General features: G+C 42.9%; 1 long non-coding RNA gene across 1 annotated transcript; it reads left to right on the top strand.

Annotated features, from left to right (window-relative positions):
• Positions 1 to 17452: 17452 nt before the first annotated feature.
• LOC138304308 (uncharacterized) lies at positions 17453 to 63598 on the top strand. The gene is made up of 4 exons (XR_011205545.1): positions 17453 to 17534; positions 46205 to 46296; positions 52376 to 52474; positions 63317 to 63598. It is a non-coding gene; the product is annotated as an uncharacterized lncRNA (long non-coding RNA).
• The last annotated feature ends 8491 nt before the right edge of the window (positions 63599 to 72089 follow it).

Below are 72089 nucleotides of genomic sequence, written 5' to 3'. Positions count from 1 at the left end.
TAGTAGAAACCGGCTTAGACCAGAAACAACATAAGCTATCGTGCTGGATCTCAAGAATCTTGCTGCTCCATTGCAGTTCCTGATTCCAACATTCCTACAAATAGGTCGAATCCATTTCCTCCTTGGTTTATCATAGGCATTGCAGTTTAAAAGAACATGATCCGCCGTTTCAGGAGTCTCCATATTACACAGCTCACAAGTCGCCTCGTGACTTCTCCCATTCAAAAGGCCCCATTTAGAAGTAAAGGCCTTAACCTGGAGGGTCCCATATCGAAGCTTCATGAATAAAACTTTTGCTCGTCTAGGTTGGATAGTGTTGATCCATTCCTCAGCACTCTGTAATGGTTTGATATCCAGGAAACTTAGGGTTAGTCTACCTAGATCCTTGCTGTAGAAAGGGCTATTAAGGGTGAAGTCCCAGAATACTTGCTTTAGTCGGATCTTGGATTGTGTTGTAAGTGTATGCGGTTCATCCCAATAAAATTTCAGCCCTAAATTGTTAAAGGATTGCCTTATATAGTGGAGCCACAGGAGGGAGATGGCCTTGTCCAAGTCCATGATCTCAATTAGTGCTTGCCTGTATTGGATCAATTCAGGGGTTGTCCAAAGTCTACACCAGTAAAGCAAGGGCCTCAGGGCTGCCAATTTACCTATTTGTTTCATGTTAATATCAAAGGTTAAAGGAATCAGCGGGGTGGATGGAGGGAGACCCATTACCCCCCTCATAAAATTGTTTTCCTGTGTAACCAATGGGGTTAGTTTTGTGAATCCCCAGAGTTCGGCGCCATATAGAGCAGCAGCCTGTGCTTTGCACCTATAGATCTCAAATACTGGTGACACAATGCTAGACCTTGAGCATTTGTAATTTTTGCTAATTGCCATGGAGCTATGAGTTAGGGAGATAATAGCTTTATTGATGTGCAGTGCCCATGACAATTTGTCATCAAGCAGTATCCCTAGGTAGTTGAAGTTTTTAACTCGTTCCAGTGCCTGCCCTCTAATCCGAATGCTTCTCTTGAGTGCTTTATGGGGGTTAACAGTCAGGTATTTGGTCTTGTTTGTATTTATTTCTAATCCCTTCAAGCTGCAATACTCACTGAATTTGTCTAATAGAGTTTGCAGGCCCATGGGAGTTTGAGATAATAGGATAGTATCATCTGCAAAAAGGAGGACGGGGACTGGATCACCGTTCAATCTTGGTGAGTCATGGTTACTTTGTTTCAAATAATAAACCGGATCATTAATGTATAATGAGAAAAGTGTTGGGGCAAGCACACAGCCCTGTCTCACCCCCCTCTTGATAGGTATTGGGTCTGTCAACTCTCCCTTTGGCCCCCACCGAACCTTTGCAAATGTATTTTCATGTAACTTCTCTAGCTGGCCCAGGAGGTTCCCTGGCATGCCCTGTTTTCCTAGTGCTGCCCATAAGGAGTCTCTTGGCACCAGATCAAAGGCTGCACGCAGATCCACAAACGCGATATAGAGGTGACCTTTCCTTAGTCTAGTATATTTCCACATTATTGTCAATAGCCTAAAAGCCTGGTCAATTGTACTCGTCTGCTGTCTGAAGCCTGCTTGATATATAGTCAATATGCTGTTTTCTTCTATCCAGGTACTGATTCTATTCAGCAACTGTCTAGCGTAAATATTCTGCATGACATCTATGAGGCTGATTGGTCTATAGTTCCCTGGGTCTTCCCTGGATCCTTTTTTGTAGATTGGGATTATTTCTGCCCCTTTCCATGTCTCGGGCATTAGGCCTCCCCTTGCTATAGCGTTACTTAAAAGATTTAGATAAGGTGCCCAAATTTCTATGCTATGTTTAAACATATCCCCCGGGATCTTATCCAAACCGGGGGCTTTTCCTGGCTTGATTACTTCAATGGCATTCACCGTCTCCTCCAGACTAAATTGTAAATCGGGTAAGATGCCCCAAGTAGCTAGGGTTTTATGTCTTGAGGGATAGAAATCGAGGGTGGGGGGATCAGAGTAAAGCTGTGTAAAATAGTTAACCCATGTTTTGGGGTCTATATGATGATCTGTAGTAAATATCCCCTCTTTGCTACCATGGGTAACTATTTTCCAAAAGATCCTAGTATCATTGCTTTTTGCTGCTTCCAGCAGGTCTTGCCATTTTTGATCCTCCCAGTTACTTTGGGCAGCTGCCAGCGTTTTCTTGTAGCTGGCCCTTGCCTGTTGTACGGCTAATTGATTTTTTTGCTTTAAAGCCTCTATCAATTCTCTTTTCCTCTCCCTACATTTGATAGTGTACCATGGACTGCTTGGGGTGGTTTGCACCTTCTCCTTTTTGTGCTTGTTCTGTAGCTGTTTGGTCATGACGGGTCTTAGTGCAATACTCATTGATTGGTGGATGGCCGTAATAGGGATATCAATAGGTTTGTTTTCTGCATAAGGCTCCAGGAGATCAGAAAATATGTTGTAAATATTTGTCATAATATCCAGATTGCCTAGTATTACTGGCCATTTTACAACCCTTCTATTGTTACTGAGGGTGGGTTGTAACTCCACCTTATCGTGTTCTATATATTCCAAATCCAAATCTAGAAGGTGGGCCCTGAGTTCAATTATTAGCGGGAAGTGATCGCTATCCCTTCTTTTATCTATTTTAAAAGTCGCTAATCTTCCACATGTACTTATACTATGCAAAATTTAGTCTATTTTTGAGGTTGAATTGCCTCTCTGGAAGGTATCCAAATTAAGGCCTCCTTCACCCACTCTGCCATTGCACGCCCTCAGTCCGTGCTTTAATGTAAGGCCCATGAGTTGCAGTGCGGCCACTGTGCCCGGAACAGTTTTTTCTATTGTTAAATATGGAATTGCTCTCATTCGATCTTCTTCTTCTGCTAAAAGTTCAAATCCAGTTATAGGTTCATAATTACAATTAAGGTCACCCCTATCATAATTGTCTCTCCTACTGGGATCTTTTTGAGCAGGTCGTCTAGTAGAGTAATTTCAGGAGACTCCAAATTCGTCCTTCTAGGTCTTATATATACATTGAACAAGTGGGTTATTATCTTATTTTTTTTCCCCACTACCAACCATAAAATGTCCTCTGACTCAGTGGCTTGCATAAGTATCTCGACATTTAATGAGATTTTCACCCATACAACCAACCCCCCAGACGGTCTCCCTCTGGCAGCTGAAGTTGCACTAATAGAGTAGGTTTTATATCCTAATTTAAACGGTGGATCTTTAAGCCAGGTCTCTTGAAAGAGACAGACATGATATCGATCAATATAGTCCTGCCATTTGGGGTCTATAAGCTTATTTTTTAAGCCGGCTACATGCCAGGAGATCATGGTGATAGGACCCCTTCCGTTTAGGGTCATAACATTGGAAGTAGGACTCAGATAGGCTGTCGAATCCTTCCTACTATGCAAAGACTTCACTACACTCCCTGCCCCTGTAACATGAAGATCATTCCCTTCGTGGGGGCTCACCTACTGTTGGGTCCCCATTTGGTCCCACTTGTGCCTGGTCTATCTGGATTAGTCAATCTACTCTTTCAAGATTGGAATCACCATTTCTCTTTTGCAATCCCTCATTGTGATTATACTTATGCCTCTGGACTCGGGGTTTGGTAATTAATGGATCCGAACTAAACCTCATGGCATTGATTTTGGGGGCGGGGGTTCTCTGTTCCATGTCAATCAGGCCTCTGATTAATCTTCCATCCTTAAAAGTTAGTACAATAACGTCATGTTGTCCCTTCTCTCCTGGGATTCTTTCTGCCCCCCTGATATCTGAACGAATTATGGATAGACAGTGTCTTTTGGCCCTAATCCAGTGTGTAAGCTTATTTATTAAGGAATCCTCGTCTTCTCTGCTATTTAAGGGCAATTTTGGAACATTTAACAGATAAACAACATTGGTCCTAATAGGAAACCTATCCTCCTCAGAATATCGATTCCATATAGTGTAATGGTTATGATCATTAGATACTTGGGGATAGGGGTTCAGAGTAGGTTCCAGATTTCCTTTTTGGGGTCCTTTTACCAAACGGGGTTCTCTTCGTGGATTCCCTGTTTCTTGGCATAGATCACTAGCATTTCTTCTAGGGTAGTTGCGTGAACCAGTATTTTCCCCATTTACCCCTCTCATGCATCCCTGTGGTTGATGTAAAATCTTAGCTATAGCTGGGGTAGGGTTGGAGTTAGTATTCAAATTTTGAGAACATGTGGGTCTACCTTGTGGATGGAATCATATAGGGGGGGACTCCTTTTCGCACTGAGCTCTATGAGTACCCCTACCCCCCTCCTTTTCCACAATATCTGTTAAGGTTCTTACTTCGAGTTTCAAATCCCTAACTTCCTGGATTAATCCAGTGAGTAGGTCATAAAGGTCTACTATAGTTCTTATTTTGTGTTTTAGAGGTTTCACTGGTTCTAAATTGAGAGGAGAGGTCCTCTCTCTATCTAACTGTACAGTTGGGATAAATGGGTGTAACTCATCCACAGATCCCCCCTCTTGTGCATTCTGTACATTACTACTATCGAGTTCTGACAGGACTGCATATTTATTGGAGCACACAACTTCGCACTCCTACGTATGGCCCTTCTTCCTAGTATTATCAATGGTGCATGGATGTATGGATCGAATTGTAGCATCCTTAGGACTGCCAGTCCTAGTATCGGAAGATGCCTCCCCCTCTTGCTGGCAAATAATCTCTATCACTTTATCATCCTCTGGTTCGATTTTCTTCGTGTAGTAGGAGGTAATCTTTTTATCGGGACCCTCCCGAATGGTGACCCTGCTACATAGTAGTGTCTCTACCTCCTCGATAAGATCATCAATTTCAGCTATAGTGCAGTTCTCACCCGCATTCCTAAGTTTTTTTATAGATTTCTCCTTCCCCCTAGGGGGTTATGATGCCTTACGTTTTCCCATAACTTGAGCCGCCTATAAAGTGCTTCGGCTCTATGAACCAGTCCACAATATATATTTATGAAAGAGATTAGAAGAAGGACTGGTGGGGGTAGACCTAGTTAATACTATTATCTTCTCGTGTGATAACGTTAGCTATAAATTTTGCACTCTAGATGCAAGCAGACCTCTTGCAGAATGTAAAGAGGCAGAGACCCAGCCTAGCCCCGCTCCAAAATCTATCAGGTAATGATAAGAGCGGTACAACAATAAAGGGAGAGTACCAACCTAAGGCCCTCTATAAAAAGACCCTTTTTAGGAGTAAATGTCAACACAGTACCTTCAGGCAGCCATACATGTGAGTTGCCAAGTCCAAACGGCTTTGGATGAATGTCAGGGGGTGGCCCAGCCCTGCCTCTTCCTGGCAAGGACGGGCCCGCCCTTGGCCCGGGCTTCACCCGGGCGCGTCCCACGCGCGTCCCGTGCGGTGGGAGCGCTGTTATTGGTTTTAAAGGGCTCCTGCCCCTGACACACCTCCTGGGACCTCTGACGCTCTTCCCACTAAATATCAATATAGCACTGTCATCGGGTTTCCATCCTCAGACCAATGGACAGACCGAGCGTCTGAACCAAGGATTAGAGCAATACCTTCGCTGATTTTGTCATTCTACCCAAAGCAACTGGAACACTTATCTCCCTATTGCTGAATTTTCCTACAATAATACTGTCCATAGTGCCTCCAAGGTCACTCCTTTTTTCTGTTCTTATGGCTATCATCCTACCTCTTTTCCTACTTCTCCCCCGTCTACCTCTCCTCTGCCTGCGGTTACTTCCCTTTCCAGACGACTTCTACAAATCCATAGACTAATTCGATCCAATTTGTTAAACACCAAGAGATAAATGAAGAAAATAACAGACAAGAAACGTAGGAACACTCCAGACTATCACCCTCAAGATAAAGTCTGGCTTTCATCCAAATTCTTGCCCTCACACCTTTCTCAGAATAAGTTCACACCTCGCTACTACGGGCCTTTCCGTATCCTTCAGTTGATTAATCCTGTCACTGTCCGTCTTCACTTGCCTCGTACATGGAAAATTCATCCAGTCTTTCATGTTTCCCAGCTCAAACCTTACGTACCTGACCCTTACTCTCGTCAGTTTCCTTGTCCTCCTCCTGTGTTAGTGGATGATGTACCTGAATATGAGGTACAAGAAATTTGTGACTCTCGTCTTTTTCACAAACGTCTTCAGTATCTGATTCATTGGAAGGGTTATCCTCTCAGTGAATGCTCTTGGGAAGATGAATCTTCTGTTCACGCACCTCTTCTGATTCATCGTTTTCACCGTTTATTTCCACACAAACCTGGGCCTTCGGGGGGGACCTACTGTCGCGCCGAGCCCAACATTCGGCTCGGCCGCACAACGCGTCTGCAGGACGCGGCGCGCCCCAAGTCTACTGTGTACCTTGCGAGGCCCCAGATTTGGCATGGGGCCTCGCTCTGCTTCTGTGCACCGCGTTTCTTGTGCCTCCTGACCCCTCTTACCTGTTCTTTTATTTTCTTTTCTTTTCTTCTTTTCCTGGGTCATCTGGTTGTACCTTCCTTTATGTTTTTTCCCCCTTTCCATGTTACCTTTTTCTTCCCAGCATTCCTTGTTCCCTATTCTCTATGGTTCCTATTCTATTCTGTTCTATGTACTTTTCCCTATCTAATATGGTGTCCTTTTACTTCCTGTTGGTCGTTTCCTGTTTAATGGTATTTAAGGGATGTGTTTTCTTCCTTTCCTTGCGCTGAAACACTTTCTGTTTTGATAGTGTCTTCGCTCCTGATTCTTTGCCTTTCGGTTCTGGATCTCGTCAATTCTGTGTATACCTACATTTTGCCTCTGTTGATTCCTGTTCTTTTGTTCCTGTTTCAGGAATCTTTCTGTTTGGAGGTTTTTTCCCCTTTTTAGGTTTTTTTTCCCTCTGGCGCTATTTCTGAAGGGCACGGTCTGTTCTTGGCGTTTCCATTGCCTACAGCACCGTGGCTAACAGAAAGAGTCGCCCCTTTCTGGGCCAAAGCCGAACATTCAAGACCCACGCCACTCGATCTGCGGATTCCAGGCGTAAGCAGCATGTGAGTCGTGACACCCCCCTCCCTTGTGTGCTAGGTGGCTGCACTCACCATCGTCGTCTTCGCCATTGTTGGTGTTCGTGGTGGAGCAGCACATAGAAGAGCATGGGGAAGACATGCAGCTCAGGCTCCATGGCTGCGTGGTTGTTCCCTGTGTCTCCAATAGTGAGTCCTTTCCCTTCTGTGCAGTGTTTCCGCAAGGGTTTCGATGTCGTTGGTCCCGCCCTGGAAAAGGTGGCGGATTGGCATGTCTTAATACGGTAGGCGGAAAATTGAGTTCCGCCCGCCTGTAGGCAGCTACCACCTGTTGGTGCCTGTTGTTTCCGCCTTGGTGGTCGGTGTGGTAAAGTGGCTGCCTATCTGAGTTCTCACCGCCATGGTAATAATTTGGCAGTAATTACCGCCAGCCTGTTGGCAGTATTACTGCCACTTTTGCACCAACCACCAGGGTTGTAATGAGGGCCTATATGCCAACCTGATTGTCAGAATATTTGAAGCTCACCCCCCCAATCTTACTGACTAAGCTACACCCTGGATCCCAGCACATTGGGTCAGATAGGTAATGCATTTGGCAAGTATCAACACTTCTGTTTTCAGTGCAAATTCCACTGGACGTGCTATGACATCTAAAGCCTTTTGGTTCTGAGAAAGTTTGGACAGCATTCTCAAATCCTCTGATTGGTCTAATGTTTCTACCTTTAGAATGCTCTACTGTAAACAAACTCCTCACAGGCTAATTCTATAGTCGCTACGCTTTAAACCAGCATAATAGGAGCTTGTGATTTTAACAAATAAATGGATATTTTGTTTGCTTTGGTGAAAGAAAGTCTTGATTTTTTTAAAGGCACGGAGGCAAGTATTATCCCTCAACTCTCCTTCTTAACCCTCTCATCACTTTAAAAGTGCCTGACAAAAATTCAAAATTGACGTTGTGAGTAAGACTTCCAGGATTAGATTGTTTTTCAAGATGCATCTTGTTCTTATTTACAAGGATATCAAATCAAAAAGGGTGGTCTCACCTTGTCCAGCTTTACAGCTGCATAGGATCATCAAAGTGGTTTAATGAAGTATTTTGCCAGATACTTTTTCACCTTTCTGTTGGCTTTCTCTATTGTTATTGCTTCATTTCTTTTATTACAAGCTGCTTAATCTACTCATGCAAGAAAAGAAAAAAGGGCATGTTGCTTTCAGTTAAGATGTTTATAGTATCCTTAGTGCTTGATTGGTTGGTGCCATAGTGATCTCAACTGGTAATTGTTTTTGTAAGAACCACGGGTAATGCAGTTTGTTCTTGGCTGCTATTTCATAAAATCAAGAAATGAAGGTATGATACTCGCTTCTGTATAAAATCAAGACGTTCTTTCACTAAAGATAAGAAAATCTCAATTTTAGAGAAAGAATGTATGGGGACAGTGCCAGAGTGAAAGAGAAGAAGGGGTCTTTGTTTACAATGTATAAAAAATATTACCACTAAAATAGAAGAAGGACCACCACATCACATGTATCACGAATAGGCATTGTGCCACACCATTATCTTCACAGAATGGTTAGTACAGTGGTCAATCCTATGGGTTGTGAAACGTTTGACAAGGGTCTAAACCCCACCTGGAGATCTTAAGCCCTGATTTATAGGTCCCCTAGGCATAGCCATTGCACCCAGTGCCATGTACCGGGGCCCACTTCAGGGTCCCAATGGCACTTAAAAACAAAATGGGGTCCCCCATCCTCCGCTGTCCCTCTGGTGTGGGTGGGGGTGTCCCTGGGGAGGGCACCTGTGGGCGTATTCCATGGTGTTCCATCATTGAAATAGGCCAACAGGTCCCCTAACACGTCCTCTGACACCGGCGTTAAAAAATGGTGCAAAGCAAGCTTTTCACCATTTTCACCATTTTTACCATTTTTTGACTCCTCCTTCCCCCGTGCATGATTTTTGCATGGGAGGCTAAATAAGGTGCTATGGCCTTAGAGTCATTTATTGCACGGGAACGCCTACTTTGCATCTCATTGAAGCAAAGTAGGTTTCCACATCCAAAAAATGACTTTAACTCCATACATAAATTTGGCACTAGACAGGTCTAGCACCAAAGTATAAATATAGAGTTAGTTTTGCACCGAATTTGCGTAAACAAAATGACGCAAATTCAGTGCAAAACAAGTATAAATATGCCTCTGAATGTTTAAAATGAGAAAGCACAAACTTTCCAAAACTGGCATTCTCAGATTAACCATTTAAAATTTGACTTCACCATAAGTTGTGATTTAAAATTGTGAGGCCAAAGATACCAAACTCCAAATTTCTATCTTTTAACAATTAGAAGTTACACTCAAAGGTTGTTTCAAGGCAACCCAATATTAACCTTGGGAGAGCGAGGCCTTTTAGTAGTAAAAAGCATAATAATAGTTTTTCACTACCTGGACATGTTAAACCTAAAAGAACATGCCCACATTTTTAAGTATACTGCACCTTGCCCTTAGGGCTAATTAGGGCCTACCTTAAGGATGACTTATATGTAATAATAAATGAAGGTTTAGGCCTGGGAAGTGGGTGCACTTGCCAGGTCAAAATGGCAGTTTAAAACTGCACACAGGCTCTGCAGTGGCAGGTCTGAGACATGTTAGAAGGGCTTCTGTAGTGGATGGCACAATCAGTGCTGCAGGCCCACTAGTAGCATTATTTTACATACCCTGGGCACATATAGTACACTTTACTAGGGACTTATAAGTAAATTAAATATGCCAAATGTGGATAAGCCAACGTTACCATGTTTAGAGTACAGAGAACCTGCATTTTAGCACTGGTCAGCAGTACTAAAGTGCATAGAATACTAAAGCCTGCAAAAATGAAATCTGAAAAATAGGAGGTCAGAAGGCAAAAAGTCTGGAGAAACCATGCCAATTATGCCAGGTCTAACAAGCAGCATTAGTCCAAAAACAATGGAGGTGATCAAGAAGCATTTTCTGACAGAAAGATATTCAACTTTTCTACAATTCTGTGTTCCTTCTTTTGTCCTATTAAAAATGATACCATACTTGTGTGTGTGTGTGTGTGTGGGCAAATCACCCGCAAAAGGAAAGGTAACAAAACGCAACGTATAGACTCCAGGTTTTTGCCTTGAAAATATGCCCATGCTGGAGATGTAGGAAGCTGGGGTATTTGGGTGTGGATTTGGCTGACACCTAGGAAACCTGACAGAAAGATACATTTCTGAAAACTAAACATCCAGGGAACTCCAGAGTGGTATGACTTCAGTGTATCCCACTGTGTCTTCTTATGTAAAACAACCAGCAAAATTCAATTTATGACTAAAATCACATTGTTTCTCACATTTATGTGAGGGAATGTTCCAGAATTTATCTGGATCCACAAACTTCCTACCACCCAGTGTTTCTACACGTCTCCCAAACAAAAACAGTACCTCACTTATGTGGCTGGTCCTATCGCCTGCAACAGCAACCAGTCAAACCTTTACCTGTATGAAGTCAATGTGGAAGTCATATGGTTAAAGATTTGGTACTAGGTCCACCCACCCATGGGAGGCAGTGTTGCAATCAGGAGAAGTGTGGAAATGGAAGGTGGCATGAATTTTAGCCACTGGATGGAAGTGCCCAAGTTTCTGCATTATATATATATATATATATATACACATCGAAAACTTGCCTTTTTGACTCATGTTTGCATGGCATTCTAGGTAAGAAAACACAGTTCCATGCACATCACAATTCTCTGGATTTCCCTAGATCTAAAGGTTTTAGAACTGCCCAGAGGTGTTAGAGTTTTCCAGTTTCCAACTTTGCCACCACTGGAATAGTGCAGTCAGTCATATTGGCAAGTAAGAGGAAATTGCAATTTACCCAGTCTCCGTTTGCCCATAAATTAAATCTGCATCAAACAGAATCCAAATTTCCTCTACATCCCAGGGGAATGGCAGAAAATCCCCCATTCTTCTTCCTAAGAGGGTAAAGGAATGTTGGTCCACTTCAGATTGCCCCTAAACCCATTCTTTTTTTTAAAGGATCTAATTGGCTTTTTGCAAAAGGGGGGGGCAGATTGGATTTAAACCCATTAATCTGCCCATAGGGTGAGGCAGCTGCTGTTGTTAATGTTGTCCATGGTGTGGTTACAACTGTGGTGAATGCTGTTGTCCCTGTCTCATTGACAGCTGTAATTGCTACTATTGTCCTGATATGAAGGCACCTATGGTCTCTCCAGCTACCCCTGCTATGCTGGAAACTGTTGCTTGTCCTTGCAATGGTGTAGGTTGTGATATCTGCTGTGATCTCTCCTGTGATCACTGGTGTTGTAGCAGCCGTAGTTGTTGCTGTCATAGCAGGTGCTATTAGGTCTTAGCTCTGTTGGAAGCTGTAGTTGCAGCTGTATTCCTACTGTTGTTAGGGTTGTGGTTGCTGGTGTGTCCCCTAATGCTGTGGCTGTAGTTTTCCCTGCTCTGGTAGCAGCTGTGGCTACAGACGTTGTCTCTGTCATAGTGGTGTCGCATAGGCTCTCATTATTCTAATGAGACTACTGGATTTTGAGCAGCAAGATAATCCACGGTGTGGGAGACTGAGTCTGACCCACTGTGGGTGACACCTGTCGCTCTAAATACGGGTTTTGCTCCAGCTAACTAGCAGTGCCTCATCTCTATGAGAAGAAAGGGATGATTGGGCAGCCAAGCGCATGACATATTAAGCTTCTCAGGGAAGTCGTGGTCACTCAGGTCACATCCGGTTCTCTCATTCACAATTCAGTCTCATATATAAATGACAGACGGAAGCAGTATATGTTTCAATGATTGGTTTAATAAAACAACTGCATCTTAGATAGCAAAGCGTGAGCTGCAATAACCAGGACGACACAACATGACAGTATTAAAATGGTGACAAGAAGAGTGAAGCATAAGAATAACACTATCATATTGTCACTATAACCAATGGACTATTTCCTATCTAAGTCATAATCTGAGCACAGCGTGTTAAACTTTAATTCTGCCTTTCAGGTTCCCCTGGGAGGACATCAACCCTCATACCTAAGCAAAGGCCTGTGGTCTGCGCTAGCATCTGCAGCGAATCATTCAGCAATCAGCATATAGTCATGGTTCCTTGGCTGGAATCTCCCTCTTAACGTGTAATGGGACTAGGAAGTGTTTTTATAATAACACAGCTGATGTTCTATGAAAATGTCCCTACGTAAGGATGTGTATTTTCTATGAATGTTGGAGACTAAACTTCTACCACGTTCACCGGCAATGTACCAAAATGTAGCCTTGAATGAAGCACAGAGTGAGCAAGAATGTCTTGTTTGAGAACACAGTACTAAACTAAGCAAAAACAGTTATATAGATGAAAATAAAACAAGACCGTAAAACTGGTTATTGTAAAAATAACAATGCAAAGCCGAATAAAATATATCTAACTTAAAGTGCACAGCGGCCTAGTTCGTTAAACTAACGTGCATCAAGCTATTTCTAAAATGGCTACACAACAGTGGTAATTGTGGTTACAGCTATAGTTCTGGCTGCACTGGAGATTGGAGTGGCCGTTATTGAAGCTCCCCTCACTGCTGTTGCGACTCATGCTGTTGTTGAAGCTATTGTCATAACAGGTGCTATTAGGTCTTGGCTCTGTTGTAAGCATTGGTTGCAGCTGTATTCCTACTGTTGTTAGGGTCGTGGTTGCTGGTGTGTCCCCTAATGCTGGGCCTGTTGCTTTCCCTGCTCTGGTAGCAGCTGTGGCTACAGATATTGTCTCTGTCATACTGGTAACTGCGGTTACAGCTATGGTTGTGGCTGCACTGGAGGATGAAGTGGCCTTTATTGAAGCTTCCCTTGCTGCTGTTGCGACTTATGCAGTTGTTGAAGCTATTGTCACTGCTGTTGTTCCTGCTTTGATGGTATGATGCCCCTATTACAGTTATAACTGTGTTTATTGCTCTCTTCTCTGCTGGTATGCCAGCATTGGTCACTCCACTGGTCCTTTCCACCGTAATGGTTGTGAACAATCCAGGGACTCACGCTGTATTTTCAACTGTGATTGTTAATGAAGCAGCTGTTGTTTCTGCTGTGGAGGCAGCTGTTGTGGCAAATGTTGTGGCAATGGCAGTTGCTTCTGCTGTTGAGGACCCTGCTATGGTAGCCGCAGTTGCCACTGCTATGGTTCCTGGTGCTTTGGCATCGGTTACAGTGCTATAGCCTACTCTGTGGGTGTGACTTTGGGCACTGATTTTTCCTTTTCTTCCTGTGAACTGTTGTTGCTGCTGTTATAGCTGCTGTGGTTACAGCAGGTGTTGCTGTTGTTGTCACAACTGTGATGGCAGTTGCGTGTGCTGCTTTAGCCTCTGCCCTGGTGACAGCTCTGGTTGCTGTAGGAGTCACTCCTGTTGCAGCAGTTGTGGTTTCTACTGTCTTGACAACTGTTGATGCACCTCTGGTGCTACCTGGGTTGAATTATGCAGGTGCTGTTGTAGTCCCTGCTGTGGATGCACAGCAATAGCACGAGGAAAGCTGGAAACAGCACTTGTGACAAGGATACTCTAGTGAGATTGAGGAGGGAGACTACTTTTTGATCCCTCAACGATGTGAAAAATGCAAAATATGTAAATGCGCTAATCAGACGGAAAGCCCAACTCTATTCTCTCTGAATGCTCCTTTTTGCTGTTGTATGAGTATTGGCAACCATATTACCACATTTTCTAGACATACCTAAAAATGGCTCCCCCCTTACCTTCCCCACTTACCACTTGACTCTTCTCTCTCTTGTTTAGTCAGACATGTCAGTACCTTTAGCAGTCATTTTAAACTACCTCAAATGATAATGAAATAACTAGGCCTGGGCGGAGTTTGCAGAGTTCTGCATAGTGGAACTACGCAAAGTGACCAAAAAACTCTGTTGTGCCACATGGAGTTCCACAAGCGGCGGAGTGTGTTAGGTCATGCCGTTCATGCTGCTTTTTAGCGCCAGGTGTTTGTCCTGCTCTGAAAAATCAGCACGAACAGCACCACACACAGCACAAGAGGGTGTTGCTTCTTTTCCTCCGCTCGAGTAGATTGACTACTGGAGCAGCAACTTTCTCAACGCGAAAGGAAGATTTCTCAATGCGGGTGGTGGCGATCATTCGTGATCGCCAGTATTGAGAACAGTGGTGGCTTCGGCGTAGTAACGTCGCCTCACCGCCAGCACCAACTGCTGCACCAACCGCTGCAAATCCTTTAACAATGAAAGCATTATAAACTGAGTTTATTATCCTTTTGTTATTTATGGGGCGGGACATTGAGGATGACAGGGGCAAGAGGAGTGCACTGTGTACTCCCCTCAGTGCACATGTGTTTTTGGCTAGCCCGGCAACTGTGTGTTGCCGGGCTGGAGAGAGCAGACTCAGGCTCCCAGTCTGCCTGGGAGCACCCTGGCTGGGCGCTCGCAGCCAATCCTATTGCTGCTCTGAGCAGTTTCAGGATTGGCCGCAGGGCAGGCTGGGAGCCTGTGCCTGCTCAGGAGATGGAGGATCGAGGGTGAGGCGTGCAGGTACGTTTATTTTAATTGTTTGTTTAATATTTTATTTAAAATTCCATTCTCCTCCCCCTCCCGCCCCCGCGTGCGACCCCGCCCCTTGTACTTGACTCATTGAAAAATCTTGCTGGCAGGTGATGATTTTCCTCACTCTCACTTGCCAACTTAACGTTGGTGAGCACAAACTAGGAAAAAACTTCGCTCCACTTTGCGGAGTTTTTTGGAACTCTGCACTCTAAGCAGAGTGCAAATCTCAGCAAACTCTGTGAGCGGAGCAGAGTTCATCGCGGACTCCTAGCAATAACAGACCCATTTCCACATTCCACCTAAAGCTTACCTGCTGTCTTCACTGCTTATTTGCTGTTTTAATATTCAAAATTAACTTTTTGAAGATGAACCCAGGTTTCCGTGGAAGAGTTCTTAGAATCAAGGCTCTGCAGCAACATTTTCCCAGTTGATCCATCCCTTCCCTGCTGAAAGGTTGAGGTGCTTTGACATTACGGTGGAATAGATAAGGCTGATACATGTGAGACAGTGGAATGGATAAGGCTGATTTGTGTGAGGGGTCAGACATGTTGTCCTACATGACAGCTGCAGTTCAGTATACGATGCAATGTATACGTTAGTGAATCAGTGAGTGAGCGAGTGAGCTTGAAAGTGAGTATGGGAATTAGCAAGTGAACGAGGCAGGTAGTGGGTGAGTTAATGAGTAAATGACTGAGTTAGGGCCCGAGTGCGCCAGTGAGTTGCTGAAGCAGGTGTTTTAACTAGAAATTATTAATGAGTGTTTATGTATTTTGAATAATGAATCTTGTAGAAAATGAATAACGTAGGAAAATAAATGCATTTGGAAAATTTGACCTCGGAGAATGGCCATCAATGTTCACGAAATGTAGTAATTAATGATTAATACTTATGAAATATTGAAAATGTATTAGACTAATGTAGTAATATGTTCTATTTAAGGTTATGAAGTATGCTCTTACTAATTAATTGTAGGCCTTAACTTAGCGAGTGTCTTGGTCTAGTTTTGCCAGGCCTCATGCAGAAGCTGTATTTCTTAGCAGTTAATAAAATTGCTGACACAGTGAACTAAACTGTGAAATGTCCAATGTCTTGTTGAAAGTGCTTAACAGAAGCTTTCCATGAGAAGCAACTAACAGGAGGTGATGGTCCTAGTAATGTAACACTTTGTGTGTAATGTGTGTGAGATGTACTTTCCCAGGACGCGAACAATGAAGTCACTGACGGGAGATGAAGAAGCAACAAAATTGTTATCTGACGAGCCGGATGATGTGGACATAATAAAGTGGACCAATGAACTTTGTATGAAGAGCGAAATATTAGAATTCATAGATTTGGTATAGAAATATTATTGGGTAGTGTTTAAACGTACGATTAACTGACCAATAGGGAATTAGGGGATAGTTTAGGTGACCTTGATATCACAACGTGACGGAGGCAAATTTGACAGACGATGAGACCAGAGATCTAGAGTGACTTTGGAGAAGAAGATGCTTTAGAAGAGATCCGAGATTCTGTCATTGGGCTCATAGTCTCTGACTGAGAGCCTGATGTTTTGTTCATCGATTGATGACCTGAGGACAAAGACTGATTCTGTTTGCTGGCCCATACCGTGGATAGTTAGATATGACAATGTGACTGAAATGCAATTTTTTGCCTTTTCTTTCTAGGTACCATCTGCGCTGTCTTGATAGTTCCTTAGCTAGATGTTTTCCTAAATTTGTGTTCTAAATTGTTTTGCATGAAGTCCAACATGCTGATCTGGTTTAGTTGAGGCTATTCACATGATAACTGACTAATTACAGGGACAAATGTTTGACGAGCTATCTTGCTGAATTCTATGCATCAGATATCTTGCTGAATTCTATGCATCAGATATCACTATTAGAGCTGACTCTGCTATTGATCTGCACCGTTGCCTTAGAATGTGTTGTGATTCAAGCGTTGATTAGATTGCGTTTCTTCTGTCATTTCGGACAACCAGTATTGTTTTTATATGTGTTTCATTTGATTCTGAGAGTAATCTACATGACTTTAGCATTGTTAATCTAAGTGAAATAAACTTTACAAACTTTACTAAAGGTGTGGTTATTCATGGCTGAAAAGTCAAGGTGCGTGACAATTACTGACTCTGTTGATTATTGATTTTGGCTTATGATTATTGATTATTGTGTATTGATTATTGTTTGTGTACTGGAGCTATAGTGAGAACATCTTAAACGAGTCAAAAGATTAATCGACCTATTCGCTCTCCTTATAAGTTTACTTATTAATGTCCGACACGCTAACAGTGTTAAGGAGTGAGCCATAGAGGGAATGCCTAGTTGGTTTAGCACACTCTATTGGAAATGTTTGCATTATATACAAACAAAACCTACATATAGCTAAGTAGAGGCAATGCAAAACTTGTAAAATTACTAGGTTAAATCTATGTGTAGGGTTTCAATTTAGGGTTATGATAAGACATAGGTTTGGTTTAGGTTGTTGGGTTATCATTTGTAAGTTAGCTTAACAAACTTCACAAATAGTTACTTTGCATTTTGTATGCATTGAATGTGGGTCAATTAATATATATTCTTTTCTCTGATTAGCAATTAAGGAAAAACGAGTTTGGGTGGTCTTTTCTCATTTCTAGAGGACACACTCGTATGAACATATCGTGGTGAAGGCTGTTAAGACACAAGCCTATTTCACTGAGCCGGATATGCACCTCACAGAAGTGGTGGGAGAGCACATGCTCAAACACATGACAAGAAGGCACACAAAAAAAGACGCCTGATGATGCTTTCCAGCGTTTTTCTAGCGTCCCCACCTGACCAGCTGTGTAGTTTGAGATGACAGTGTGCTTAAGTTATTGAATCTGTGTGTTTTGTTTATTTGCCACTGGCCCTCAGGCTAGAGGTTGAATCTCAGGCATCATCAGTTATAGTCTTATATAAGCCAGCCGCCCTACCCAGTGAGTGCCACAGAGAGAGCCCAGGACAGTGGACGACAACCACAAGACACCCACAGGTGAGCGCTAACATGTGGGCTTTGGCAGCAAGACCGTCTGATTGGAGGTGGGTGAAATTCCTGTGTGGGAAGCAAAGCGTAGTAAATTGGCCTGTTTTTTTTCACCCGAGTAGAGTTGTGACTGATCCGGTGCTCCATGGGCAGGACCCCCTCGCCCCCCTTTAAAAAAAAAGCACAGTCGCATTTTGAAGTACTGTGAGGGGCCTGGCAATGTATCTAATTTAATAGTAACTGCACTTAGTTGCATATATTGCGGGGACTCCAGACAGGGAACTACAAAGCAAAGCAACTGTCACACCCAAGCTCCCCTGCTGAAATTGTTTTTTGAAGGTTCTTTGAAAAGCACTGTCCGGTGCATGCCAGTAATGTAACTACTATTAAGGTAATTGCAATGGCCGGCACCTGACAGTGTAGGGTGGCATACGAATTCCTAATTCCTTCAATCTTTCAATGCCAGAAATTAGGAGTTCATGTTTAGAAGGATATTTTGCCTCCATCCCCCCTTTTCCAGGTTTAGCAGATGAGGATTCAGGAGAACTGCCCACAGTTTTGCTTCTACTTCCTGCACACATGAAAAAGAGTTTCCCCATCCCTAATCATTACAAGACAGAGCCACCATGCAGAGCAAATAATTACTTGTATTCCATAGCTATGCCATGCAGGATTATCCCACTGGCCTACCAAGTCAGCAGAGGACTGTATGCCAAATTTAAAGATTCCTGCTAGCAGGACGTATGTGCAGCTCTACTAAAAGCGGTGAGTGGTGCCATGTTTGTTGCATCCGTTCGGGAAAAAAACCTCTTGACAACACGAAGGCCCAAAGCCCAAAAGGAACGGTATGCTTCCCCTGCACACCAAACCCTTTACCTTACAATGTCTACTCACGTCTTTCCTGCTAAATCCTTTACTGCCACATATAGTGTGGCAGTAGACCTCGCTGAAAGGCTTGGCGTGAGATCTTGGCACTAAAACAGTATACATTCCTTTAAAATACTGCCTTAAAACTGTGTTGTAAATATATCGTTGCCCTACAATACACTATCGTAGCCAGAATACTGACGAAAACAATACGCTTTGACTAAGTATATAGGGGTAATCTTTATAGTAACTTCTGAAAGCTGTTCTCCCAACTTCTGACTCTTGCCCCAGTATTTGTCACCCCTCACTTGTTTTTAGAATCACACTGACTCTCACCAACAACCTCATCAGCTAACTCTCAACTTTCGTTGCTTATATCAGGCAGAGCCACTGTACCAATCTTCGGGCCAGCGCACCTGAGCTGCTCTTCTGACTGCTTGAACCTTGTGTTGACATCAGCCTTCAACACTGCCTTTATTTGTCTGGCCACCAAAATCAGACAGATGTGTGAAAATGGGGTTGCCTCAGAGGACATCAGACTAATGCACTAAACTGATATTTGCTGTCTCTGCCACTTCATCCCTATCTCATGCCCTCAGTCTCCCATGCTCTTCCCTTACCAGCAACTTGCCTAGCACCTCTATCCACTTCCTGATCCCACAAACTCATCCTGAAAAAACATCCCCTGTTCCAGATTCAGCACTCCCAGGGCCAGCTTTTGGCACGGGCAAGCTGGACCAAGGCCCAGGGCGCCAATATTCTGCAGGGTGGAAAAAACACCTGTCTGCATAAAGGTCCTTCAAAGAACAGCGTCAATCTACCTTGGCCCCAGTGATTTCCTCTAAAGAAATTCTAACTGTTTTTAACGTGCCACAGCCCCTGCCTTTAGCCCCCTATCAGCCCCCTTCCCTACCCTCCCATTTACCTCTAACCCCTCCCCTGCCGAAACCCATCAACATCTCAACCCAACACACCACTTGGTTGGAGCCAGTCTGACAGCTACTTTGTGGGTGACTCAGGTGAGCTGGGGAAGTGCGGAGATATGTATTCAGAGGCAAGTCGCTGCTCTGATGAGACCAGCTAGGGACTGGCCAGTGAAAAGGGGGTGCTGCCTCATTTTATTTACCAGCACTAGCGAGGGTGGCACATTTGATTTTGCCCAAGGCGGTATTGAAACAAGGGGTGCTCTGAGCACTCCCATGTTTCCGTCCCTCGTTTGGCCTATTAGCCCTATTCTTCCCAAAGTTTCATGTTCTTATTTCAAACTAACCTTTCCCACCCTCATCTCTCCTGCTTTTCCTCACCTCTGTGACCTCACATTTCCAACCTTGGGCCTCGGTGATATCAGTATTGTTAACTGACACCACTTGCTAGACAGCATTGGGCACCACACCATGGGCTACATGTACGAAAGAATTGTTTTGCAACTCACAATTTTCGAGTCGCAAAACCTTATGTTGAACAGTGTCATTGACACTGCTTGCAATTTGCAATGGGTTCGCCAATGCCCTACCTCTTGAATATTCATGAGGTAGGTCGCAATTTGCGACCCCCCTTGGGAATGGACGTCCTCACAGGAATGGTGGCCTGCTGGAGACAGCAGACCACTATGTCTGTGACTGCTTTTAAATAAAGCAGTTTGTTTTTAAATGCAGCCCGTTCCTTAAAGGAAAACAAGATGCACTTAAAAAAATAAATAATTAAACGTTTTCGTGTCCCGTTTGCGAATGGGTTAGCACCAGTGTGACACTGGTGCTAATTGCGAATGTTATGCGACCACATTCACGGTCACAAAACAATCATACATGGGACTGCGACTCACAATTAGGAAGGGAACACCCCTTCCTAATTGCGATTCGGAGTCCCTTTTTGAGATTCGGTAAATAGTTTACCAAATCGCAAATAATGGGTTTCAACATACCAAAGTGCATTTTGCACATCGCAAACGGCCCGATTCGCTGTTTGCGATGTGCAAAATGCTACCTACATGTAGCACCAAGAGTCACAGGCACTATGCTCGATCTCCAGTATCCCATACATTTAAGTTCAGTTATCCTCTGTGGTGCCCTGGTAAATGTCTTCTCAACGTATATCCACACCTTAGAGGGAGCCTGTCGGGAATCAACCGCAGGTCACCCAAAGCGCATAGCTCCACACGCATTTGGCATCCATGGCCCCCAGACCTGCCAACTAAAAAAAATTTCACTGTATGAGGAGACGGTGAGTCCTTAGATGGGCATGGCCTTGTGTGAAGAAGCACCAAAGTGCTTCCCATCCCCCTCCTGTCAAAAAAAGCTTGCTGAGGCTGGTGCCTGGTCAAAGCCTCAAAAGACAAGCTGGAAATCTACTCTTTGCAGTGGTTTTCAGCTTGTCTTCTCTGCCACAATGTGATATCAGCTCCTCACCTTGTGACCATGCGAAGAAGGCTGATATTGTGTGATTCATGTTGACATGTGTGAGTTGGCAGGTCTGTATCAACCTCTGGCCACCTGTCATACTCACACATTCGTGCACTGGCCTCACGGTGACTAGCCAATGCCCCATCTCTAAACTTTCTCAGTTTCGCTGGTCCTGCTCCAGAATAGCTGCCACAATCCGATAGTAGGAAGGTCTCTGTTGCGTATCCCAGCCATATATCCATGCCTCTTGCATGACTCCCTATTTAAAAGCCTTACGTGCCTCGAAGCAGGCTCTATGAAGGCCAGGTTCCTAATGTACCACCTTCATATAATTTGCATAGTACCCACAGTGCTTCATTTGTAAATGAATGAGTGCTGGTGCCTAAAGCTTCGATCAGAATCTCGTGGCCGTTGCAACTAAATGTTAGTGCTCCAAATACCAAAGCAACTCAGGCCTCTTTAATCCATTGTCAGACACTCTCTCCCTCCCGCTTTACCTCACTCTTGCAGCTAACTTCTTTCTCCCTTTGTGACGTTTCTTTCGTCTTTCTCGTCCTCCATCTATCCGCTTTGAGAGTTTTTCCCTCTCTTGATATGGTCAATTTGTGATACAGAAAATTAAGTGCCGACCCTAAAAACAATTTGCGGGGACAGTCCTGGGTTTTCGCTAGCTGTTCAGGAAATTTAGCGCATTGTCCTGGTTTTCAGGGAGGGTCGCCTGAAAACTGAGGGAGGATTTTTTTTCCCAAAGCAGAGATAGTTAACAGGTGTTGTCAGAAAGCAACGTAATTACGTTGTAATTCAACCTAATTATAGAATTCTGTAATTCTGTGTTGATGAGCTCTGTCATTCTGTGCCCCCTGCTGAAGTAAACATGTTGTCCTCCTATTTTTGTGAACTGCCCGGGTTTTTCGCCTTTACATTTTGGTAATCCTAGACCACTGGCTCATGGGAGAATCAGAGGCCCCTCATGAGATTCTACAGGGTTGGTTTGTGTGTGTGTGTATATGTGAGGGGCGGGGGACGGCTCTCAGGCATCATATCGCTACTGTTGAGGACCCAGCTGTCGTGCTAATTCCATGGCAGGATTCTAAGCTGTGTGTTCCAGATGGCTCGTGTCTGACTGCAGCAGGGCTCAAATTACTGAGCCACATACCTAAATAATGATAAATGTACTTTTTTTGGCCTGGTGTCCAAGCATAGCTCGAAGATTGATTCCCATAGAGTGCCACCCCAGAGGCATTTGGCTTCTGTTACTGCATCTAGATATGGGGAGTGGAGACTTTGGAATTGGAAAGGATATGTGGCCTAATGGTCAGAACTTTGGAACTCAGTAGCTAGGATTAAGCCCCGGCATCAGCTCAATATCCTGTGATTCTGGGCAAATCACTTAATATTCCTGAACCTAAAAGGAAAAATCTGAACCTGAGCTTGTGTAAAGTAGTTAATTTGGTGCTTGTGTAAAGTGCTACAATGTCCTTGGGCCAAGTTTGCGCTATATGAAACTGCAAAAAGTATTAACAGTGATTTTGTTGCAAATATAAATGAAAACGTTCCATTTCTGAAATTATGAGATTGTAAATCATTACAGAAGTGGTAGTCGTCTTCAGTGTGTCTCAATCACTCCTGTTATGTTCGCTCTATGTTCAGTGCTTAATTTGTAAATAAAAACGTGCCGGTGCCGAAAGCTCTTGTCTGAAACACGTGGCTGCTGCAATTCAATGTGCGAACACGGAATACTAAGGCAGCGTAATCCTGAAGCCATTTTGGGCCTCTTCAATCCATTTAAAGCCGCTTCCTGCCCCTTCAGCTCACTCGTGCAGCTTTCCGCTTTCTCTCATTGTGACACTTTTTCGTTTTTCTCTTCTTCCGTCTTTCCCATATGTGTATTTTGCTCGCAGTAGTAAATGGTTGAGGCAGAAAAATAAGTGCTGGCCCTCAAAAATAAGTGCTGGTGCTCCACACCGGAAACAACATGCACAAATTAAGCACTGTCTATGATAGACATGGACACCCTCATTCTCTCCACTTCTCATCCAACTGCATATCTTATACCTCATTATGGATGTGGAAATGTACTATTTTGATTTCATGTGATTATGGCTGTATATTTGAGTGTACAATGAATCCTCGTTTCAATTGTTTTGACTTGTGCAACAAAACAAAAGCACTGCAAATAACAGGCACCCGGGTTCTGCTTTTCCATGCATTTGCAGTAAAATGTTAGGTTTCCCTAAATGGAGTGTAATTACCATAAGTGGAGTAATGGTGTCATTTTAGAAATTTGTTGTAACAAGTGTAATGTTAAATATCCTTGTGTAATTTAAATGTCACTGTGGACTAAACCTCATATTTTTGCTCTTCAGCAACCTCTTTTTACTCTCTCATGAATGTCCCTCCTCGCATCTCTTTACCACTCCCAAACACACAACACACCCTCTCACATGTAAACACTGAATTCTGTTCTACATTCACCTTGGAAATATTTTGACTACTGTGTACGCCTTAACACACACTTGCACTAAATCACAATTGCCACTGGAATAAATTACCATTGCTCTTTACGCTCTGCAGAGAGGCCAAAGATTGGATGACCATGTTTTACGAACACCTTTTTGATCCATTGACAGACACTGTGAGAAGCTCACACTGCCTCTTGCCTCAGCTCCAGGGCTTTTAACCATGTCCTATTAAAAACACCTGAAGGAGACTCTCTTCAAAGTATGAACTGTACAAGAGCAATATGCTACACATAAAAATTAACAAACAAAATCCTGGAAACAGCTAAGACTCCTAGGGAATGCAAGAATAAGTAAAACGTGATGTTTAAACAGGACCTACCTTGACATTTTTTTCAATTCAATTGACACGAATAGAAGGGACATTGCAACGTCCATTTTAATTACTGATGAGTCTGAAGCCCTGCTTTTGTTAACTTAGGGCCACATGTACAAAGCATTTTTCTAGTCGCAAATGGGCTGATTCGCAGAATTTGCTCGTTTGCGACTAGAAAAATGCTTTTTGTGATGTACAAAGCCCAAATTGCGATTCAGTAACATGTTACTGAATCACTTTTTGGGTTTTGTGATTCGGTATTAGGAAGGGGCGTGTTCAAGGTGTCCCTTCCTAATACCGAATCTAAATGGTATGTATGATTGTTTTGTGAGCATGAATGTGGTCGCAAAACAATCACAGTTAGTACAAAATTCAAATTGGTGCTAACCCTTTTGCAAAGGGGAAGGGGTCCCCAAGGGACCCCTTGTCCTTTGTGAATGCATGCAAAAACGTTTCTTAAGAGCAAGCAGTGGTCCCACAGACCACTGCCTCCTCTTCAAAAAATGAAACTGAAACGTTACATTTTTTTTCTTTTTAAACACAGTCTGTTTTCCTTTTAGGAAAACGGGCTGCATTTAAAAAAAAAAAGATTGCTTTATTTAAAAGCAATCACAGACATTGTGCTCTGCTGACACCAGCAGGCCATCATCTCTGTGTTTTTTGCGATTCTCGGAATTCGCAAATTGTGACCTACCTCATTAATATAAATGAGGAAGGGCTATTTGCGACCCACCGGGAATTGCAAGAGAAACTCAATGGAGTTTCTTACATTTGGAATTGCGATCCCCTAATTGCGATTTTCATGGAATCGCAAATAGGAAATTGCAATTCCAAATATTCATACATGTGGCCCTAAGTTTCCTGACATGCTTACTATCTTCTCCGGGCAAGTTTTGCACTCCTAGTCTGAGTATAGAACACAGAGAGCCCGTTATTAATTTGGTCTCGTACACCAAATATCAGGCATGTAACTCAGACAACAGAAGGAAAAACGATCATTGGCAAAGCCAATATGTTTCGTCTTTGTTTTTTCTTTTGCATTCTCTCTTACTATCTAATTGGATCATAAATATTAGAAAAATATCATATTAATGTTTGTTTGAAATTTGATAAACCGTTAATAATTGTTTATGTTGTTGTTTATTCTTTCAACATACATCACAACATAAACAACTATTAATGGTTTATCAGATTTTAAACAAATATTATTATAACATTTTTCTAGCATTTATATTCCAGTTAAGTAATAAGATAGAATGCAAAATAAAAATTAAAAAAAGGTGAAACCTATTGGCTTTGCCAAGGCTTGTTTTACCTGGCAGCTGTTCTTCTGTGGGAGTTGTTATTCATAATGGCTGTGACAGTGAACATTGTAACATCCAACACTGAATTGTAATCCATTTTTTTCAGTACAAAGGTGGTGCAATGTTCTTACTACAGGTGAGTACTGACGAATAAAGTAATTTGCAGGAGTGTAGCTATCATTGGTGCAGTAGGTGCAGTGCCATATGGTGCCAGAGCCTTGAGGGGCCCATTGAACCCTGATAAATGCTGTAGTTTATAACCACAACAGCAGTTTTATGGGTCATTTTCCTTGCTTGCACCAGGGCCCACAGCATCCTTGCTACACTAATGGTAATTTGACATGACAGGCACTGGCCCACGATAGGTCACCAATGCTTACTAAAAAGTAGAGGCTTCAAGTATGAGCAACAGATCTGCGGTTTCATAGCGACAAACTTGTTCAGACGCCATGTGTTGGCAGTTGTCATACTCAGATCACTGAATTTCAGAACATTAACATACTCTCATTTATGCACTGTGACTTGAAATGTTGAAGAAGAAGGAATTTGTGATTTTACTAATGTGGATGACTAATTTCACAAGCTTTCTCTGCTTTCGCCTACACCTTATTTTTATTGCTGCACTCGCTGTGGAAGTAGTTTCTATGGCTGGAAATTAAAATGGCATCATCTAACACAGGCGCTTCAGGTCTTAGAAGTGTTTGCTGCAGGGATGCTTCCCGCAGAAATTCTGTGTTCTACGTCTTCAGACATAAACTCCCATTATTTCTGAATGAGAAATGGAGGGAGTTTCCTGGCGGACTTCCCAGTCACAAATGGTCACCACTGAATGCACTTTGCAGTTTATGGACTTTTTAAAAATAAATATTGCTGTGGAGAAAAATCCCAGTTGACTTCATTTTAACTTTGTGTTGATGTCTATTGCAGGAGCGGCCCCTCTGCTATGGTGGAGGAGTGTCACCACCCCCCTCCCCGCCCCCACTAGCAGCAGCAGTTGCAAAACATTTACAGTTAAAACATAAACTATGTTTTTTATGTTTTTACTGTAAAAGGGGCGGGCCGCAGGCATGACAGGCACAGAGGAGGCATGCGCAGCACTCTCCTTCAGAGCGCAGGTATGTTTGGCCGGTCGAATCGGGCCAGCCAAACATACAAGCGCACTAGGCTCTCGCCAACACTGCAACACAGTGCCGGGTTGGAGAGACCAGGCAGAGATTCCAACTCTGCCTCAGAACGCCCTGGGTGGGCGCTCCATCCAATCCTAGCTCTGCTACCAGCAGCATGAAAGCAGTGGTAGGATTGGATGCAGGGCAGACTGGGAGCGTGTGCCTGCAATGCAAGACTGGAGCAGAGCAGATCAGAGCAGCATGGGAAAAAGGTAACTTTTGAAAAAAGTATTCTTTTTTTTTTGTCGTTCCCTCTCCACACACTAGGCCGCCCGCCTCTTTTCCCTCCCATGAGCCGCGACTGATCTATTGGTTTGTATGTGGACTGTAGAATCCTCTTCTGATTTTGAAATGTCTAAGGTCACTGCAAATAGATCTTGAGGAAATCTTCTCTGACTGGCAACAATGAAATATTCACAAGATCAGCAGAAGCTACGTGCTACTCAATACAAACGTGTTCATGCAGATGTCTTGCATGCCGCTTCTTCCCTCCACATGTTTGACACTTATATTGTTTCTGCAGCTCGTGGAGGCAATATTTCAAGATGCGATGCTGCTCTGAAAAAGCTGGTGCAGTAAAGGCGTTCATTGTCGCAGTTCTTCTCAGCATTTCATGTTAAGTGGTGCTGCCACACATCTCTTTAGGCCACAGATGCCCCTCCATTCTTGATCATCACCTTGGACACCGATCTTTAAGTAGGCTCCGTCTCTCTAGTAGTAAATACAAGAATTGGCAAAGGCAATATGTTTCTTCTTTGTCTTTTTTTCCATCTAACTGACTTAAAAATATTTAAAAAATGTTATAATAATGTTTGTTTTATATTTTGTTAAACAAACATTATTATAAAATGTTTCTAATATTTGTAAGCCATTTAGACAGAAAAAAGACAAAGGCAAAACCTACAGGCATGCAGCTTAAAAGAAAGAAGATAGATGATGAGAGCGAACATAGAACATGACAGTGAAAACATAAGACGGCATGCGGTAAAGAAGAAAGAAGACAGCGAAGAAAGAAGACAGACAGGCGTCATGCAGTCAAGAAGAAAGAAAACAGTGAAGACAGAAGACAGCATGCCGGAAAAAATCAAGAAGACAGAAAAGAAAGAAGACAGAAGATGGGTCTGAAGACAGAAGACAGTAGTAAAGACAGAAGACGGCATGCAGTAAAGAAGAAAGAAGACAGCGAAGAGAGAAGACGGTATGCAAAACGAAAAAAGAAGAGGGATGGCAATGAAGAAAGAAGACAGAGAAGATGGCATTGAAGAAAGAAAGTGTCAATGAAGTAAGAAGACAGCATGCAGGAAGAAAAAAGAAGACTGAATCGAAGAAAGAAGACAGCAGTGAAGCAAGTTGTCAGCGAAGAAATAATACAGCAGGAAGGAAGGAAAAAGTAGTACCTTCAGCCCCGTAGCCAGAGGAAAGAGGCAACTTGACTGCAAGATCGGCAAAGCAGACATAGATGACGACAGGACGTGACTTGAAGATGACATGCTGGCTAATCTGAAGTGCGTAAGCTAGAGCAACGTTGGAGTAAGCCAGTGGTACTTACAGGAAAGAAAGGGGCTGGTTCTAAGCCCCTTTTAAGTTTTTTAAATAACAAAAGATTTCACAAGCATGTGCTCAAGTGCACTTGCAGGCGAAATCTAACATAAACTCAGAATTCTGCAAGGTGCCCAATCTTTGAGTGTAGTGCACACTCAGTTGCTAACAAGGAAAAGGCCACCCAGAAAGGCACACAGAGGATGAGGGGCCGCCATAAACCCATTCATTTACTGGAATAACCTCTTATAAAATTATGTTTTAGTTTCTGAAACTGTCTCTCACTGAGAGTGTCTTATAGGAATGAATAATTGCAGTGAACCCCATTGTTATTACTCTCTTTATGCTGGTAGACCTTTCTAGTCCCAGAGCTTTTAGGGCTGTTCTTGGGAATGCTTTTCCAATAGACTCCATGTACCAAGTCTCTGGCACCACCTCATGCTTCTCGAAACGTGTTCTCCCTCATTAAGACAATAATCCCTCCCTGCAGATCTAGTACCAATAATCATTTTACAGTATTAGAAGGATGAAAGGCTGAGGTGACCCAGTTGGCCCAGATGAACAGATTATAAACAGATCCTATGAATTAGCTCTTGCGTTGGAAGCCATAATTTACAGATGAGTAGATTGTACACCCGTATTATCACAAGAATTAAAACTCCGCCTCAATATCTTACTGGAATTGGAATCTGTGACTTGAAGGTTTGAACATCAGTATGAGCTCAGCACCTTATACTGTCTTATTCAGATTTTGGCCTTTTACCAAAAGCAGACATAGCATGTACTCAACCCTGTGAGCTATGTTTCTAGCTTATCTTAGACACTTGCTAAAGAGCACAAATAGTGCTCCATACTTTACTGGGGATGAGGAATTTGTTTGCTCCTATCTCATACTATGGTTTGATGTAAATATTCCAGGACGGAGAAAATAGAACAGAGCTATAGTGTACATTTTAGTTAAAATTAGGTGAGCACTAACACAAGTTGTTTTATTCAACTAAATACTATTTATCACCAAGACAAGGCCCAATTGGTTAAAATCGGGGTACTGGTTGAGGGTGGTTAACCCTACTCAAGCAGCAACCTAATTTCTTGCCACGGCAAAACAGAAGCAAACCCAAAATTAGCCTGTGCTGAACCCTCTGGTGGCTTGGCACAAAAGCAATCATGCTTAAATAAGAGACAATGCATAAATTATGTATGCAGCACTCAAACAGAAATATAGTGAAAACACAACACATAAAAACAATCCCACACCAATTTAGAAATAATAAAATAAAATGCAATAAATTATTTGACCCCATAACAACCATAAGCAATTTAGTAGAACCGGAGGTATGAAGTATTAAATATTTAGGTAAAAATAGTGCTTACCAGCTTAAAGCACCAAATGTGGTTATCTGGTTGTGCCGGACAAGGCCAAAGTCACAGGTTCAGGCCGACCATAATGGAGAGTGGCACTAATGTAGGGACCAAGTTAGATCTGCTGAAAAATGTTCCTCAAATCCAGGGTGGGGAGAGTTGTGAGGTTCCGTATTGAGGATGAGTTACGCAGGGGTGAGTTGGGTTGTAATGTGAGGTCCTGCATTGAGGATGAAGTGCTAAGTGGCATTCGTAGAAGTAGCAGGCCAGTGATGCGGAGTACTGCATCAAGAATGTATCGTGCAGCAGTGGCTTTGAGGAGATGCAGGGCAGTGAAGCGAGGTCCTTCGTCAAGGATGAGTCGTGCATTGTTGGTTCGGACGATGTGCGAGGTCCTGCTCTGGAGATCTGTCACATACCGGCTTTTCCTTTGCAAAAATAAGTGATGATGCCTCGTGCAGCATTGGTTCTGTTTGCACCACAGTTGGGCTGGCAGAGCACCTTTAAGCCAAATTCCAAGGGTCTAGGACTGTAGGGAAACCACTCGGGGGAGTTAAGACCCAGAGCAGGCAGAGTACTGGTGCTGGGTTTAAGAAGGTTGGAGCATTTTGTGCCCCTGAGGCTCTGATGATAAGGACAGCCAAATAGCAATTGGAGTCACTGTTACTGTTCTGGGTTCATGATGCCGGCTCAGTCCTTCTCACTTAGGTAGCAGGACAGGAGAACAGTAGGGCAGCCGAGTAGATCTGCAACAGAGTAGCAGTCCTTTTGAAGCAGAGCAGCACAACAGTCCTCCTTTTGAGTCTTCCACAGGTCCAAATGTGTACTGAAGAGTTGGATCTGAAGATCTACTATTTATTCCTGGTGCCAGCTTTAAAGTAGGAAAAGTCTCTGGAGGTCCCACTCATATCAGGATGTCTGGAATTTCCTGCCTCCCTGCCCTGGTCCCATCTTGTCTCGAGGCACACTATACTGGTGTGAAACCCTTTGTGAGTATGCTGAGGCAGATTCTTTGTGATGTGAAAGGGAGGTAGATGAAAGCTCCACATCCCTATCAAGTCAGAGATGACCCATTCTGCAACACCTATCCTCCCTTTGCTTCACTGTCTGGAAGTAATACAACAAAGACCAACTGCCAGTTACACAGAGTCATGTGACCCAGGATTCAGGCTGCAGGCACCACATGGTTGGGACTAGAAAATGCAAACTTTATAAAAGTGTCAAGTCCATAATTGTGACTTAAAATTCAACTTTACCATTAAAGAGGGTTTTAAATTACAATTCTTTAGAGACCAAATTCGACATTCCTACCTGCCACCAATTGAAAGTTATCACTTATTTAATGTAAAAATGTAACCCATGTTGTCCTATGGGAGAGGCAGGTTGCACAGCAGTGAAAAACTAATTTAGGAGATTTTTCAATTACAAGACATGTAAAACTTAAAAGTACATGTCCAACTTCTTAAATACACTGCAACCTGCCCTATGGGCTGTTTAGGGCCTAACCAAAGGGTGACTTGTATCGATTATAAAGGGAGGTCTAGGACTGGCTAAAGGTTTATTTTCCCAAGTCTAAATGGCAGTTTTAACTGCATACACAGGCTGCAATGGCAGGGCTGAGAAATGCGTAAAAGGCTACATAAGTAGGTGGCACAATAAGTGCTGCAGTCCCACTAGTAGCATTTAATTTATTTTACTGGCACTGGGTTCAATCAGTACCCCTTTGCTAGGGCCTTACAAGCAAATTACCTGTGGCAATTGAGTGTAAGCCAATTTTGCCATGTTTAGAAGAGAGAGCATAAGCAGTTTAGCTCTGGTCAGCAGTGTTAAAGAGCACAGAGTCCTAAAAGCCAACAAAACACGATCAGAACACAGGAGGGAGAAGGTAAAAAGTTTAGGGAAGACCACCCTAAGGCTGATGAGTTTAGCAAGCTCAAAATTCTTCTTACAAACCCAGTCAGCACTGAGACTGCTGAATATTAATTTATTTTCCACTTCATACCTCTTTCTACCACCATCCTACATTTTCTGTCTCTTTAGCTCACTCTCACACATTGTTTTTCATCCCTGCTTTCTTTCTGTTGTTGTTTTCCTATCTTTCTGCTCCACCATCTTTCTCTCTTTTTTCTTTCTCTCTCTTTCTCTAGTTCAGTGGTTCCCAACCTTTTGACTCCTGAGGACCCCCAATGAATCATTACTGGAAGCCGGGGACCCCAGCAATTTGTATGATTTAATTTTCAAACATTAAAACAGTAATTCGCAAAAAATATAACAAGTACACACCAAACAAATACTCAAATTACTAAAGATCAAATTCTTTTCTATTGAAAAAAAGAGCAAAAATCAAAACATTTTATTGGGAAGGTTGGCCCTGCATCTTGGCAACTACCTTTCCAATGGTTGGTTTTATTTAGGAAAAGTGAATCCTCAGGTCAGATTCTACATTTCCGAGCGATTTGTTTTTGTTTTTTATGTATGCAAGATCTGAGAAAGCTTTTTCACAAAAATAAGTGAAGGGGAAAGGAAGTAAACCATAAGGGCCTCTCATCTCTCCCTAGCCTCTGTCACATGTACTTCATTTGTTTTGTAGCACCTCTCATACCACTGTAGGGTATCAGGGCACTTTACAGGGGACTGCAAGGGGTAGGATTCACATGTCATCCACACTGGTAGGCATTTTCTAAGAGTGCTTGGTCCGGAGAAACACAAACTTAGGATTCAGAGCACAGCACAGTGATTAGCGTTGAGGTTAGCAATAAGAATGTATTTCTACACAAGCAAACCTTTTTTAGCAGCATAAGGAAAATGAAAGACTATGAAAAAAAAATATTTCTAATTTGTGCCATGCGGTTTGCATGCAGCTCTTTAATGGCAGTTTACAGCTCACTGTGCTAGATTACCATTATGAACTGCACACTAACAAAAGAATATCTGTGACAAAAGCAGTAACCCACCATGCCATGCACATAAAATACTGTTCTTTGCATTATACACGTTCTTTGCAGCTGGCATATTAACCATCTGCGCTACCTTTGAATCAAAACTGCCACTGCACAAAACTCCCATCTCTCTACAGCAGATACATTAATCACTTAAGTTAGCTTGACGCTTTTATTTTCATAGTACAAGAAGATTTGCAGTGTGTTTAAAACTGCTCAACAAGGGAAATAATAAATATGAAAACACGCACGCACGTGTTTGTCAGAGGCCCCAGCTGGAGAAGTGCCTTTCTCCAAGCCCAGGCCTGCGGACCCCCTGGGAATGTGTCACGGACCCCTGGGGGTCCGCGGACCACAGGTTGGGAACCACTGCTCTAGTTCATTCTGGTGATAAAAAAGGGTCTCTGTCCTTAAAAAGAGGTGCTGGTGCTTGCATCTACAACTACTGACAGAAATTAGGCATTGGATTGAATACAGAATTTAACCTAAAGACTACACATATCTCTGTAATGGATGTATTTAGTCCCTGATATATGTTACAAGATAAGTCACAACAGAGGTACTTTGCTCACTGGAGCATCAGTACTGAGATGCGAGTGCCTACAACAAATCAGGATACATTTCTAGGTTACGATCTATTTATGTGTTTTTAGTTCTATTGTAGATGTGCGTGATGCAAGTCATTATGGAGGTCATTTGTAGGAGCGCTTTTCATCTCTGAAAACCAGAGTACCGTGTGAGGAGAGACTGAAAATCAGGGTAGAAAAGAATTGTGAAGGCTCTGTGGATGAGTCAATGCTAAACCTGAAATGCACACTGCTACAAGCTCATACAAATGAAAATGTGCACTATACACATGCTGATAACATAACAACTGTATGACCCAGAAGCAGATCTGCAACTTCCCATCACCAGACAATCCTCTCCAACAGCTAATCAGCAGCCAACTTCAACATTTCCCACCACCTGGCCATACAAATATTGGCCAGTCACTGGTCTCAGACCAAAGCACCGCCCATACCATGCCACCCCAGCTTGGATCTAGACAGTGCTCCTCGTGGGAACTGGTCAGCCTGAACTGTCAAGCCAGATCCTCTCTAAACCAGAATACAGGCAACCAAGTGTGCCCTGATAAGGGCTCATCCGCGAGGTATAGCCTAATTTCAGTGTCACAGTAACTATGGGAACCACCTCTGGGCCTTCCCATTGCAATTAGGGTGTCAATGCAGCAATAACAAGGTGACAAACAGAATGCTTGAATTGGTCTCAGCTAGTGGCAATTGCTCAGGACCACATCCCAAACCACTGTTTTTCACCCACTCTGCCACTTCAGCTTGGACCTATCCATTAGCCAATCCAGGTCCTCCCTAACCCACAATCTAAGTGACCTAGGATTGGTTTCACCCTGATAAGGACTCATCAGCCAAGCAGAGCTTGATTCCAGTGGCACACTGAACATGGGATCCAAAACTGTGAATACCCATTGCACTTAGGTCGTTAATTGCAAGAACAACAAAGTGATTGATAGAATGTTTGAAATAATCTTAGCCACTGACAATCACTCGGGCTGTATCCCAAGCTTTTGTATTTTGCCCACCATGCCACCTCAGTTTGGACCCAGCCATGTGCAAATCAGCCTTGACCATGCTCCTCACGGCCCAAAACTGCAAAGCCGAGTATCCCTGGACAGGAATATAAGCAACCTAGGATCGGTTTTACACTGATAAGGGCTCATCAGCTAAGAATAGCTTGATTCCAGTGGCACAGTGAGCACAGAACCTATGTCTGAGCATAACCCCCACACTTAGGGAGTCAACTTCAACAACAACAAGGTGATAGATGGAATGCTTGAATTAATGTAAGCCACCAGCAATCACTCCGGACACATCCCAAACCATCATTTTTCACCCATCATGACACCTTAACCTGGACTCAGCCATATTCAAATCATGGGAACAGTCCAGCCCAAACTGCAAAGCCAGGTCCTCCCTGAATTGAAATGCAAGCAACCTAGGACTGGTTCCACCCTGATAAGGGCTCACCAGCCAGGTATAGCTTGGTTCCAGTGACACAGCATGCACAGAACCCATACCTAGTCATACCTGTACTACTTAGGACAGAGTGATGGGTGTAATGCTTGAATTAATCCCATCCACTGGTAATTACTCAGGGCCATATTCCAGTCCTTCATTAGTTTGCGTGCCATGTCACCTCAGAACAGCCATGCAGGCCATACAATTCCAAGCAACCTCATATCCCTGCCTTCACTACATCTTCATCAAAGGACTGAACCCCATCAAGGCAATATTCAATCTTTTTTTCCCATTTTTTTGGTCTGCATTTCACTGCAGATGAATGCTGGATTTTAATTACCGCCATTGTCTTTTAGCTTGATACACCCAAACCCCTCAGGCCATTTATCTTCACAAGGATTTCCACTCTCATAATGGAAATGATCTCGTTTGTAATCATTGAGCCCACTTTCTTTTTCTTTCCAACACTGCTTGAAAGGCACTCATCACCTTTCTTGTTTCAATCTGCAACTTGCTTTATCCAATCTGTTTATGTATCTTACAGAACCTACACATTCATTGATCAATGGAGGCTCAATCTGTGACCATATTTTGCAGATTTCCCATTGTGCCATTCATGTTAGGCAAAAGATCAACATTCTCTTATCCAAACCTATCACCACTGCTCACAGATCATTGACCTCAGCACTAAAGAAAGCTAGTATAAAGCTTACCTTGATCTCACACTTAAAGATCAGTGACAATACTTTACCCACACTGCTCCAGAATGTATCCAGGGCAATAAAAAACATGTAAATATCATCAGCCGCAATTCAAACACACCTTCTACATATTGGCACCACATCTCTTTTAAACTTAGACATATTGGCCTGACTCCATTAACATCGGTACAGGGTGAAATGTTGATTCCGCCTTAGTGCAACAGGCTTCATAATACTATAACACAAACTCAAGGATTCGTGCCATAATTCTCCCATCTCCAAGGGTGGCAAGTCCTTCTTTCAACTTTCATAAGACTGTTTCATTTTCCCTTCCAGTGCTGCCATTAACTGCCAATATCATCTGGGTATTTCTTCATTCCTTGGTTCAATGTGTTGGAGATCCTGTTTCATTTGCCCTATACCACACTCTGTCCACTTTTGGCTCTTTATCCATGATGTCAATTGCAGATACTTCAATCTAGAAAGAGTTTCTTTGGATTTTTCACCCAGCGCCTCCCACAACAGGGGTCTACCTCCATCACTATATCTCACCAATGTATGTTTTTGTCCTCCTTAATTCTAACACACAAGACTGGGGCCAACAGTATGGTTTTCCCAAAAGTAGACTAACATCATACCACAGCCCATCCACAGACTGTGGGATCGTTAATCTCACTTTATTGAAGAACCTTGTTGAGCCAAACTAATACAAAAAACAGTTTTCTCTAAACTAATGGTCACACATTTGAGCATATACCCTATTACACTTGAATCCGGCCTCCCAATCAGCATCCTAATGTTTTTAAGCTGAAACAGCCAACAGTAATTCTGCAGATCTAGCAACACTAAACCCCCTGTGCTCACCTTTTTCCTTAACTCCTTCCAAGAAATCCTTACCATTTTATTGTGCCAGACAAAGCTATTTATGATTTCCTGTATTTTTTTTAATGTTCTTGTCAAAGGTTAAAAGAATGTTATCAAATTAAAAAAAATAATTTTGGAAGAATCATCATTTTAACTAGATTGACACACCCATAAATATATTTTTCTTCTACCAAAGTTTATCATGTGCATCACAATTAGTAAATTTATCATCACAGTCATGTAGATGGGACCTAATTAATTTGTAAACATATCTGTGGTATAGCATCCCTTACATAACTTACTGCATCACAACCAGTCACCCGGTCAACATATTAGTGCCCCATCCATGTGCCCCGTCTGTAGGTAGCAACCACATCATCTTGTCCACCAGTGAAGGGGAGGAACATGGAAATGTCGGAGAGGTATGGCATCTCTCCCTTATTTTAGCCATTCACATTGAAAGCTGTTTCTGACATCCCTCAACAAAGTACCCCCCTCATATTTAGCCCAGTTAGGGAGCTCTTCATTTGGAATGCAATGGTCCCCATTTGCTTTTCCAATCAATCATGCCATTTTGCCAGACCCTGCATCAAATCAATAAATCTTATGATGACTTTATGCTTGTCTGTCTGGGGAACAGTCCTAGGAGGCAGATCACAGGTTCCGTCGGTAGCATGTTCTTTGTAACTGTTGTGATTATAGCTACCACTTCCCTCCAAAACCCCTCCACAGAAGCGCAACTTTACACCATATGGTACGTATGGTACGTCAGCATCAGCCAGATTACATCTAAGGCACTTTGACTCAGCTCCTTCGAAGAACCTGTTAATTTGTTCATGAGCGAGGTACGCCCTATGTAAACAATAAAATTTGATTCATTTGAACCGGGCTTTGAGAGAGAGCGGGGGCATTTCAGTAAGCTTTTTTACCCAGTCCGCTTCTGAGATGGCCATACCTGTGTTGGCGGCCCAGGTGTATTTAAAAGAGGCAAGAGGAGTGCACGGGTCTGCACGGAATGCCCTATACACACCTATTATGCCCTTGTACCGGCCAGTAGATATGCACATACATTGACAACCCTGCAGCAACTGAGCCCCCCCCTCTCTCCTCCACCATCACTGCTGCAGCATCGCAGTGTCCAACCTGGGGAAGAGAAAATAACCCACCGGCAAGTCACATGCCATTTGAAGATCCTCAAAAGGTCGCAGAGCCCCAGTGTCACATAGATCACCTAGGGTTATCAGACCCCGAGCCAACCACTACCACTCTCATTGGCCTGCATCCCAGGGAAAAATAAGCGCCAACAATATCGTCGGGCATAGGGAGTAACTACTCCTAATTTCTGTAAGTATTGCAACCAAAAATGCCTTGCCACCGGTTGCAAAGTAAGAGCCCCTTTCAGACCTTCTTATGTTCCAGTGCGAACTGCAACAACCAGGCCACCCCGCATCGCATCATCTACCCCCTGATCACCCACTGGAGCTGAGACACCAGGTCTTATGCCTAAAGATTGGGGCATCCACTCTCCTTCCTGGGTTGGCCGTTGCAGTTTTACAAAGGGGTGGCCCTAATTCCATATGAGGTCCACCAACAGGGAGTGCACCTCTCTGAATCGGGAGCAGGGAATCATGACAGGGAACAGGGAGTCCGTCAAAGTAATATCACAGCCAATACAATGTGATCATTTTGGCAATAGCTATACACACCGACGCAGAGACAGGAAGGGGTGGATTTACAAAACTGCCCAGCAATGCAGCACAGCAACCAAAAATGGTGCACTTCATTGCTTGACAAGGAGGGAGAAGGAGAGTTCCATATCTACAGACATATGGTTCTCTCCTTCCCTCTCCCTATCACCGGCACTGATTTGACCTGCCGTGAGCCACGCACACACCTTAACGCCATAGTGCTAGAGTGCATGCCTCAGTCAGCCATAGGTTTTGTACTGTACTGTGCTATGCCTAGGCAACATTTAAAACTTTTCCTACTTTGTATGTGTACTGCACAGTACAGCACGCATGCAAAGTAGGAAAAGAAAGGAGAAATTACAACATTTCTCCTTTTAATGCCTGGTTTTGAAAGGCATTTTTGTTTACACCAAACTCTGTCTCATGTTTTTGGTAGATAGCGTTTTGCATCAAAAAGGGTGAGTGGTTGCATAGGAAAACCCATGTAATTCCCCCTTGATGCAATGTAATGCAAAGTAGCGTCATTTTCCAGCTCAAAACAAGTTTTGCGTTGGAAAGTAAATAATAAAAAAACATTTTGTACTGGTCTGCGTCACTTTCGTGACACAAAGCCAGCACAAAATGTTAGTAAATCACCCCTGAAGAGTCCTCCAGAAGCGTGTTGATCCTTGGAGTGCCGACAAAGCCCTGCAGATTTTATCTTCCAACAATGTAGACTCAGTGTAGTATATCTGCACTCCTAGATACCGAAAGGTGGTAGTTTCCCACTGCAGGCCCTCTACTGCTGGAGGGTCCCCTGGGGACTCTTGGAGGGAGATCAGGGAGTACAGACTGATCTTCTTCCAGTTCACACACAAACTCGACATAGCACCAAGCTCCTCTAGAAGACTGGTTACTCCAGGGGCATCTCTCATATAGAAAAACAGCATGTTGTCTTCATATAGTGCAGAACTCCTTGATGCATGATGCCACTGTAGCATCTACCCCTACGTGCTCTGCATGCCAACAACACACCCGTATATGGACAGTAGAAGATGGCACCATTTTTTCATTGTCATTACCTTCTTTGAAGACTTTCTTCAAATTTTCATTTGTCATCTCACTCAAATCCCTTACTTGGATTCCCATATATCCCTTTCACTCTCGTCCCAAGTGCAATTCCAATGCATTTCTTCTGTTTTGTACACATTAACTTGGTATGCTAAGAATGCTCCAAATGTTTAACTGTCTCCTGATTTCCTAGGATGACATCAGTAACATTTGGTGTATAAATAATGAGATCATCCTCTTATAGAGCGACTTTTTTTGCAAAATCATTCCAAGAGAAAGGCACTGTCCTTTCATTCAGCTAGAAACTCTGGCCAGTGACTCAATATATAAGTCAAACAGGAGTGGCGATAATGGCCAGCCTTGCCTAGTTCTTCTCCTCTTATCCCCTTGCTCCGTTAACTGGCCATTTATTAAAATACTTGCATTAGAGGAGCTGGAAATCAATCGAATCATCTTACCGAAAGTCATTCCAAACCCCATGTGTGCTAAAACTTGTGCCAAGTAACTTAATTTCAAATAGTCATATGCCTTGGTGGCATCCAGTGGTACCACCGCCAAGGGGACTGAAAAGGTCATAGCCATATCTATAGTCCCCACTTATGTGTAGGTTAACTCATATACATTTCTTCACAGCATAACTCCCTTATGATCCTCATGAATCAGCCCGCTCACTTGCTTAGCCAATCTCTTTGCTATAATTGCAGCAAAAACCTTATAATCTCAGTTTAGAAGCGAGATTGGTCTATATGATTCACACTTGTCAGGAAGCTTATTGGGTTTTAAAATCAAGTTAATGGTCCCTTCATACAATGTTGCTGGCAATTGGGCATTCTCTCCCATGATCTCATTGAATAATCCTTTCCAGATTGGAACAATTTCATCTTTCATAATTATGAAGGAACCCCTTTTGGTTCCATGGCCTTCACCTTCTAATTGGATTTTAATACTGTGTCAATGTCCTCTGAAGTTATTTCTCACATTAGATTCAGCTGCAGTTCATGGTTCAATGCACTCACTTGTCACCCCTTTATCCAATGTGTCAATGGTATACTGTCTTCTTTCTTGATACAGATTTCTAAAATAAAGGTAAAAAAAAACTTTACCAATATCCTTAGTTGTACTCCATGAGATATCCAATGTATTGTCCTTTATTTCTCTCACATAATTCCTAGTTAAATTGACTGTTGTTTTCTATGCTATTTCCCACCCTTTTCTCCACATTCAAAATGGCTAGCTTTGCTTGTTTCCCACTTCTGTATGTGTTGCCTTTCCATATATACTTCAGGGCCTCCTGGGAGACCCTCTGTGCAGATTGTAACTGTTATCTTCTCCTGACCTCCAAATTTCCTTCCTTTAGGACCTCTGCAAATCTCCAATTTCTCTCGCCATACTGTTAATCTCTGCCCTCCTCTTCTTGTTTTGATAGTAAATCACACTTGTAACCTGGTTAGGAATGCCTTGTAAGCATCCCATACTATGTGGATACTTACTGTGCCTATATTTATATCCAAGAAAGTCATAGCACTACTTTTCAGCCTGTGAATCACATCTTCCATATGGAGCATCCTCCTGTTCATAGTCCAGCCCATTTCTTTCCTCCGTCCTGTAACTTTTAATTCCAAATACACTATTGTATGGTCTGATATATACATGGATCGATGCTCTACACACTTTACTTTTCATACTTCTCTCCTATTTATAAAAACAATCTAAATGTCCACACTTTCTAGACTGAAAAGTAAATTCTCTTGCATCACCTGTCCTCATTCTCCAAAGGACGCTCATCCCCAGCTCTTTCATCAGGAAGGACAAAAACAAGTGTGATTTTGGAAAATGTAACTGTGAGCGAGCCATTGACCGATCCAATCTATTATCAATAAGAATGTTAAAATTCCCCTGATTAATATTGTAGAACTATAATCCAGCAAATTCAGGAAGAGCTCTTTTAAAAGGGTTGAGTCATCTGCATCTGGGCTATAAAAAACAGCAAAAACTAGCCTTGCAACCTGCACTTTCAGTGTCACCTCTACCCATCTACCCTTGTCGTCTACCTTTCTGTCTTCAATCTCCATGTCTGAATACTACCTCCTCAAAATTGCTACCCCTCTGAGGCAGCATTACTGATCTGTAGCTATTGTCTGCATTACCTATTGCTCTTCACTAAAGAGTGCCACAGACTCTTTCCTCACAAGATGTATTTCCTGCAGGATGATTGTTGTTGGTCATTATTCTCTAAGATACTAAGCCAATTTGTATTGTTTTTTCGGGGTTCTTTCTGTGTTCTTGGTCCATTTAAATTCCATGCTATAAAGGTTGTTGAATGATCCAGTGACCTGCCCTTCCTCACCATATTAATCAATATATTTTTTGTGTACATCCATCATCCCATACATGCAATGGACTACTGGGCACTAAACATAGTGGTAAATTGAGGGCACACTTTTTTCTCTTTTTTCCCTTATGCTCGCCACCCAGTGAACCCCACCCCCTCCACTTAGCTGCTTCCTGTGCTCTCCTACCCTGGGAAATCCTCCCCTCTACTTTCCTTGTTATTTTCTAAAGTCATATGTATGAGCCTTTATTCTGTTAAGCTCTACCAGCCATATGCTCCCCTCTACGTTACACCGACACCTTACATTTTCTCAGTTTCAATTTTCTGAATTAACTCATCTACTTCATCCATCCATATATATATATATATATATATATATATATATATATATATATATATATACATATATATGTATATATATATTCATTGAAAAAATGAATGTTACAGAGACTTTATAGTTAGGTTGTTGTTTTACCCATACAAAACCATAGAAATGCAGGCCAACGATTCGGTGAGCATGTATTCAGAAACCCTTTATAACCCTCTCACAGGTACTATGAGAAATTTGCATTGCACTCGGCCTGAACCTCACATCGTTCAATCGTTGCCCATCCACAATCTGAACAAAACACTCTATATATGTGGTCAAATCTTTTCACGTCATGCTCAATACACGAAGGCTATATGACATGCAAAAATTCCAGAAACGCCCCATCCTTGAAAAAGTAAATACGTTTAGGAACGAGTAAGTATTATGTGAAATGTTTCAGGAACAACACTGCCCTTCCCTGTCTGAGTGGGCCGTGTCTGTTTTTGCTGGCTGTGGCTGTTGCCGGTGGTGGGGCACAACAGAGGGCCAGAATAATGGGGCATCAGCCCTACCATTCCATCCCTCTATTGGCGCGTCCCTGGCATGACCCTGACGGAACTCTGTCTCATACTGGACTGTAAACCCAAGCACAGAGCAGACAGTAGCCCCTCAGCTACAAGCAAGATGAATGTGTTTGACCTTGAACAGACACTGGGGGGTATCGGTGCCTGCACACTGAGGCCTGCCTACATGAAGGGTCTGGCCATGTGTATTCACATAATTTCCTCAACTGGAGCCGTGCTGAGACCATTTCCAATCCTTGCAGGAATTTAAGAAACTTACCAATATGCATTAGTCTAACATGTGCTGCGCGGTACTTGCTGAGTTGCATATTCCCTTAAACTTACAGTTGCTACGCAATTTTAAACAGAAGGTACCTCATACTCTTGTGTAAAATGATATGCTAGATCATCAGTTAAAATAGTTGAAAGACCATGAGCTTTACTATATATAAAGCTAAGGCATTAAGGCCCTCGCTTCCCAGAGGCTGGTAAATCATTTTCAGATGGAAGCTGGATTGTTCACCTGCATCCGGGTTGCAGTTTGTGTAGTGACATCACACTTTCTCCAAACACAAATTATAGCCTTGTGGAATTTGTGCAGGTTTCGTGGAAAATGTACTGTACATTCCAGGTTATTTATCTTGTAATGGTGAAAGCATGAAGCATTTCTGTGAGGAACAGTGCCTGTGAGAAAAGCCTAAAAATTGTTAACTCCCAGGGCCTCTGCTAATATGGTTCCCTGGGTTCAGAGCACTTTCCTAGAATTGTTGTGATCCATTGGCACAAATGGAGACACCTTTAGCTGCCACCATAGGTCCCTAGCAACAGGTATTTAGGTACTTAGGGCATGGGGTACTAAGGGAAGGCTGCTTAGAGCAACAGCACTGATTGCTTAACCCTCCAGGGCCATGCATCCATCACTACACAGTCCTATCATTGTAGGCTGAGTACTCTGGAGAAAACCTAAATCACAAACCTCAACATGGCACACTGTCTGTGAGCCCTGTCCACTATACACTGCATGTACTATGGGTAAGACACCCATCTTGCAGGTCTTCCAGCCCTAAGGCATGATGCACTATAATGTATGTGGGAGCATAGCTGCATGAGCAATGTGCCCCCACAGCATCCTTGCCAAACGTGGGACATAGTGAATGAACAGAGCAGCCATTTTAATACACGTGACACTGATCAATACGAGTTTCACAGCTACATAATGGCCACTCTGAACCCTAGGTTGTTTGGTATCAAACAACTCAGGATGATAAATCCAAATTGGTACCAGTATTGGATTTATTACCAAATGTACCCAGGGATCACATTAGAGGTGCCACCTGCAAAAGCTAACTAGCCTGGCATGGGTGCTGACTGGTCCTATCCAGCCTGCCACCACCAGACACCAATCTACAACCTTGGAGAGAGAGATACTTCTCGCTGTGTTGCAGAACAAGGCCCTTTCTGGGTGGAGGTGCTAACACCCCCTCCCTCAGGAATGTGCACTGCCCTGAAAGCGAGCTTCAAAGTGTTTACTGCCTTTGAAACTTGATCGACAGCCCTGCTGCTAGCAGCAGATGGCTGCCCCCATTGTAAACCCCCACTTTTGTTGGAAGCAACAGCAGGAAATTCAAACAAAGGACAAGAGGAGTGGCCCTACCTGGCATGCACCACCACTAAGGTGTTGCATGCGAGGTGAACTCTCCGTTTCATTTTGTTACATTCTGGATGGAAGGAATATAGCCAGTCAGCTGTAGGGAAGTAGCACCTGCCTTCAGGAAGTGGTCACTTAGGGGGTGTAGCCACCCTAAGGCAGATGACGCATTGATCACTACCACGTTCCTCCGAAAAAACCCACTAAATATAGTATTTAGTGGTCATCCCTAGACTGGATTCAATGGACAGAAGAAGAACAACACCAAGAAGATCCAAGGCATGAGAACTGTGGAACTGCTGCAACAAAGAAATGGCACCAAACCTTGCCTGCTGCACTCAGGGCCCAACAATTGCTGCTGAGGAGATGCTGGACAGCTGGAAAACTCTAAAGACCCCCAGAGGACCTCCAGGCTCTGGAAAATGCCATAGAACACCCTTGAGAGTGGAGGTACCACTCTACAAGAGCAAGTAATCAGCAAGCCAGTGAGGGTCACTTCACTGACCAGCCACTAACTCCCAGACCAAATATTGCAGCTAGACCCAACAAAATACTAACAACCGCGAAAACAAACCCTGCAAGTGTGCCAACCTTGGTGGCACTCTGCCCTTCAGTGGTCAGTCCGTACCAGAACTCTGGGTATTGGTCATCTGATGTCAGATACCAAGAAAAACAGCCCAACGGGGGCTAGAAGATGTCAGAAACACCATGGACCTTACATCAGAGTGCCCCCGCTGTCCTGCAAACCACCCTTGAATCAACTTACCTCCTGCTCCAGAGGACATCCTTGCTCACAGCTCCTGGCTCACCGATTTGCTCTGGACCAGGCAACCCTGTGCCCTGAAATGAAGAATCTACTGTGCCCTAAGGGTCCCCCACCCCTTGCAACCTCAACTCTCCAAGGGGACCCCAAAAAAAATCTTTAAACTTCCCTGTGCAGTGCTTTTCCAAGTGGTCGCTCACAGTGGCCCTGCACCAGCTCTAGAAACCTTTCATTGCTGCTCTCATCGGAATCAGGAGCTGCCCTTACTTCTCCAGCTGGCACAATGTGCTAACCGATGACATCGACCAACCTCCAAAAGAAGAGCTTGGCAAACCAACTGTACAATTTTATATGTATTTGTAAAGGTGATCTTCCATTGGTTCCTATGGTGCGTAATTACACACAAAAAAACTATTTTTATCATACTTCTAAAATTCATTTCTCAAAACGTACTTAACCAATTTTGATAATCGTGGTCATAAAAATTACATAAAAATCTTAAGTATTTTTAGAAATTGTTTTTGAGTTATTTCATTGAGTGTGTGAGTTGTAAGATTGGTACAATGAGTACAACAAATGCTTTGCACTTCTCCAAGATTGGCCTCACTGTTCGATCAACGTACTTTAAAAATTAGAGCATTAAGGGCCAGTATCAAAGCTTTTTGCATTCGCAAACGGTGCGAATGCCCATTTGTTAATGCAAAAAGCCATTTCAGAATGTATCAAAGGCATTCTGAAAGCAATTTTAAGGAATCGCTAAAATAGGGATTCCTTAAAATTGCGTCCCCTATTTAGAGAGTCGCAAATTGCAACTCTCTAAATAAGAAATCGCAAACAAGGATACCTTATTTGCGATTTCTAAAGCACATGTAAGAAGCCATTCCTTAATGCGAATTGAGCATTAAGGAATCGCTATTTGCGACCAAGTTTAACTTGGTGGTAACCATGTGAAATTTTAAAAATGCATTTAAATGCATTTTAAAAATTTACATTTAAAGCACACATGCCATTTTGGCATGTGTGCACCTTACATGTTGTAAAAAATATTTTGGGGTGCAGCAGAGGGGGCCTAAGGCCCCCAGCACCCTGGACTTTGCATTTTCAAAAATTGCGAATTCCAGTTAGGAATTCGCAATTTGGGACATGCAAAATATTTGCAAATATGGGCCGACAGGCCCATAGATGCGAATGGGGGCCGGTATCGCAATTTGCGATTCAGTAATAGCATTTCATTTTTAAGAAATCGCTATTACCAAATCGCAAATGTGATACATTGCATTTTGCAAATCAGAAATAGCGATTTCTTAAAAATCGATATTTCCAATTCACAAAAGGCATTCTTGATGCATCTGGCCGTAGGTGATCTAGTGTTTACCCCTGTAAACCAATGTGTGGTTCCCTGGACCCACTGCGCAGTGCGCCTAGCTTTGCTCACTATATAGAGGGCCAACCTCCCACAATAACATCTAAATTTGTGGCTCCACGTAACTCTTTTCAGATAGGAAATATCTGTAAGAAGCTTCACCACAAGGCTTGTTACTTTTTTTTCATTACCAAAAAAAAAAGTTCTAAGCAGAGATAAACTGGAATGGCTTATGCTTTTATTGTATGCTATTCTTGTACATTCACCTTGCTCATCAACATTGCTGTGAGGCTACTTTTGAAAGAAGGAAGAACATGCTTCTCTAAGTGCCAAGTATAGTGAAGTACCTCTCAATGGAATGTCAAAGTACATCCATCCTGTATGACACACTCTCACCAGTAGCACAGTTTATTTTGATTGCACTCCTTTTTCTAGCCTTTTTGGATATGTACTCAAAATTGATGACTTGGAATGGTGCATATTCTGTTCTAAGCTTCTTTACAAAATGAAGACTGTAGCATGCTTGAGCATGTGATCATGACATGGGGGGCTTTCAAAGCATAATTTATCCCAATCTGGTGATTCCCCAATTTGAAGAATTTTCCTCAACTTCACAAGCACAAGAATAAGGGAATATCATTCTTCTGATGTAAACTGGCACTTGGGTACCTCAAAAACGACTGCACAACAAAAACATGGAATGCTGTTCTCAAGAGTACTACAATAAGCATTCTTATGGAGTACCAGAAGAGGTGAATGACCGGGTCTTCTCTTTGCGGCAAAAGGTTAAACTTAAGGAATGCAGATAACAGATTCAGAAAGAATGGGCAGTAGGCCTCGGGCGTAATGTTCTAAAAATACTGAACAATTCTTATGAATCTAACCCTGCTAGCTTCCTTACTATCAGGTGTTGCATTTCCAGAGCATTAAAATGTTTGGTATTGTGTTTTCAGGGTTTCAGTTTGAAGAACCTGAATAAATACCCACAACATGACAATGAAGCCTGTTATTCTTCTTCTATTCATTGGAGTCTATGTGTGCTCATGTAAGTTTGATCCAAAACTATTGTGTTTTCAATTCGAGGTTTTATCTATCAGTGGTAAAATATGAGTTTCCAATAGGGTTTGGGAAATTCCGGCTGTGGGAATTCAGTGGGTGATTTGGAAATTGTACTAGTCTGTTTGGTTGCCCATGAAAATACTTGGCCAGTCTTTAGAATTTCGAAAGTCCAAACACAAATGATGTTATGTTATGTGTGTTATATTATGTTAAGAAGTTGTAAAGCGCATGGTTACTTCAAACAGAGTGTTCCCATGCTAGACTTCCAATAATCCTGCAGGTCAGCCCCGCAGCACTCTATGCACTCACTTGTTTGAAAAAACTGTTTTTTTTGTTTTTTTTCGAAAGATGACTTCTGAGTGTTCCGGTCTCAAATGCAGCTGGAGGGAATTCCATAGTTTAGCAGTCAGCTATCTAAAGGAGCTGCCACCCAAGCGTGCTGTTATTACCTTGGGGACATAACCAGTGCTGTCCAGAAGGATCTAAGGCACCTATTGGGAAGGTGTTGTTTAATCAGGGGGGAAAAGATATCGCGTACATTTCTGAATCAAGATTTTCTGACAAAAGCAAAGTGCTTTGAATGAGACTCTTTCCTTCATAGGTAGCCAGTGGAGTTTAGAGAGTGCTGAACCAGTACGAGAGTACCTGGGGACGTTCAAAAGCAACCACGAGGCTGGCTTTTGAACTCTCTGAAGAAATTTCGATCTGCTCTGCGAAACCCCAAGATATAGCGCATTGTAATAGTCCAATCTGGACAACAAAAGAGCCTGGACAATTGTTGTTTTCATTGATTCAGGTAGGAGACTCAGTAACTTTCTAAGCATTTTTAGGATGCCAAAGCAGGTTCCAACCAGAGCAGAGAGGTGGCTATCAAAGGACAAGGTGCAGTCAAATACAATATCTAGGTTTTGGACTCTTGGTTTAGGGACCAGTGTTGGGCCTATATCATGTGGCCACCAGGCCGAGAACCCTACCATCACTTCCGTTTTTTCAGCACTGAGTCTAAGGCAGCTAAGATCCATCCATTCAGCTAAATCCACCAGTCATGATCTTCAGAGCCTTCAACCTGTGGCAAAGTGATGCTTAACTGAGTGTCATCAACGTATGACACAATCTTGACCCAATGACACTTGATCACCTCAGCATGAGGGCGCATATAGAGATTGAAAAGGGTTGGACTCAAGGCCGAACCCTGTGACACTTCCTGACCGTAGAGGAAGAATCTGAAAGGTACATGGCTGATGTTGCACTTAAAGGTCCGGTTCTGAAGTAAATCTGCCAGCCCCTCAATAGTACATCCCCCAATGCTGTGTTGCAGGCCAAGGGACCCGGTGTTGAAGGCCTCACTTATGTCCAATATGATATGGACCTCCGTCTTGCCATCATCAGCAATACGTCTCAGAGACTCTGAAGCGATCATAAGTGAGGATTCTATACTCTAATGTGATCTAAATCCTGATTGAGTTTAATGCAGAATCTCTTTCTCATCAATATATCCCATCAACTGCTGGTTAACATGTTTTTGTGCCATTTTAGATAAAAAAAGGTAACAGAGATATAGGTCTAAAATTCCCTGGTTTGGACGGACCTAAAGAAGGTTTTTTCGGGAGAGGGTCAGCAGTCAAGTGCTACCAATTATCAGGAACCTCACCCATGCTGAAAGACAGGTTGAGCAAATCACAAAGAATAGGAAGTATAGCTTCCTTTCCTCGTTCTAGCATGGCAGGTGAGGCAGGGTCGAGAGGAGAACCAGATTTTACTTTGGCAGCAAGCATGCTCACCTCGACTACTGATAAGGTAGGTATGTTCCAGAAGCTAAATGAGGGGGAGGGAGGTAAGGGCGGAGATGAGAAGTTTTTGTCTTTATCCGAGAACGAAGTGTAGATTTTAGCAATTTTATCTGAGAAAAAGTATGGAATCTTATTGCAGTTAGTAAACCTCAGAGGTAATGGAAATGGAAACACATTCCAAGAGAGAGAGGGATTTAACAATGCGAAAAATTTCCCTAGAGGAGTTGTTAGCTAACTCAATCTTCAGAGCATAAATTTGAGACTGTGTGCTTCTGATTTGTTTGTGATAATTCTTCTAGGCACTGAGATAAGGAATTTTATCTAAGGGGTTATATTCCCTGCGCCATAAACGTTCCAAATGTTTGCATGACTTCTTTTTAACTGCCAAAGGTCATCGGTAAACCACTCTGCTGATGGTTTGGCGTGCAAGATATTGCAGGTTTTCAAGGTTGCTATATTATCTAAGGTCTCAATTATCCAGGCTTCTACCTGAGGATTAGCTACTTGGGGAGAGTGACTCGTGATGCAGGTTTCAGGTTCAGAGCCGCTGTAAAAGAAGAAGGGTTGAGCAAGGACCATTTGCACGATTGCGGTACTGAAGGATCCGAGAGGCATATAATAACTTGGAAGGGATAATAAGATGGCCCGATCATACAACAGGTATAGGAAGAGCAGAGCTAATGTTGGTAGAGTTTATAAAGGTAGGGTCAAGAGTATGACCTTGTATGAAATCAATGCCTACTTTGTATGTTTTGAGTGTTGTTTTCCTTTTCCTCCTTAGTTGGCATTGAATAAGCATAAGTGCAACAGTATTTTGGACACAAGGAGGTCAAAGGATGGGGCGAAGAAGGTGTGGGAGTGAGTTGATCCATAATCCTGTTTGAGTAGCAAGAGGGGATTGCTGGAATGGGGAGCAGGGAGTGACAACATTGTTTGGGTTGTTGGCAAAAAATACAAGGGATCAACCTGTCTAAAAAATGTCAAAAGATCCTCATGAAGCCTGAAAATATTACTGCATGTTGTGGGGACAATGGATAACACCCTACTTAAGAGACCTGTTTCCTCAGATGATAGATTGTAATTTAATAGAGTAAAAATTGGATTAGTGTCGACCTGCATATTCAGACTGCTGTCAATGGCCATCCCACTCAAGTTATGTATTGTGGGTGGCCCCATTTTTAAAACTTGTGTCAGGTTCGAAGCTCGCCCGGATGCTGGTATTGGAAGTTGCCCTCCCTTGTCTCCTGCCACGATCATAACCTCGCCCTAAAAAACAGGTAGGTGTTGTGCTCGTCCCTTCTCTGTAGTTCGAATCTTACAATTTGCTGTTAGAGGATTTGGAAAAAGTAAATGATTTTTTATTTTTATAATGCCGCCATGATTAGTTGTGTAACAATCATCACTGAGATAAGGATACTTTTTTTCCTTACTGTACCATCTTTTTGATTTTGTTGATCTTCTTGTCTTTTTTCTATGGTGTTAAATCTAGACACTGTGCTATTTATTTCTTCAAGAACAATTTTTGAATCTGTGATAGACTTTTTTCGAGGATGAATTTTTCAAGTTAAGCAATTTCCGCCAATTCCTTTTTGCTGTGTTCTAGGGCGGTGTTGATGCCCAGGACCATCCAGTGCCTAGAGCATGTGGTAGGCAGATGGCTAACTCCTGATCTGAATTTTGAGTCCTCAGTGAAGATTGCTGGAGTGTTTTTTGTTTGTAAGCCTAAAGGGATTATGCGGGCTTTAAGGTGGTCTTTCAGCATCTGAGAATGTACATTTGTCTTGATCTGTTTGTGCTTTAATTTTTCTGACCTGTGTAGAAAAAACTGTGAAGAATTAGAGTCAGTAGAAGGGACAGAGAAGTAGTGCCAGGTAATAGGGATGGACCACTATGATTTTGCTAACATAATCTTCTGAATAATTTGGAGCTTCTCTGGAGGACATGATGTGGCAACAAATTCCACATTAACACCAAATAATGGGTATATGAATCTCTCACAGGCCAGCTGCTGCTCCATTTAATAATAAGAGCTACAGGAGTATCCCATACATCCATAAGGGATCAGGGTATTGTGTATAACCATCAACAGTGTCCCAAGGGGGATTCACTAAATAAAAGTGGGAGCCACAAGCAATACAACAATTATGAATTACAATTATTATAACTGAGGGTTTGAAAATAAACACTTCTAAATCAAACATAATTATATTTAACACATATAAGGGCTATAAGGGGAAAATCAGACTGTGAGATAAGGTGCTGGACAGAGCTGCTAGTTCTGAGTATCTGGGAATCAAACCATAGAGCAGCACTTTATGATTTCTGATATCTAGGGGTATTTATCTGTAACCCATCTAGTTGTTCAATCTAGTTCTTCAATGGAGCAATTTCAGGGATCATTAAGTAATCTCCCTTAGAGAAAATCATCTAAATGTCCTTATTCATAGACATATCCCTAAAACGTATGGAGTTCTGTGCAATTCGGCGACCCACCTACACTCACTCAGAGTTCTGTACCCCAACGTTTTAATGAGATAGTTAAAGCAGCATTTTGGGAATATATACAACTTGTCCTGCATAGATGCACCTCTCTAGGAACCTTCAACAATAATTAATCATTCATAAGCCATTTCTAGGTATGAAGCATGTGTAGATTCTACTCAATCACTGTTGGCTAGGTCCTTGTATATGAAGATGCGTTTTGGAATCCGTAAAATCAATATGCACACAGCCAAGTGGAAAAAGGGCTTCAGTAATAGAGCCTTTGTGCTGTTGAAAATATTGTTCATGTTTTATTTTTCTGTCCAATGTATGTGAAACTTAGACACAAATGGATTAGACCTCGGTGTCTTACCTTGGGTTTTCGCACTTTTCAACCACAGCTTAGGTTATTTTTAATCGATACTTAACCTTTTATTGTTTTTTGCCTTAGCAGATTTCTGCACATTGTATGTTTAATTAGAAAGTGGAGTGGTAAAGAGTTTTAATTCTTATTAGCATATGCTGGGGCAATTGAATTTATGGTTTATTTAGAGTATTTGTATTATTTTTTGTTATGTGCTTATTAGTTTATACAATGAATGCACTTTCTGATGTCCTTCATTGTATGTTATTTTTGCTGTATGCTGCTCTATGCATTATTACTGATTAACTATTATATTCTTATATTTGGGCACGAGGGATGTGCCTTCTACGAAACCAGATCTACAGGTGTTATCAGTAGAATTTTAGGCACAGTCAGGAAACTTAGTGGGCCTACTTTTTTGTTTTTGTCCCTGGCCTGTGCTCTGATACAAATTGTATGTGGCGTTTCTCTTTTCCTGACCCTTCTTTGATACTGTGCACTTTGTTAATAGTGTGACAATGAATTGTGTTGTATTGTATATTTTGTTTATGTACACTTTTTAAACATTTGTAACAGAAATAAAGTATTTTTTGATTATGATGATTGCAGTTCCTTTAGAAGAGTGTTCCATATGTTAGCCACCCACCCCTACTCCCAACATAGTTTATTCAGGCTCATGAGTCAAAGGAAAGTTGAGGGATGAAGAGTATGGTAAATAAGGGGCTAAAATGTTTGCATAAAAAATGGATTTCTTAATTGCATCTCTTTTATTGGCCACACCATGTATTTGTCATTCCTACTTTCAGTTCTTATATCTGGTTGTTAATGCCTTTTTCGTATGCTACTTCCTCTTTCTCTCTTTAAATACTTTTCTTGACGCCTTTCACACCTTCCTTCTCCTGAACCTCTAGGACACCCATCTTTGTCACATTTTATTTTTTGTTCCCATTCCTATTTCTCACACTCATATAGAGAGTGACATCTGTTTAATTTTGGTCTCTTTCTCTCTCTTCCTCTCTCCCACTGCCTCTCTTTCTCTCATGTCCACACCCCTGTGTACCTCTCTTTCCACAAGTACCTTATCATACAACTTGCTGCTTTCTGACCCACAACTTATCTCTTTTCCCTTTGTCTGTCTGTCTTTCTCTCTCTTGTCTCTATTCTATCATTTCCCCCTTGTTCTCCCATCACCGTCACATCTTCTCATTCATGTTCTTCCTTCATTCTTGGCTTCCCTTACCCGCCTTTTCCCTCTTCTCATTTCCATTTCCTTCTTCTCCCTTCACTTCCTTTACCGTCCCCTTACCCTCCTCTCCCCTCCCTACACCACTCAATTCCTCTCCCCTCCCCTCCCCTCTGCTCTCCTTACCCACCTCCCTCCTTCCCTCTCCTCTCCTTAATTCATCTTTCAACCCCCATTACCCCTGTAGGTGGAGCACTTAGATGTCACCTTTACAGGGGGATTCGTGAGGAGACCGTGGAATGTTCTCCTTATTTGGATATGTGCGCACACTTCCGTAATGCAATGAGTGAGTATTTATGCATTTTGCTTATTTGAAAAGTTTATACTGAAGGGTCTCTTGACACTGATAGAGACAAGCTAAGGCAGCTGACAAAGCTACACAGATTATAAATCCACAAACACTCAAATGCAAGGATTATGTTTGAATAATCACATTTTTAAATGGCCTATATTTAGTATGGTTATGTTGAGACCTAACCAGCAGGTGAAATTGGTTCCAAACTTTGGCTGTGTCATCAGAAAGAGCTCTGCAACTCACTCCTGTTCAAGAAATAAACATATTAAGTGGACCCTTAAATAGTCTTCCCTTGTATCAATACAAGGGCGTCAGTTCTCAAGACTGTCCAAGTTGACATCCTACTTCCTTTGTAGGCTTGACCACTTGTCACACCCACAGCTACTCCACAGACTCCAATTTATTGCTGGGACGGCAAGGACTTGAAATTCTTCCATTACCCCATGCAAGAATTACCAAGGGCAGTACCATCGATATTAAAGGTAGGGCAAGGGGTAGGAGTTGCATCCATGGGCTATCCCTAATTCACATCTGTGTATCGAGCAATCCATTCTGAGTATCCTGTGAATTCTGAGCCTGAGAATACTGAATCTGAAAATAATGGGCCTGGAAATTCCTGGATCCACTGGAACCAAAACCTTGTGCAATGCTACCAGTGGCAGCTGCTGCCAGGAAGGGGTGGGGTCAGCGTGCTGAGTGATGAGTGCGGGGGCAGCGCATGGAGCATGGGGTCCAGGGGGCAATAAATGAACTTACTAGCTGCCTCTGTGTGCCATGACTTTGGCCGCCTCGGTTCCTCTTGTGTTCTTCCTCCCTCCTCACCAAATCCCAACACTTCTCCCATCATGCAGTTACCAGCATGAGAGAAGTGCTGGGATTGGCCTGAGCGGGCAGAAATTCTGCTCAGGGATGCAGAGAGACACTGCGCTTTGTCTCCACCCGGCTGTGCCACATAGATGGGTAAAGTTATAAGTGTGCATGTCAGTTTGGCTGGCCTCGGCCAGCCGGCCAAACTGACATGCATACTTAGAAATGATCCACCACTGCTTATTCACCTGGAGGATGCTGGAGGATGTGGACAATGCTGGCCCGCTTCACATTAAGAAAGCAGAAAAATAAAGTGATAATAAATTACTTTTATTATCACTTTATTTTTTTTCTTTCAGCAGCAGGGCGACGCTCCTCCGCCATACCGGAGGGGCTGCCCCTGAATGCTACCGTGCTGCAATGGCTACTGCACTCAACCTTTGTCCTCCCAATTCATGGTGCATACAACACACAAAAAAGAATGGTTGAGAGCCGAGTTCACTGAAAAGACAACTGTGGCCTGGATTAATCTGCCTGCAAAGCCAGGTAGTGTGAAGTATGAAGATATGATTTGTAAAACACCCACACAACTCTCACCTCCTCCCCACACAATGTAGTGCTCTAAATCCGTACTAGTAATCTTCAGTACTCCGATTCTTCCCTATTCGTCATAATGAGTGAATGTGCCCCTTCACCAGTACTGCTCACCACTTACTAAAGCTGTTTTCTATTTCTATCCCTGTAATAGGGCTTTACCCATAAGTCCCCTCCCTCCTCTCAAGACAGTCCATTTCCCTGTTTCCCATTATGCCCTTAGCAAAAAAGGCTTATAAAGGAAAACAGGGCGGGACAGAGGTTTTGCAAGAACTGGGATAAGTAAGAAAGAATCATAGTAATCAAGATTACTCATAACTAATCTGAGTATTACCTCGGCTTTTCCTTCGCTGTTCCATTCCTTTCTGAATGAGGTATGACCAAGCTAACACCCTCCCTTTATCAGCCAGAATAACATATGAAAAAATAAAAACTGAATAAAGTTGGATTAATTTTATTTAATATCCAGTCTATAGTCCTGATGCATTTAAATCATACATAAAATTGTGTTGGGTACAAATGTTTACCAGATCTTTGGTACCCCAACAAACACAAAAAAGGAAACAAAAAATGTCTATAAGGTGACATTGATCTCAAAATAATTTTAACCCTAAGGGTAACTCAGAGTCCTGAGCAACATGCATCTATCATGTTCAATACATTTCGAAGATGAAGCCCACGTTGCAGCTTTACAATTCTCTCTTAAAGAACCCCCTGCTGATTCAGCTGAGAAAAATGTCATTCCACCAGTTGATTTAGTCTTTATTTTCTCAGGCATCCCCTTCCCCAACCCTTGATAAGCTGAGGAGCTAACTGATCTTATCCATCGTCCTGTAATGGGAGACAATGGTTTTCCCCATATATTAACAGGCTCAAAATTTACAAAGGGGGCATCAGAGACCCTAAATTCCACTGATCTCTTAACACAGATTTTAACAGACCTTACTACATCCAGGAGATGCATCAAAGGTCTTTATTATATATATTATCTGAAGGTAAGTAAGGGAGGAATATATCTTCATTCCTATGGAAGTTAGAATCATTCTTAGGAAGAAATTTGGGATACAAAAATAGGACTACGCAATCCTCAAAAATCCTAACGTAAGGATGTTGGCAGATTAGAGAATGTAATTCACCTGGTTGCCCCCGACATAATAGAGACAGGGAAGAAGGTCTTAAAATTGAGAAACCTTATAGATGAGGACTCCTGGGGTTCGAATGATGTCCCGTGAAGAAACGACAGGCCCAAGGTAAGGTGGAAATGGATTACAAATTCTCATCCTATGAGATCAAAGCCTTTAAAGGGCCTAGATACTAAAGGTTTAGCTGGGGACAACTCATTCCAAGGGCATCTGACTGACTTTATTGCAGATCTTTACAATCGGAGTTTGGCCACAGAAAATCCCTTATCAAAGCACTCCTGTAGGAGCTGGAGGATATTAGGAACTGATGTCACAACCACAGACAAAAAGCTCTTTCTCTGCATAAAAATTCTAAAGATACTCTGTGATGACTATAAACGTTAGTAGTGGATTCTCTTCTGGAAGCATTTAATGATCTGGAAACAGAAAGAGAGTGGCCCTTGTTCAAGAACGCCTCCCTCTAATTCTCAGGACCAACGGTCTTAGAAAGGCCAGAGAATCTAGGGGTAGTAGTGACTGCAATAGGGGAGAAGGGAACAGTGGCAGAATCCATTAATGTTCCAATGCTAATCTCCTCAGCAACAGAAACAACCATCTCCTTGATAAAATGGCAGAACCAAAATCATTCACTCTGGAGTCTTGCCAGAACACTTGGAACCAATGGAATTGACGAAAAGGTGTAAAGAAGCCTTTCTGGCCAAGGGTTGTCAAGGGCTTCTATTGCCACAGCTTGATGATCCTGAAACATCAACATAAAATTCAGTTGAGAAATCTGATGAGTTGTGAAAAGGTCTCATTTAGGACTCCTTTACCTTCTGAACTCTCGTGGAAGGTTAAGGCGCTAAGGACAAAGCCCTAGGTGCTTGGAGACATTCTGCTCACAAAATCCACCTGAGTGTTTAGAGACCCCGAAAATGGCTCTGAGATCAAGTAGATTGTCCACCTTCCAGGTGCAAATTCATTGCACCACCTGATTCAGAGAGATGAAACCCATACCAAACTGATGATTGAAGTAGGGCCTTACCACTCTATTGTCAGTATGAACCACTAGAGCTCGTCCCTTCAAAAGCTGTACAAAACAACGAAATACTCTCCAGACAGCTGTTAACTCCCTCCAGTTGAAGCATCTTTACAGTTCTGAACACTGCCAGAGACACTGGGTTTTCCAGTCTATATTATGGCCTTCCAACCCCTGCTTCTTACATCCCCTGTTTAAAACTACTAGATTGGAGTATGCAAAGAGAGATCCCCAGTTCAAAGCTGGGGACATTAATCACCAGGCAAGGCTCTCCTGGAGAGTGGGAGTTACTGGAATTAGGTCCTTGTAATTTCCTTGGAGAGGCAACAAGTAATTGAGAATGTGAAGCACCACTGATCCAAGAGGAATTGTGACTATGGAAAAAATCTAAGAGCTGCGGCATATGAAGGGAAAAAAGAAAAGAAAGAAGTACATATCTCTCCTTGCCTGAGAACCACAGAAAAGAAAAATATTTGGAACTAATTATAGCTTACCTTATTTCCCTGAACTCGAAGACACTCTTTAGCCGAGGCTTCTTGTCTCTTGGACAGTATCTGTATCAGGCTGCTGAGTTTGAGCTTCCTGTACTTTGGAAAACATACCATCTAGTGGATCATGCTGAAGAAGATTCCTTTCTACTCTAACCTCTAAGATGGCTTGAGGAACATCTTCTGACAGTTCACTAGGAACCCAAAGTTCTCCAGAGTCTGGAATGTTAACCCTGTGTCCTTTATTGACTGGCTCTTAGAGGGAGATTAGATTAGGTGTGCATCCGTATATGGGTGGGCTACCACCCCTGTGCTTGGGAAGGCCTAAGACAGGATCCAGGACTTTTGAAAAAGCTGTGAGACAGTCTTCTACCCAAAAAGTACAACTTGAAACTTCCAGTGATGGCTCCTGACAGCAAACCTGAGGAACCTTTGTTTGGGAAGAGCTATGGGGATGTGCAGGCAGGCGTTTTGGAAGTCGGTTTTCTTAAGAAAATTCCCCCTAGATATAAGAGTACGGATCTGTTTCAGAGTCTACATCTTGAAATTCATAGTGGGGCTATACTTTCAGGAACCTCAAATCTATAATCATTCTAAAGACGTCTGAGCAAAGGAAACTCAAGCACAACATCCCAGATCCTCCTCATCCAAAGAGACAGGGTGAATATCTTCCTAGACCTGCGGAAGGCATATACTGCCCCAGAGGACCTCAATCTTTATCTTGTACCTGGGCCAAAAGATCTCCAACAATTTGGGTCTGGAACATTTAGAAATGATTCTATTAAGTATCACTAAGAAACAAGCTGCTTAATACACATGAATGATATTAATCACAAAAAAATGCAGACAACCTCCCACTGGACCCATAGAGGTCCTGTCATACTCAGAACCTCAGTTTCTTATTGCCTCTCTCAGCTGCTTGATGAGAAGACCTGTATTGATTTCCCCCAGGCTGGAAACAACTCTTATTATGGTAGAAGTAGATATTTTTCCACTGATAATGCTCATACTTCTTCCTGCCTTTTTTCCAAGATTTCTGTTTGTGATAAAACAATTTAGTATAGTTCCAACTCTGAAAGGATTTAAGCAAAACTTCTTAGCACTTATCATCTGAGAGTTTGGTACACACGAAGGGCATTCTCACCAGCTGTTTTGTGCTGCCTCCACCTTCCAGTTCCTAAGGTGCAAATTATGCCTGGCAGCAATTGAGCTTTGTAAAGCCATGAGTGAAGCTCTCAGGTTGCCAAACAACATCTGATAAGAAACAGGCCTGGATCTCGATGCTACCCAATAGCTGTAAGAAATCCTTACCTGCTTCAATGTAGGATCAGAGAGAGATGGAAAATCTTGCCTATGGACTGACATCCTGTGAAGAAAATCCCACCTCAGCCCCCTCCTTATCTGACGTGTCCTCAGGTTTAGTTGTGGATTCCTCTTCTACATTCAGGCCTGAGTTGTACCGAGGAAACAAAAAGAAAGACATTAATCAAGTTGAGGCCAGCAAAGGACGATACAAAGGAACTACAACAGTAATAAGGGATGCAAACCAGGAACTACTTCCCTGACAGACGACACACATTAGAGGAATAGAGAAGGTCAACAGGAAAAAGGGCGAGACAATTAAAGAAAAGGGCCAGAAGCAGGAGAAGTGAAAAGAGCACTCTGGAGCAGAGGAGTTAAAAAGTTGTCCAGAGAGAGTGCTACAAGGAGGAAACTCTGAGGAAGAAACAGCCCCCATCAGTCCAGGAACAACGAGACAGAACGAACAAGGCGGGATGGAGGATGCTGACCAGGCAGAGGCAGAAGAGACGTGGTCGGAAGATTGGTGGAGCTGGACGCTACCTGATGAAACGCTAATACCCGCTACAACTCATGGAGTGTTGTGGCAGTCGCGGTGAGAGGGTAGGAGGCCAGCTGTTGACACCACATTGTTTCTTCTGTGTGTCCACTTGCTTTTGTGTTTTTTTCTCTCTCTTCCTTTGCATCTGTCTTTCTCCCTCATTATTCAACATACTAAAGGTTTCAGGACTATCACAGACATATGCTCTGAGCCCTGAAGGGCTATGCTCTGAGACATGAAGAGTGTCACAAACGGGTGTCACAGGGGTGCCCTAAACAATATTGTCTTCATCATTATTAATTGGACTGCACAGGTTTTTTTTCCTTTTCATTTTTTTTCTCTTTTGCTTCCTCTTCCCTTACTTAAATACCCCACCTGGACTGGTAACTGAGAGGCCCACCAATTGTTTGATCAAAATTAAAAGACAGGCAAGCATCCAGAAACATAAGGTTTCTATGAAAAGAGAGACCCTAAGTACCTGTATGGTCCCAAGGGGCAAGGTTTACTCTGGGACATATATTCCCATTCCTGCTCTTTCCTTTTTCCTTTTGTTTCTTTTTAGGAGGAGCTGATTATTACTCAAACAGAGTAGAACGGAAGCTACATAAGACATAGGGACCACATGTTCAGAAACTACCCCTTTGCTTTGCACTAAGAAGTAGGTTCTACTTTGTGGTGCCCTTAGCCATCAAGAAACTATGTAGAATACAGCGCCAGGATAATTAAACAGACAGTGCTTACTGAAGCCATTCAATTACCAATAGAACAAAGGCAGTACGGGACGCCTCAGGCAGCTGTGAAACCAACAAGTAAGTGGTGCTGCAAGCAGCCACACCACTAACAAACTTGTGGTTACTGTGCAGCCATAAATACAAGCATTGGCAAAGCCAATAGGTCTCGGCAATGCAAGAGTTATTGGTGATGTCAATTTATTTTAGTCATGTTGAACTTGGAGCAAAAGAAGTCAACCATCTCCTTTAATCAAAAGGGTCACTCATTAAAATGGAGAAACAGGCATAGTAAATGTCTGAAATCCAACGTCACACTTTTACAGACAAAGAATGCAAAATACAGCCCTTGCACTACTAAAAGAAGCTCAAAGCAAGCACCACCCTCAAATGATTTAAAAACAGGACTATAATAAACATGAGCTTGTAGTCTTTGAGAAGCTGTTGTTTTCAGTTTTGAATATCTCAACATCCTTAGTCTTAAAAAAATACATTGGAACATATACTTTTCTGTTTTTTCTCAAACTACCTACAATAGTTAAGGGGAGAGGGTGTGGCCAGACATGCGAACTTGGGGAACAAGTTTCTAGGCTTGTCGTAGGCTCAACATCCTGTAAGCCGGTTGGTTATATGTCGGAACCACGGGTGCCTAAACCACCCGTGGCTCAACAACGAGGTCGGAACAACGACCTCGTTCTAAACACTAATGCCTTTACCACGAATGCATTTACAACGATTTTATCATTGTAAACGCATTCCTGGTAAAGGCATTACCAATCAGCATGCACGACCCAGCATGCTTCCACCCCAGCTCCCCACCCCTTAAACCTAAACCCTGACCCCCCCTCCACCCTAAACCCTAATCACCCCAGCCCCCCACCCCACCCCAAAAACTAAAAATACGCTGAGTCCCCACCCCGCCCCTAAAACCTAAACCCTGCCCCCCCAAACCCTAATCACCCCAAGCCCCCGGAAAAACAGCCCCAGTCCCAGCCCAACTTACCTCCTCCTTCACCCCGTCCACTCCGACTCCCTTCCGTACCTTAACCGCGCATGTACGTTGTTCAGACATGCATGGTTAAGGTTCCAAAACCAGAGAGTCGTGGAAAACAAAAGCTTTGTTTCGCTTTCGTTTTTCACAACCTTGTGGTTCCGGACTCGTTCTTCCGGGTGTTTCCCCTGTAAACCTGTTCAAATCACTTAATCTTGCCACACACATAAAAAAATAAAAAGTTCCACACAAGCGAGTGAACACATGGAAAGCCTATGGGTGGGCTGTATCACACTAGCTGTAAACAAAATGTCTCAAAGAGACAACGAATTTGCTGTCTTACAGAGACCTAAAAACAGAGAGGGTAATGCAGGAATAACATGAATACAGAGGGGGGGCTGGATAATTGGAGAAAGAGGGGCAGTGGAGGCTATTGTTGCTAAAATGAAATTAGCACAAATGGGGTTGACGCCTTTCTGTGTTCCATATCATTCTGAGCTGCACCTCCCACTCCACACACTGGTAGAGATAAAGAAATGCACACCCAACAAGAGGGGCACAGCACAAAGGCACAGCCACAAACTCATGTAAAGGAATTTACATAGAGAGAGGCATTTACATAGAGAGAGACAGGTATGTACATAGAGACAAAGACATGAGCACTTGTCTCTAGAGACATGCACACAGAAAAAAGGGCACAGGCGGTAGTTGTGCTCATGCCTAGACAAACACATGTAAACTCACTTACATGTAAACGCGCACACACAAACGCACTGTGCCAACAGGCACAAACAAGGGGAGTTAAACTGCACACAAATGCACATAGCCATGCTAATGCTCACTTTCAATGAAATGCAGACAACTGAGACCAACAACAAGGTGTGGATGCAGAATCATACATCTCAGTTACAGAAATACTCACAAGCTACACAGCCAGGCATGAACAGAAACTCAGCCACACCCGGTTAAGTACTTACATCCACTTGCTAATCTTCGGCACACAAAGAAGCATGTTAGGACACAGAAGCAGAAAATCACACACAGATTAAGTAATTCAAATATGTGTATGCAACCAACACTCATATTAAATTTACACCAAATTTCACATAAACCCAGATGCACATACCCATTATGCATTTTATTCACTTATATGGACATCCATATACATATGGACACCTTTACACTAAAAGAAGAAAATGATGCGTGGAACACATAAATTAATCTCAGCCTCTCGTAGTCACTCAGTATCCCAATCAATCATTCTTTTGCCCACCATGCCACCTCAATTTGGACCTAGCCACATGCAAATCAGTCTTGACCCTCCTGCTAATGGGATGAGTCCAGCCCGAACTGCCAGGCTGGGCCCCCCTCAACTGCAACACGAGCAACCAAGGACCAGTTTCACCCTAGTTAGGGCTATTCAACCAGGTATCGCAGTGGCACCATGATTATCAGACCCACATGTGACCATAGCCGGCACACTTAGGGCGGCAAATACAAAAAGAACAAGATGATGGATAGAATGCTTGAATTAATCTCAGCCACTGACAATCACTTACGGCCGTATCCCAATCCTCATTTTGTTATCCCACCATGCCACCTCAATTTGGAGCTAGCCACATGCAAATTAGCCTTGACCATGCTCCTCATCAGAACAGTCCAGCCCGAATTGCCAGGTCAAACCCTGCCTGAATCAGTTTTGTGGTCCAGATCGATTGACAGTGGTTGAGAATATTTCAAGCATTCCATCCATCAGCTTGTTGCTTTTGCATTTGCCACCTTTAAACACAGCACATCTACCCTCGCACATGTTATTTACACACCCACTCGTCATGCACACACATGCACAATTCCCAAACATGGGACTTTTCTTTAAAGGATACATTTTATGTACTTAAACTGGGGATGCTTTTAGGTAACTTTCGACCATTTTGATACATTTGGGCTCACATGAGAATGAGTGAAATTGCCGCTCACTGTAGGAGACTTCTGTGCGGTCCAGTATCCTCAGGGGCAGCGAGTAGACTGTTGCCTTTCACCAGCTTTACCCGCAGGATCTTTCTTTCTCTGGTTGCACTTTTCAAGGCCCGGGCATACGGGTTGTTATGGCCCACATGTGAAAAATAAAAGGAGGGGGAGGAGGAAAGCATCAGGAGTGCTGCAAGTGCTATTCACAGGCTTACTAAAGTTGAATTTATCTGAAATTATGCTTCTATTGTATTTAGCTGAACACAAGCAAGTATGGGAGGTGGGAGTGGAGCTGGAGGTGTAAGATAAATAAGAAATGGACGTAGGCAGGGGTGAGAATGGAAAAGAAGCAACTGGGATGGGGTGGGACACTTTGGGAAAAGAAGTAACATGAATGGGGGGTGGTTGAGAGGGCGAAGGAGCGAAAACACAAGCCCTCATATGGAGTGCTTAAACACAATTAAAAAGTTGCTCCAAAATTGGGGGCAGTGTATAGAGACAACTACTTAGTCCATGCTCTGGGGGAGGGCCAAACACAAGAAGAGGCGTGACACATGCATGCGATGACAAACAGGAACAAAGGTTATGAGAGCGATGTTGAACCGAACAAATGGTAAGCATAAAGGCGGGCTGTAGCCCATTAACTATAAACAACATGTCTTGAAGAAACAGCGCTTGGGCTGTCTAGCCGAGTCCTAATGAGAAGAGTAATGCCTAAGCAGCCACAATCTCAAAAAGACCTGCAGTGGCGACACAGGCGATAGATTCGCTTGAACAGTGACATTCACAGCCACAGGGGATCAAAAGAAGGACACGAACTCCCAGGTAGTGCACTGCAACCGCGGGGAGAGTTAAACCAGCCCTTAACAATTGCTAGGAGCATAGTTTATCAATATAAAAGAGAAAGTTCCTAACACTAAAAAATGCCTTTGATAGAGGGGCCTTAGCATCCCCCAGATAAAGATTTGCCCTTGCAAACCGCTACAGCTCTCAGGAAATAACAAGGGCACAACGAAAGAACAGGCAGTACTGAGAAAAGTGAGGACATTTTTAGGGAAGCCCCTATTCCAGGGACAGAAATAGAGAAAAAGCTGTAAGAAGCTGCAAGCAGTACTGATGAATGCGCACATTCACTCATTAAGTAAGCAACGGGACGAGGGAGAAAGGAGGTACCATATTTCACTCCCAGTTCATGTCCTTTCGTTGTAGAAGCACATCAAAGCAGATCAAAACTAATTATGTTGTTGTTTTCTACAGTTGAAATGAAAGGATGCGCAACGATGACAATTTGTAAAGACTTGGAAAGCGCCAAACCGAGTCCTGAGATCCTCGTCTGCTGTTCTAACGACTTGTGCAACAATAGACCGCTGGGACCTCTAATATCTCCCTTTGATGAGCTATCATAGATTCGGAGCAAACGACGGCAGTTAAACAAGATGGTCTCCGACTTTCACAAAGGCATGCAGTATATTTCTGCACCTATGTAAAGAACGCAATTTTCTATTTCCCTGTGTCAAATAAATTACGTTGTTGAATAAGTATCGCGATAACTAGTGTTTCTCCGTCATTGTTTTTCTGCAATTCTTATTACTACTGTAATTTCCTTTTCAATAGAATGGAAAGCGTTAAAAAGCCGAAGAACGTTTATCTAGTTGTCCGCCATATATTTAGCATGTTTTCCCAAAGATCCCCAGCTACTTTTCTTAAAAGTTGCCAATTTTAATACTATGATTTTGACTAATACTCTTCTTTTCTAGTTCTTCTCTATAACAGTTCTGACTCTTGAAAGTTCTTTCTGACTTCGGAGATGCGTAGGCAGTGTGGGACTTGTGTTTTTCTGCAAAGTATCTGAAAAATATATTTTCTTCATTAACTACGATTTTGTGATGAAACTCTCATTGTTGAGGTGCAACGGATATCTTAATTTTGTTTCAGTCTCACTGCATGGTAGTGTGGGTGGATGGATGGGTGAGCAGGGGATGTAAGAATGTGTCAGAGTATGGGTAGCTAAGTACCTGACTGAGGCCTGGACAGTGAGGGCAAGAATGAATTCATTAATGCATTTTAGGAGAAGTAACTGCATGGATGCATGTTGGATAAAAGTGGTGACTGTATAAACTGATTGATGGATTAGTGAGTATATGGATAGCCTCTGACAGCAGTGTGTTATAAAACTGCTACAAATTACCAACATAGTGTTAGTTCAATAATTGTAGCAGGACAGGGCACTAAAGTGCCAAGAATCCCCACAATATATTGAGTGGCTACCATGATGCACGCACAAGCAGACGTTAGAGGTGAGCAACACTCAAGAATGCCCACAGTTTGCAAGAATTATCACCCTTACATGTTCAAGTTTGTCCGATCACCCAGGGATTCTTCATGTACTGTCAGGGTTGCTCAATCACTCATTCATATCAGAAGCCTTGGATTCACCCATTACACAGTAATGTTTTTTGCATGTTGATGGTTGCACCACCACTCCCTGACCTTGAATAAATGCTGAGAGTTGGACATGAAAATCTAGAGCATATGCTCAGATTCACACAAACATTAGACATTAGTGGTATTGGAAGCATTAATTGTCTACGGTACGACAGTTCACATAGCTTAATCCGTGATTTGAATAATGGCCCAGGATAGGATCGGGTGCCCTTTAAGGTTTGGGGGAGTAGGAGATTCACCATAAATCAGCAGGCTCCAGCCCTCAATCTGTGGCTCCCTTGCCTCACTTTGAGGTGGGAGAACACCAGGTTTCATACATCTAAGCTTCAGGTGGGTCTGCTATCAGAAACCTTTGCCCACCAGTTCAACTGCCAGAGGGTGATCAGGGTATGAGCATCTGTCTGATTTAGAGAGAACTTTCTGGCTTTTATACTTCCTTACTAGGACTGCCATGAAGGATCCAGGGAGGAAAACGTAAACAACATCACCAATGCACAGGGCGAATACTTCTTGTGCACTAGAGATTTTTTGTTTGTTTCTCAGATACAATGCCTCACATTTAATATTTGTTTATGCTCTGTAAAACGAGTTACTCTGTTGGCCTCCATGATATCAGAACCTACCTGTACCCAAATGCCCTTATCTACACTTACAAACCCACTGACAAGCTGAGTTTTGTAATATGCTTAGTAGCACTACAATAATACTATTAATGTACAACAAAATGCTATTCACAAGCATACATGCGGAGGTCAATGCCTCCGCCTGTCTTATTTTATAGATGTGGAGATCTACACCCCGACTGCTGAGTACTCTGCACATATTGCTATACATTTAAGTAGTAAATGTGGAAGGTACGGACAAAGTGGCTGGAAAATGGGGAAAACGTACTACTAAATTGGAGGAATTAGGAAGGGTTGAGGGAAGATTAATAAGCAGCTTAAGAAGGTACATATAGGCCCTCATTGCTACATTGGCGGTAAATGCCACCTACCGCCATGGCGACGGCCGTCAACATACCGTCGCCATGGCTACCAGCCGTCCAGCAAAATATGACCGTAGCTGGAATTTCACCAGAAGGCTGGCGGAATTCAGGCTACGGTCATGGTGGCGGATGGCGGTAAGGTGGCGCTCCTGCCAGCAGCAGCGCCACACCAGTAGAGCGTCACCGACCATATCATGAGCCATGATACAGCCTGGTGGAGTTCTGCTGGCAGACGCTGCCGATGGAAGAGGACCCCCTGCAAGCAGGTAAGTCGGGTTCTCTAACAGGGGTGGAGGGTGGGGGGTGTTGTGTGTGTGTGGGTTTGTGTGTGACTGTGTATGCGTGCATGCGGGTGTGAGGCATGTGTTATGCATGTGTGCATGAATGGGTGTGAGAGTACGTGTATGTTGTGTCATGTGATTGCGTGCATGCTAGAAAGTATGTTAGTGAGTGTTGCTGTGTGTGTGTATGAATGTATGCATGTGTGGGTGAATGTGGGTATGCATGTGTGTATGTGTGTGTATGAATGTGTGTGTAGGTGTGTGTATGTCGGGGGGTCAGGAGGGGGAAGGGGAGGGTGGGAGAGGACTCTGGGGAGGGGGAGGGGGCGGAGGAGACCCTTATCAGTGTCAGGGAAGGAATTCCCTGGCACTGATAGTGATTACCGCCATGGTTTCCCTGGTGGTACAAAAATCACAGAAACCATGGCGGTGGGCGGGGTCAAATTTCTGTTGGCGGCCTAGTGACGGCCACTGGGCTGGGGACATTTGCGGTTTGGCTTTTGCCAAACCGCCCATGTCATAATATGGCGGTATGTACTGCCAGCCTGTTAGCGGTACTTCTGCCATCTTGACACCGACCATCGGGGTCGTAATGACCTCCATAATCACTCACAAAAGAGTACCATCATTGCTATTTACCATTTGCACCTTATTTAACTTTTTAGTAATACAAATAAATGTAATGTAATATTAAATATTTTACTAGTCTATTATTAAAATGATTACTTTATATTAAATAAAAATGTTAATAACCTTTTTTAAATTTAAAAATAAATGAAAGTTTAATTAAAAAATAGAGCAATCCTTTTTAATAATTGTTACTACACAATAAATACATTTAAATGTTAAACTTTCTGTAGGAATTTTTTACATATTTAAAGTTATTTTAATTTAGTATAATACATTCAAAATAATTATGCATTTAAATAATTAGTATGTTAATGTAAATAATTATTTGTTTTGATTTACATCCGAAATAAATATGTTGAATTAATTTAAATTTATGTTGTACTTAAAATATTTTTTTAAGTTTAATAAACTTTAAAACTGTTCCCTAAACTGTATCTCAAGGAAGTATGAGCCCCGGTGGCAGTGGCCTTTGTTTATCTGTGAAAAGTTGCAAGTAGTAAATTTAAACTTGTAAATTAGGCTCTATTCTCAGTATTCGGGGTAAGGGACATGTAAGTCTTCATTTGTGAGTGACTTTACACTTGTAATTGGTAAATAGCCAAAAGTAGCAAAGTTACTCAAAAGTGTAAGACTAACCTTACACATATAGATTTACTAATTTGTAAGTTTACCTTTGTGAATAGCCCCTTAGTAACCCGATGCTGCAGCCAAAAGAATCGGGTAAACAGAGTTCCAAAGTGTGCCACGAGGTCTTGAATCACAGGAAAAAGTCTATGAGGCCAAGGCTCCAGGCATAGAGATAGGTGCAGTGGATAAAGTATGACTACTTATCCAATGGAGGATACTATCCCAGACACCTCATTCACTGAAACAAAATAACTAGCATCCTTTCCATGTGACTCAGTGCACCCCCTACCAGTTTGCCTTTCTGCCCTGAAGTGATTCAACGATCTGACTATTGCCACCTACTGACATCCACTTTGTATGTTACCTGTGGCCAATGTGTAAACTATTTCTGCAACATACATACAGAACCACAATAAGAACACCACAAAAGACACCACACAGGTTTAGAAAAATAGAGAATATTTATCTGGGTAGAATAAGACCAACATAACAAAAATCCAGTCAGTTGAACAAGATTTTTTCACTGTTCACTATATCAGTTGCAGTGCTTGAAACAGGACTCGTTTTAGAGCCTTTACAGTAATTTGAGGAATGTCACCACCCAAGAAGCCGATACGCTTCTCGTAGGGAACTATGGTCCCATGGACTGTGTGGTAGGTATTAACAAAGTGAGCATCTCCTAATGGCGAGGAGTTCTGTACAACAATGTCGGGACCGCTTGGGTCCAAGTCAGGCAATTGGATACACCCCCACAGCCGCAGGCCTGGGCAACAAAAGTACTTGGTCGATTGAAGGCGTTGCTGCTGAGAGAGGAGTTGTGCTCCAACAGGGCCTACAGGGCAGGTGAGGTGCACTGTGACATGGTTTCATGGAGGCTGGTGCAGGCATTTTTCAGAGCATTGTGGTTGTCTTGACAACCGGGCAGGGCACCTCCATCAGCAGCATCTGTAAAGATTAGTGAAGGCACACTCAGCACGTCGGGGATGTCATAACAACCGGGGAATCCAAATGGAAGGCCCTCTTCTGGCAGAGCGGTGTGGACTGGAACGAAGCACCTCACTCTCCAGGGAGACCCCAAAGGGACTGTCCACTTCTCACAAAGCCCAGTGGGAGTTGCAAGATAAGTGCTGCTCTCAGTCTGCAGCCGGCAGTCAGGAATGCTCCCCAAACCAGTGTGCTGGCGCTTGACGAACAGTGTGGCGATTGAGCCACTCACAACGTCTTTAATGTCCCTGAGTCCTCGGGGAAGAACATGGGTGTAAGCTATTAAGACCTTGGAGTCACACTTGGGTCCATAATTACAAAAAAAAGACGCACCATGGCATGTGGTGCTGTGCTGCATCATTAAGAAAGTGCAGGGATGTGTTGTATTTACAGTAATACAATGCACTCCTGTACTTTCCTCTGCACTGGTGCACAATTTACTACCTAGAACCAATACAGACACCCTTGCACCCTGGTGCAAGTGTACCTGCTTTGCTGAGATGATTGTTTATGTGCAGGAAGGGCCACCTTTCTGCACATAAACAATTGTTTATGGCATTTTCCTCCTTCTATGTGTGCTGCAGAATGCAGTACAAATCGAGGTAAAATAAATGTATTTCTCCTCATTCTGCCACTTTTATGCAACCCCTGGGGTGGCGTAGAAATCTGATGCATTCCCAGGTTTGCAAAAATTAGTAAATCAGTAAATCGGTGAAAGCATCACATTCCATGGGTGTTGCATGCGATCACCCATAGAAACCCCCATGGAACGCCTCTTTCACTCAGAGTATGAGTGAAAGGGGGCCATATTTACAAGCCCACAAAATGCCACACAAGGTAGCTTCACATATCCTTGCAAATATCTGTGGGCGCACCTTAATTCCAACACACAAGTGACTTTCCAGTGGCGTTATTGTGCCACAGGGGCCATATAAATATGCCCATTGGTTTAGTCCTTAGTTCCTTTTGGCAGGGCAGAGGTCAGCAGCTATCAGGGCAGCTCAGCAAAGCAAGTAAGCAGTTCCTGGGAACAGTCTAGCACAGCAAGGTGGTAATCCTTTCAGCACAGCAGTCTTTACTCCAGCCGAGTTTCATCAGGTCCAGAAGTGTACTGAATTAAGGGGGGCAGAGACCCAGTACTTATACCAGAGAGTGGCGAGGCCTGGAAGATCAAAGTAGGCCTCTGGAACAGGAGCTCCGGAAGTTGCTGCTGCTCTGCACCAGGACCTCTGAATAGTGAGCATGTGGAGCTGGGCTGGCTCCCTTATATAGAGTCTGGCCCAGCCCACAAACCATACCCAGTCATGCTGCAGGGAAGGCTTCTAGAAGGTCCTAGAAAGGGACCACACCCTGATACACTCTGTAAGCCTGCAGCAATACCTTGCAAATTAACATTATTTGCAAACATCATTAATAGTGGTTTCAAGGTAAAACTCTGCAATGCAAAAGGTTAAACAACAGCATACTAGCACAATGCATAAATTATGTTATCTTGAGAGTGCTGGGTTTTTGCATTCTAGTCGCCCGTTGAGCGCACACTGCCCTGATGTTGACAGTACTCCCCTCTCCCAGATGCACTAAGGGGCCTGGTTTGTCTGGATTGAGACGATGAAAACGCCTCACAAGTACTGGAGCATGAATATCAGATGCGGAAACCCATGAGTTACTTTCAGGGCCGTAACCTTTCCATGAGATTAAGTACCATAGATTACGCCCTCTCAGTTTGGAATCCAACACCTTCTTGACTTCGTATTCTACTTCCCCTGTACTAGAACTGGAGCTGGATGAGGGCGGACTGTCTGGACAGCCTTTTTCAAGAGGGAAGTGTGGAACACTGGATGAATCCGTAATGATCTTGGCAATTGCAGTTTATAGGTCACAGGATTGATTTGCTGAAGGACAGTGTAAGGACCTATGAATTTAGGGTTGAACATGTCCTTCTTCTTGAAGTCTATATGTTTTGTGGAAAGCCACACTTTATCACCTGGTTGATACTGCGGTCCCTCACAATGTTTCTTGTCATAATGCTTTTTGTATTTTTGTTTGGCCTTTTCTAAATGCTGTTGAATCAATTTCTGGGTTTGATGAAGATATTGAATGATTTCTGACACAGCTGGTGTAAGAGAACTTTCTTGAGGGATCATGATAGGCAAGGTGTCAGGATGATAGTCAAACAAGCCAAAAAAGGGTGTAACGCCAGTAGAAGTGTGGAATGAGTTATTTTAGGCTAACTCAGCTAACCAGAGCATTGATGTCCAAGAATGAAGTGCTTTTTCAGCGTAAGCACGCAGGTATTGCTTCAAAGTCTGATTTAGTCTCTCAGTTTGACCATCTATTTGAGGATGGTGGCTAGTAGATAGTGTGGAAGTTACTTGAAGTGTTTTGCACCATGTCTTCCAGAAATTGGTGGCAAATTGCGACCCTCGATCGGACAGGATCATTTTCGGAAGTCCATGATAACAAACCACTCTATTCAGTAAAATTGTTGCCAGTTCACTGAAGGTGGGCAATTTCTTACAGGCAATGAAATGTCCATATATCGTGAGACTATCTACTACCGCAAGGATTACTGAATGTTGTTGAACCACTGGTAGACCTGTAATAAACTCTAAAGAAATGTGCTCCCAAGGACGATTTGGAGTTGGGAGTGGATGCAACAACCCTTTTGGTTTTGAATGGCTTGTTTTAATGCGAGAACTGACTTCGCAGTTGTTTACCATTGCTTTTACATCTTTTGTCAGGGTAGGCCACAAAAAATAGCGTTGGATTAATTCAAGAGTCTTAGGAGTACCTGGATGACCTGCCGTAGGTATAACATGCAACCAATGAAACACTATCTTGCGAAGTTTGGCAGTGGGCATGAACAAACGAGCGTCATGAAAAGGTAATCCTTGCTTGATTAACCTTTTGGGATCTGCTTGGGTCCATGTCTGCCATTTCTCAACAGTGAAAGAATTACGGATGTCTTCAAAGAAATCTTCAGTTCTTATGATACATAGGACTTTGCCTGGAGCAATGGTAGCTATGGAGGTTTGAACTGCAGGCAACGTGGTAGACTCTTGGCGGGACAAGGCATCAGCTTTGCGATTGTCTTTACCAGGTCGGAAAGTTACCACAAAATCAAATTCGGCAAAAAACAACATCCAGCGTAATTGCCGAGGAGTGAAAAGTCCGGCGGAACTCATGAACTGGAGATTGCGATGATCAGTATATACTGTGACAGTGTATTTGGCACGCAACAAATGATGTCTCCATTCTTTAAATGCGTCACAAATCGCTAGATGCTCTTTTTCAGCAATGACATAGTTCTGTTCGGCTTCGTTCAGTTTCCAGGACATATAAGCTACAGGATGAAGTTGGCCAGTGTCTTTGCTTTGTTGCGACAAGACTGCACCTATTACCACATCTGAAGCATCAGCTTCCACTATGAAGGGACTATCCGCATCTTGGTGAGTCAGGACTGGGGCAGTGGAAAATGCTTCCTTCAAAGTTGAGAAGGCTTGGTCAGCTTCTGGGGACCAAATACATTTTTCTTTCTTTCTTAGAAGCTTAGTGATTGGGGCCACTGTCTGGGAGAAGTGATTTCTGAACCTCCGGTAAAAATTTGCAAACCCCAGGAAACATTGTTCATCACAAACAGTCTTTGGAGTGGGCCAATCGGATACAGCTTGTACTTTCTTTTCTGCCATCACCATTCCTTGAGGGGTAAGGATAACCCCTAAAAACTCAACTGTGGTAACACGAAACTCATACTTGGTTAGTTTGCAATATAAATGTTGCTTTCAAAGGGCTGCCAGAATTTTCTTGACATGTTGTACATGTTTATGTTCATTGTCAGAGTATATCAAAATGTCATCGATGTAGACTATGGCAAATATGTTGAGATACTCTCTAAGAACGTCATTCAAGAAAAATGTAAATGCTGCTGGAGCATTACACAGACCAAAAGGCATGACGGTGTAATCACAGAGGCCATATCTTGTCTTGAACGCTGTTTTCCATTCGTCACCCTCTCTCATTCTGACCAAATGATAAGCACCTCGTAGATCAAGCTTCGTGTAGATTTTTGCTTTCTTTA

Source organism: Pleurodeles waltl, chromosome 7, assembly GCF_031143425.1.
Source record: "Pleurodeles waltl isolate 20211129_DDA chromosome 7, aPleWal1.hap1.20221129, whole genome shotgun sequence".
Lineage (NCBI taxonomy): Eukaryota > Metazoa > Chordata > Amphibia > Caudata > Salamandridae > Pleurodeles > Pleurodeles waltl.
The sequence above is the reverse complement of the archived record's forward strand: the minus strand, read 5'-3'. Positions and strand labels throughout refer to the sequence as shown.